General features: G+C 41.6%; 1 protein-coding gene across 1 annotated transcript; it reads right to left on the reverse strand.

Moving 5' to 3' along the window:
* Positions 1-456: 456 nt before the first annotated feature.
* lmo3 (LIM domain only 3) lies at positions 457-29,581 on the reverse strand. The gene is made up of 4 exons (XM_030781282.1): positions 29,542-29,581; positions 26,627-26,840; positions 6,141-6,266; positions 457-562 (listed from the first exon to the last, which is right to left on the reverse strand). Exons 1-4 carry the CDS (start codon positions 29,564-29,566, stop codon positions 457-459), a joined length of 471 nt encoding a protein of 156 aa, XP_030637142.1. The 5' UTR covers positions 29,567-29,581.
* Positions 29,582-67,903: the final 38,322 nt, after the last annotated feature.

Genomic DNA, 67,903 nt, shown 5'->3' on the forward strand with positions numbered 1-67,903 from the left:
TGGTTCTCCACCTGTAAAGAGAATGAAATAGGGGTCATAGTGTCTCAGACACTATGTCTGGAGTGGGGATCTCAGAGTTTAGGTTTTTCTTTTTGAGGGGTTAGATGGAGGTGGAGATTGATGGAGCTGTTGAGTGTTGGGGGGGGGGGGGGGGGGTCCTCTGTGTCCGTAATGCCTTGTGTCACTGGCACGGGGAGAGGCAGCATTGTTACGAAAGAACAAAAGTTAACATCCCAGACCACTTTTAATGGGAGAGTGGCATCCAAGCTCCCTGCCCTTCCAGGAAAAGTCTCTATGGCTATTCTGTACAGCAGTGTCCCTGTGCCAGGGCAGGGTTATATACAACATGGTAGTGGTAGGGGGAGCAGATGCTGGAGAGTGTAGTGCTTTTGGTGTCTGAATGCAATGTCTCTCTCAGGCCTGCTCCCAGCTCCCATCCAGTGGTATGGGTGGGAGTCAGCGGACCTGTGGTGCATAGCCCTCCTTCATCAGTCCCTCCTCATAGTCTGTCTGGCAGAGGATCATGTTGTTCTTCAGGAAGAATTTATCTCCCACGCAAAACCTGCAAAGATGGAGAAAAGCCAGAGAGAGGCAAATTTACATAAAACCATTCAGCGGTTGATATTTGTTAGTACAGAGCCATGGGCTTTGTCTGATATACTGTTCCCTCGCTCACAGTGAGAAGAAGGAAAGACAGCACTACTCATTGCTGTGTGTTTCACCGGTGTGTCCCACCTCCTCACTGTTACTGCCTGAATAGGAATTGACCTGAGGACACACACACACGCACGCACACACACACACACACACACACACACACACACACACACACACACACACACACACACACACACACACACACTCTGTGCTGAGCAGAGGGCTGAAACATATATCTCTGGTGCCAACGAGTGCATGCCTGCTGTTCTACCTGCAGCTGTTACGTAAATAAATTCCTTAGAACACATAGCCTGGCTTCCCTCTTTTCTAAGTGCAATGGGCAAGAGTCACACTTGACCTTTTGGAGAGGAGATTATGATGGCCAGGCTGAGAGAGAGAGAGAGAGAGAGAAACAGGGAGGGAAGGAGGGATGGAGAGAGAGAGAGAGAGAAACAGGGAGGGAAGGAGGGATGGAGAGAGAGAGAGAGAGAAACAGGGAGGGAAGGAGGGATGGAGAGAGAGAGAGAGAGAAACAGGGAGGGAAGGAGGGATGGAGAGAGAGTGCTCCTTGGTGTGTTGAGTTGTCCTGAGGGCCGCTTATCTTGCTCACAGCAAGAGTTCGACAAGGTCGGAGCGGCAGTAAGCGCTTGTGGTTACTGGCATGGCCAGCTGGTGTTTCGCTCTCTCTCTCTCTCTCTCTCTCAAACACACACACACACACACTGTAGAAAGTTATCAGAGCTAACTGTGTGTATGAATGTGTGTGTGTCTACAGGTACCTCAGACTCCACTGTTCCATCTCAAAGATTAGAGGACTGTTATTTTATGCTTTGTGCTACCACAGTTTGTCCGTGGACAACACTGTGGGGCATAATCCCCTTAAATCCTGATTGAGAAATAACTGAAGTCTCTTAAATTTGTGCCATTAAACAGGACAATTTGGCGTGACAAAAACCCCCACCAAGAAACAAAAAACAAAGCCGAATTCATGAAGTTCACCTTTATGACATCAGTCCTGAGGACAGTCAGTAAAGACATCTAACATACATTTCACCCATCTTGTGTTGCTTCTTTTGCCTCCCATCTCTTCAACAGGATGTCACATTTCTTACAAACTGTGCTATTTCCCACCGCTGCTGGTGTCAGGCAGCACTCACAGTCATTACCAGGGATCAAGAATCAACAAGTAATCCCGATTCAACATGCTGTTGACACAGTGATTAACACGAAGCAGAGGTGTGCGCGGCGTAATGGTGCCATTCGCTCCAATAAAAATGTCCTGTTTAAATGACACATTCTTCCCAGGAATCCATTAGTGTCCGTCTTCACCGACCCCCTGTTCTTCTCCTCCTCTACAACCCCCCATCTCTCTCTCTCTCTCTCTCTCTCCGTCTCTCTCTTTGCTAATAGGAGCTTTTGTGTTTATTTGCACCATCTTTTCTCCTGCTCCTCAGTGTCGTTTGCTCTTGCGGCGTCAAATTGTTTCTGCTTGGTAAAATGTCAATAGTGTTTGTGACATCTGTGCACCAATTATGATGAGGATATTACATTCATAGGTACCGATAATAAATGCCCAAGTGGTACCCTCTGTTTTCCGTCTTCCTGCCGTCATTACACAGCGCAAAGTGTGGCGGGATCTTACATTAACCTCTGTGTGTTCCTGAGTTTGCCCCTGTGTCATCGCTTCTAACCTCAGCCTTCACTCAGCTTTAATTGCCTTTTCGCTTTTTTTCCCTCCCAGAAGATGAGCTGCAGAAAATCAGAGAATGTCTGAGTACACAAGCACTAACCACATGACTGGCCCCAAAAAAATCTGTTACCAGTCATAAAAACTGACTTCTTTTTCGTCTTCCTAATGTCCTTCACTCCGTCCTTTTTTTTCCTAACTATTTGTTGCTTATTTTTTTATTTTCTTTTCTTTAACTGCCCCGTCTTGGCATCCTTCTTTCTTGCTTTCTTTTTTCCTTCTCTCCCTCCTCAGGTGTGACAGTCATGATGAATATGTCTATTGAGACCCATTCTGTTGAAGAAAAGATGGCTTCCAAGGCAGCACACTTAATGATGTATGACTATGCCCGCTATTTGCCTTGGAGGTCTGTGTTAACTAGAGTACTCGCATTCCTCTCCTATGAAATAACAGGAAGACAGCAAAAGAAGGAGAATTAGACAGTGAGAGAGAGGGGGAGGGGGAGGGGAAAGTAGAGAGAGAGAGGGAGAGACAGAGAGAGAGAGAGAGAAAATAAGAAAATAAAAACTGTACACCCTTACTGTTAGAACAGAGAAAGTTTCGAATTAGACTCGTCATATGTTTAACTAAAACCATAGACATATTTTTACTTTTTTGTGTGTGTGCATGTGAATAATTAAGCTTAACCTACCAGAAGGCCTCAGAGCAGAATCAATGTGTTCAAAGATTCATATGTGAGGCTCATAAAGCACCCACATAGCAAATTCAAGCTCTTCACTGTGTCAAGTCAAGTAGGGCCTAATTTGGCTCTCGTTACAGGAGGGACAGAGACCCAAATCAGGGTCCTTATCTCCACTGACCTCCCCTGCCCTGTCACCAGGCCTAGGCCTGGTCATCCCCTGCTCTCTCCAGGGAGCCTGTACACTGCACTCCTCCTGTCTCATCAGCGCCAAATTGGGCCGGCTGAGGCAGTCTGATGAGGTTGATGAGTGGACGACAGGCTCATCGATTATCTGTCCCTCCAGAGCTGATCTGTGGCTAAAGGCCTGAGCGAGCCTCACTCTCTCTACCTCTTTTCTCCTCCTCCCCCACTGCCTACATCTCCACAACTGTCACGCCCATCCGTACATACCCAGGAACTTACCTGGGAGTGCAACCCACGGCCCCGTGTGCCCAAGCTGGGTTTGCACTTGTGAAGTTTTAGACTCAAGCAAACTTTGACTACTCATAAACTGACAGGTCAAATGCTACACAGGAGGTGTGTGATATTACGAGTCGGCGTGCTTTGAAAGCCTTAGACACAGTCTCTGATGTTGTATGACATCAACATCCCAAAATCATCTTCACCCTTGTTAAAAATCTGGGAATGATGCCTATTGAAGTACACAAGTCACGATTTATTCTGTTTTATTTTTCAAATGGAGTTTAAAGTCTCCCACAGCCTCTGATGAAATGAGGCTGATCAATGCCATTACAAAATATTCTTTTCTCTGTGTTGGTCTGACTCTTTTATATAGCAATGCAAAGTATGTGGTCATCATTGGATTTCACGTTGCAGAAATCGGGGGATGGTGGGGTGTGCTTTGCTGCGTGTACAAACTCAAATGTAGCAATTTAAGAATCAAATGTCCATGTTTATCATCACTAACCTTTGAGGGCAGCACATAATTACACGCTCTGACCCCCCCGAGACCTTTACTAGCTGAATCTGTTTATCAGCTTCTCACCTTACTGACAATGTTTCACAGAAATGCTATGCCGTCCATTTTGTCAGATGGATTAGATTTCTTCATTAATGGCCAGAGCTCTTTCAGTGTTTGTTTGAGCTTAGGGAAATGAGATGGGAGTGATCAGGCATGCAATGGATACACAGAGAGATAGCTATGCCAGACAAAACCCCAGATCCAACTTCAAGGCAAACCAAATTTAGAGTCTAATGACTATTTCAGGAAAAAAAAAAGAAAAAAAAAAGAATGCGTTTATCTCTTTAGATAAAGTGTTTATCTCAGTTTTGTACTTTTGATCACAGGGGAAAAAATTTAAAAATGAAAGAACAAACATTATAATCCACATCTTGCATGTTTAACACCTAGTAGGTAAAACTACACTCCAACAGAACAGGTACGAGACCAGATTCATCACTGTGGTGCTGTTTCTTTCTTTCTTTGTCTGGTTTTTTTTTGAAGAATATCGAGTGTCTCATCTTATGCAGTTGACAGAATCTATCTGTCCTCACTGATGTTTATCAAAGACCATCGCTGTGCTGGCATGAACAAACACAAGTGTGGAGATATTGCTATGACGGAACCGTCATGCAGAGGTTTCCTGTCCCTCTGAAAAAGATCTCCTCTTTAGCGAACTCTGTAAAAATTTGCCAGGCTTTCAGAAACAAAGGGAACAATGTGGGGGCCAGATGTGCTGGGTGGCACATGTGTCTGTGGAGATAGTGTCTTGCCATTTCATTGACAAATGAATTTTCTCGCAGTCAAACAGCGGGAGAGTGCAGGGATTTGCATATCACGTCGCTGAGGTGCAACTCTCCTGAATTAGGCTTCAACAAGGAGAACGTTTAGACGCCCCTCCTGAGTTGTCAGATGCCATCAAATCGTAGGCCAGTTTGGAGTGAAGGACTGGTGACTCAGGTGTTTCATTTTGTGTGTGTGTGTGTGTGTGTTTGTGTCTGTTTGTCTGTGCGTGCGTGTGTGAAGTATAGAGATATGGCAACAAGGCAAAAAGGCCTCCAGAGGACGCTCCTGTGCACTCATCACTCCACACAAATACCTAAAAGTGTCCAGAGATCGGACACAAATTAAGAAAGTGAGAGCTGAGTCTTAGAAACAGTTACAATTAATGCTGGAGCTGTACCATAAATCTTATGGTGAGCACCACAGAGATTGTGATGGGCAGGTGTATGAGGCCAGGAGAGCATACTGGGGCATGTGAACCGCACTGACGTCCGTTTTATTTAACAGTTGATCGGCTGGACTAATGTAAAAAGAAAGATTTGCCTGGGCTTAAATGGATTTTAATGCTTTCCAGGCGCACTGGCCTGCCTGGGCCAGAGTGATGAAGATTAGCTGACTTCTTGCATTAGGTGAGCGTTCTTCGCGCAGTCAAGTGAAGTGGCAAGACAATAACCCAGTGCTAATTGTGCGTAACCAGAACCTGCAATCTACCCTGCTGATGCATGCTCCCCTCCTGTGTCTGTGTGTGTGTGTGTGTGTGTGTGTGTATGAGACAAAAAGAGAGAGGGAGAGACAGAGAAAGACGGAAAGACGCTATCTGCAGAGAGGTTTTCAGGTGAACTGTTCATGCCTGAGTTTTCTTTTCCATACACAGAGGCTGGATGCTTCTCTGACCTTGATTTACCAGAGTTATTCCTGGTGACATGACAAATGGCCTCTTTTTTTCACGGCAAATGAGAATAGACACCATGTTCTGTCCCATGGTGAAGCACTACAACAAAATATATGAAGCAAGCGGAAAACCAACAGCCGTGTACATAACACCATTAAGAGTGCTGGAGAAAGCTTACTTCAAATAATATATTCAAACTCACAATATGTGCAACCTCTTTACATCGGTGCATAAGAAATTTGTGAACGTTTCATGATGTCCCTGCTGATTCTGCCAGGTCTTTTCATGTGTCATGCAATACCTTATGAGAGGGTTAGAATACATTCTAAAATCATTTGTTAAGCTTTTCCACTGATGGACTCTTACAGCTTCAGTGGGCCACTGTGCCAGTCAATGATAAAGGGGCTTTACTGATGAATGACAGACATGCGTGACTTACCTCTGGTTACAAAGCTGACACGCAAAGCAATCCAGGTGATAGACATTCTCCTTGGCTCTCATGACCATCTCGAAGGCTGGGATGAGTTTACTGCAGGCCGCGCAGTTCCCTGTCACACCAAACAACCTGCAGAATCAAACCACAGAGACCATCCTTTAAAATCAGTGACATCAAGTAGCCACTGCTAACATAACTGATACGGAGGGGAGTTAAAGTACACTAGAAAGAGGAAGCATGTACAACACCTTACAGGAAAATGAAATGAAGGAGGGAGGGGGGGGGGGGGGGGGGGGGGGGGGTAACAGCTTTGAGGATGCAGCAGAGTCATGGCAGCCCATAGAACATTCGGCTTCACTGCAGCAGGCTCAAGCTTTGGTTATGAGAGCAGTGGTTATGTACCTCAAAACATCCTATCCTTCAGTTGTTATGCTACTGAGCTTAGAGGGCTTTGAAGCTTCCATAGACAATCTCAGGCTGGCTGAAAAAATGCTTTCTCTTTCCTCACCATAACTCACATTCCAGCTCTGGTGTGATAATTGAACCAATAGACAATGACATGGGCAAAGCTGTAACCCTGAGGGCACAGTGGACAGGAGGACAAGTGCACTGACAGTATCATGGACATGACTAGTGCAACTGACACAGACTCAACAAGGTTAGTCCCTCAGTAATGGAAAGCCAGTAGACATAGACATTCCTACTGCCTAGGGAAGACCCTATTATTTTAGAGCCTGCTTGCAGGACATTAGTGTGAGTGTTCATTAGGGATTCATGGCTGTTACTCCACCGCGACCTAGACCGAGGGGATGTGGGGGGGTGGGTAGGGGGGGAGAAAAATCTGATAACGAAATCATATAACAAAATAACCTATTAGGCCCAACTTCTTGAGGCACTTTTAGCCGTCGTTGTTAAAATGATAAAACTGCATGCCACTCTCTGAGTCTGTTAGAGATCGCAATCTGATAAATGATCTTGGGGCCCAGGATATGCAGGGTTGTTTATTAACCTTCAGAAAGTATGCTTCCCACAGGCAGAAAAAAGCAGATAGATTGTGCCCTCATGAATAGCTACAGAATTAAGGGCCATTGTCAACACACCTTGAGACAAAGAAGGATATCTCCTGTAATGCTCCAGGTAACCGGGCAAAAAGAAAGGAGAGAGAGAGGGGAAACAAAGGCTCCCTACAATGGATCAGTGCCCATTTAATTAAAGGAATTAGCCGTTTCCTTTTGAGCTGTCTAAATATAGATACGTTTGTGTTATCTCTTGTCCTCTCTCTCTTTCTCTCTCTGTGCGTGTTTGTGTGAGTGTGTGTGCGCGCGCGTGTGTGTGTGCGCAGGCTAGCACGCGCACGCATGTGTGAGTGTGTGTAAATGTACAATGCCAACGGCCTCCACATGAAATAGATTTGATTGTGATATTTCCCCTGCATGGGCTTGTAACTGATCTAATTTATTTAAATATGAATTTAAACCGACATGGCAGATTTAAGGTGTGATAACATGCATGCTCCAGCAGAGTATAACTCTAAACCCTTCATTTACATGTAATTACCGTAAACTGCAGTAAATGTATTTGAGGTTCCCTTGAAAAGTGTTTGGAAATAATTTGTTTAGGCTGTGAACTTACAGAGATTTACCTAGCATGTGACAGGGGACATCTTTGTGAAGGAATGATACTAGAAGACTGTTATCAAATCATCAAAATTGTATTGAAATTCATCACTCTTGCTATTTCTGGCAGAATCAGCTGCTTATCTCTTGCAAATTTACCACTTTGAGTGGATCAGTTGTGCTGCTTTGCTTTGAGGACAGAATATCTGTGCCTTAGAATAGCAGAAAAGAATTGCATTCTCCGCAGAATGAGGAATAAACCTGCATTTTACCCAGTAAGACTCTACTCAGAGCGGCCAATCAACGAAATCAAGCCCAGGAGTATGAGGTATAAGTGGAATAAGTCATAACAAAAGTGACTTTATTTCCAAAAGTCTGGCATGCACAATCAAATATGATTTTCCCTCTCTGAACACACTTGAGATCACGTATTTATATGTGAGACTTGGTAAGAGGAGAATATTTATATTTTCAAAGCAGTTTCAACAGAAAAGTCCTGCTATGATATGATATGGTACGGTATAATTATTAGAAATGAGCAGTTCACAAAAAACAAAAACAAAACAGAACAAAACAAAAAACCCAGAGTGAACATAGCGCAGCTCTACTGAAGAATCTAGTTTGTTCCTCCTCTATTAGAGTGTTAGTGTGCACACAGGCAGCTGGAAAATCAATCTTTAGAGGAATGAGTGTCAAGAAGACAAATCATTTTCATTCATATGATGGTTGCAAATAAATCCATTGAAAGATATCTCAATCTGCACTGAAACACCATGATGACTTATTCATTATGACATCGTTTTTGGTGGATTAATTCTGAAAGTTTATTATGCAAACTTTATTGCTGGGGTGCTCACTCAGGTTCTACTCTTTGACATTTTACAAATGCTCAGATCTTCATGTATGTAAGCAGCTGAAGACATGTGAACGGCAGTAAACACTCCCCCCCCCCAACCCCCACCCGCCCGCACACACACACACACACACACACACAAACACTTCCAATTCCTCACGTTAAGTGTTAAGCTACTTCAGCCATGATTGTATGATTAAAGAAATCATCTCTCATCACGGCCCGAATGAGTGCAACAACGTATAAACATATATAGTGTGTTTCTCGGAATCAAACACCGTGTTTAGGGAATGTGACACGCAGAGAAGACACACAGAGGTGGCTGGGGGTGCAAATAATAGGCTTCAAAGACCGAGACCGTGGTGGAGCTCTGTGACAGCGCAACAAATACACACACACACACACCCCAGCCCTGACGACTCCCAGAAACCCCTTTGCCTCAGCCCAGCAGGGGAGGGTGGGGGAGATGGATGGAGTCTTACCTGCCACTCGTCTTTCGCTGCACCGCCAGTTTGATGCCACAGATGCTAATGGCTCTCGGGGGAGATGGCAAATTAAGCGTGCTTGGCTTGTAATGAATTCAAAGGCACACGCTCTGTCTCTAAGAGAAAGAGAGACTCCGGAGCTCTCGGAGCCAAACAGGCCAGTCTCCTCCTAACTGCAGTGCTGTGTTCAAATATGGTGAACTACACCTCCTCACATATCAAAAATAAATGGTTTATGTCTCCTTTTGATTCATGATCTCGAGTTTGAAACTTATTATTCATGTCTTCAAGAACAGGCTGTTTCTTTTTTTGTCTTGTAGTGAAAAGAAGAGCAGTGTATATGTTATGGAGAAAATCACATTACCTTGGAATCCAAAGTGGATAAAGCAACATCCATATTTAAAGGGCCGAAAGACGCAACACAAAGTTAAATTCATGGCAGCTCAAATCAGAATTTGAAAGGGAATTTGAAAACCAGCAGCGCCTTATTTGAGAGAGGAGGCATTCAAAGTGTATTACAGCTTCACACGGCTGAGTGGTACCTACTTGATGAGAGAAAAACAGACACCAATTAAATTATTCCACAAGGCTCTAACCCAGTGGTCGCAAGAACAAGGCTCACAGTTAGACTGTAATCATTAAACAGTGCCCGACTGGAAAATGTAGTGTCACCTCACCGGGTTCACTGAGCTACGAAATCCACGTAATTTACTCACTATGAAATTCAAATGTTACCGTGTTTCTCCTGTCACTGGGTCTGATATCATAAGACAAACACAAACATGATGACACTGCTCACAAATTTGTGATATTTCACAGGTTTGGAATATGACAATGACCCATGATGCCTTTGGCGTATCAAACCTTAATTATCAAGATTCTCATTTGTGGTTTGACACAAAACAACACAGCACTATCCTGTTTGTGAAAGAATATGGACCAGATTTTTCTTCAACTGCTCATCTGCTTGGGTATCATCCAAAACATCAAGGGCATCAAATTAAGCGTTACTTTGTTTCAGGGCTGACGTTCTTTCTTTTAAAAGGGGCGTGGAGGGAACAGGAAAGAATGATAACACTGCCACCTCCAGAGCCATTTGAAATTCTGACAGCAGCTCAGTCTCTCCTTCCTCTCCTTCCCCTCCGCCACCCCCACAACTTCAATTGCTCCGGCCTCAGCATGCATTCATCAGCTGCCGAATTAGAATTTGTTTCCTCACAAACCATTGATCATCGGCCTATTACCAGGCAAATGACAGTTAATTACCCACTACATTAACCACCGGGACCCAGGGACCGGCTCCCCGTGCCATCAGTCAACATGATGAATGTGGCAAGTTCAGTAATGCACGGCCATTCCCTCGTCCGCCTGCCACGCTCAGAGCAACCCCTGGATCTCACTTCCCGGCACCCAGGGAAAATCTATGGCAATCTGCATAATTACAGGCTCAGGGTTAATAACAGACAAATGATTTGTTGCGTCTCAAGCAGCGGCTTTCTCTGGGAGCATGCTGCACTTTTTCTACAGCCTGCATCGGTATGGAATTTGCAGTCAGTGTTAAGTGGGAAGATGGGGCGCCAGTGAGCAGCAGAAGAGCTTCGGGGATGTGAACGGGGTTGCTTGGAGATGGAGGGTAGTTAGGGTTGGCAGATGTGATCAGCCATGTACTTTCTTCAATTTAGGGCCTCCTGCATGTGTGATTTTCAAAGATCAAACAACTCTAGGGGCAAAATTATTTCAATTACAGCGGGTGTGACCTGGGAATTTTCTGTGGGATAAGATTTTCCTCCTTGAGTGCCCCGACTTGCCTGGCTGCTGGCTCTATCAGTTCTAATCTGCACCTGGACTCTGATATCCTAATGATGAATTATGGCCCCCTCACTGTTAGACTACTGAGCAGCCCGAGAAACATTCCACTGAAGCCTCAGTCTCCACTGTCTGAGGCAGGAATCTGAGCTAATTACCTAGAAGGCCATGCACATGTTTTAAGACTCATGAGCATCACCTGAACCTAACTCAGCCATGTACTCCCTTTCTCTGTCTTTCTCCTGGACTTTCAGTACTGAGAGACAGAGAGAGAGAGAGAGCGTGTGTGAGTGTGTGTGTAATGGTCAAAGCAAAAGACTCTGCACCCTGCAGATGTTTACATTCTGTCGTCCGAGGTTATGAGAGCTACTTTATTTTACATGGCAATTATCTGAAACAATCCCCTAAGAAGAGAGCAATTTTGAAAATGACTACATTATCAGGAGATAAGAGCATGGATGAGTAACTAAAAGACAAGACACTTATTTAAGCTGACTGCCTTGGAACAAGGCTGGTCAGACTGGAACATCTGCATGCATTTGAAAGGAATAAGCACATCAAACCAGGGTCGTGTTCAGTGACTCTGTGAGCATGGAGAGAATGACAATGCCTGCATGCATTCTCCTTTCTGTAACTCTTTCAGCTGAAAACCACAATGAAACAAAATATAATTATATACTTGCTAAAAACTACCATCCAAAAGCTTGGAACGCCTTTCAAAGAGAAAATCTGGCAGTAGTGTATGGGGATCGGGAGGGTATTTTCAAGTGGGTGTAATGAAAGTTTTCAACCCCCGCTGGGCCCAGATGTGCACGTCGATAGGCACCTCTCGTTGCCAACCCACCTGCAGTTGCAAAGCTGGGCATCAGGGTGTGCTATGCTAGCCCTGCAATTATCTGCACCAAACCTGCTTGGTCCCACAAGTCAGTGCTCTTCACAGCTAATTAAACTAATCTCAATTGGAAGGGACCATCCAAAAACATAATGTGTCCAGGCGGCTGAACTCGAAAACCATTTAGTTCAAATGGAAATACCACTGTTGTGAGCTTGAGCCTCACAAATGGAGACAAAATGGTAGCCAGAGCTGGATATGTGGAAGAGAATGACTCTAAACAATAGCAGGGTTGTATACACCTTCTCAGCCATAATCTGGAATAGTTGATCACTGACAAATTGTGAAGGGCTACTGCACTCAGCATGCATGAGGTACAGCTGTTCTCATCAAACTAAGTACTAAAACCTTCTTTAAACTCCATAGTTGAGAAAATTCAATTTGAACTTCAAAGCAAACAACTCAATGCATGTATGAAAGTGTTGTTATGGAGCACAGAGGTACTTCAGTGTTCTTCAAAACTCCCAATTATTTACATTTGAAAAATGTACTATTGTATCACCTCGTCTTTAATGGCAATCTTGCATTTTCAGAAGAGGAACTATTTTTTTTTTTTCAAATTTGAGTTAACACTGGTGATCTCCTTTCATCACAAGTGCAAAAAAATCTAGCTTGAGAGCAAAAAAGTAATATGAAGGTTCATTGTTTATTCATTCATTTAGAGACGCATTTGCAGACGAATGGTCCTTTTCATTACATTCCGCAAGGGACAGAAGAAGGAAAACAATGCCACCATACCCTTGGCCCATACGCAAAGACTTAGACCTTTCCATCGGGACAATTTAGCATGAAGGAAAAACAGAGGATTAAGTATTTGCAAACCCACTTCAGATTCGATCGATGGTGATTACAGGTGCCCATTTTGACCTCTCTTGCATTTTCAGATTACATGTGAAAAGCCCAATTTAATTTCAGGAAGTCAAGAACACACACATTTGCAAGAATGGGCATTATTGGCGAGGTAATTGCCAGACATGTGAAGTGAATTGTAGTGTGGAGAGGTTAATGGTGGCCAAGCTTTTTTCTTAGCACAACATAGCAATTACGGGACGCCTTCAGAGCTTTTAACATCTACACACCATCTCATTAAACGCAAAACAGGCCAGATGGGATGTCAAATTTCTTTGTTAAATGCCTTTTTTTTTTTTAGGGCAGAGTACTAAAATTTCACTAAGAGAATGGCTACACTCCAAACTCTTGTCTGGAAAGTCTCAAGAAAAGGAGTGAGAGTGAGAAAAAACTAGAGATGAAACAGGCCAATACGTTCATGACCTGTGCAACCCACTGTTTACTTTTTCAGATGACTATGAGACATTGGTTGCACTTTTAGAATAACACTGTTGAAACATGACGGGCCAAAGGACTACACTACAAAGGTGTACTTTCTGAAATTTATTTAAAAACTGTTAAAAAAAAATCTCTAAAACAAGAAACAGGAAAACAACACAAAACAATAACCTTGATCAAACTTGAGTCAATTTATGGACTCTGAACAGAGATGGAATTTGGAAAGCTATGTCTTAGCAGATTTTCTCTGACTGATAAAACAGGTTGTCACTATGCCACATGAATCTGTAGTCTTGGGGCTACGTGTCCATCTAACTGCATGTGAACAGTTCAACTAGAAGGCATTTTTGTACAGGTAATTACTCTCTATACTCCTTACTAGATATCAAAGCTGTATTTTGCCAAGCACATAAAAACCTGGAGAACTGAATAATGGATCCCTTCTCAATGGTATCCCATGTGTAGATCCTACATAAAAGATTTTAAATCATACCTGACTCATTTCTCTTTCCCCTCCATCTTATAAGAGAATGATGAGATACTTAATATCAGGGTTTAATTAGATGGAATTCCAAAGGCACCCTACATTCAACAATTTGTGTGTGTGTGTCTGTGATTTTAATGACTACAATGTTTTAATCACCAACAAAATACAGCTTGGATTATTATTTTTCCTCAAGAATTCCCACTGGTGTTTAACTGAAGAAGCATCTTGATATTATTCAGGTTGAAAGTAATTATTAGGGTGAAAACCAATGAACTCTTGATGATCAATATAAGCTTTACTCTTCACTTCTTTTAAAAAAGAAATTAATTTTACCCCTTCCCCCAGGAAAAAAAAACATATGGGACATATGGACATCAGACAGATGTGTTACTGATAGTAGCGTGCACATGTTCAAAGGGGTGATGATTTTTTTATAATTCAGATATGTGGTTGGCCAGAGAGTCTGGGCAAATGATCTCTCCAGCCAAGTCTAACAATGGAGGAGTCTCTGAATGGAACAACAGTAGCCAATTAGCTAGTCATTGGTAGCATCTAGCATGCAAAGCAGAGAGCTAGCATAAGCACACTGAAACATTGTATGAAGGACTGCGATTGTGTGCAATTGATCAGGGCTGTGCTAATGCAAACGAGCCCGGCTGAAAAATCACTAGGGTTGATGCACACAGACGGCTACAGCTCTGACACACACGCCGCCCATCGCTTTGATTGCCTCTTTAGCATTTCAGAGAGATTAAAAGTGTATGGAAAAGTGGGGGAAATTCAGCACAATCAATGCTGCTGTAGGTGCGCGCAAGCACACACACACGCACACACACACACGCACACACAGAGTCAGAGTAATCCTATGCTCTTATTTCCTCGTGTTCTGCTATGCATTTAATGAACAATGTGGGGTGATTCTAGGACTACACTGATTACTCACAGCTCCTCTCTCCCCATCTCTGCAGTCTGAGACACACATTTGAAAACCCCTGTGCAACACAACTGCTCAGTTAACACTGAGCTCATTTTAAATCTGATTTGATTGAAAGTATACCTTAACATATTGTTCTGGAACCTTCACCTAAACGGACTACATAGTGGCCAACACATGGTATGCTTTTTTAACAGAGATGAAGAAATTTTTTTTAGAGATATTACTGAAAACTCTACAGCCAATATAAGGAAAACAGTATGTCAGGGACTGTAGCTAATGACATCAGCAATCAGGAAGTCTGACTACCTTGCGTTTGCAGCGCATGCCGTCAGGTAATTTAATAAAGTTGTTAATTCCTTTGGTGAGACTGAATTGTTTGTGAATGTGCATGGGCCAAGGGCAAAGCCCAGGCATCTCATTTGCATTCCCCTCTTTCTTTTGGCTCACTCATGAATAAATCAGTCTGTTAAAATGGCTGCATTTACATCTCATTTTACACAGGCGCAGCAGAGTGGTTCCGCCAGACTTGGCTTTCTTACCAATATGTTTTATTTTTCATCCTCACATCTTTTATGAACACGTGGCGTACTGTATTTCATATTTTACCATTACTAAAGGTTTAAGTGATCAAAAATGAAATCAAATGTCATCTTTGCTTTAATTGTTAAAATATGAGTTGATTGTAGTGGGTTAGAAAACAGTCCTTGAGGCCTTCTGTTATGATGAATGGTGATGCAGTTGAATTAACAGAAGCCTTGGCTTTTCCCTGAAAGTTTTCCATCATTTAGCATTTAAGCCGGGCTAAGTTTTGCTCGGCTGAACACAATATAAGCACGTGTATTGATAAGACATCCTTCCCAGACATAGCCCTGACCACATGATGGTATGTGAGATCTCACAGTCAGATGCTGTATGCTGACCTACAAAAAGGGAGGGCTGGAGCCAGGAGCAGCCACTGGTGTCTCACAGTTCCGCTAGGCCGCACACTAATTGAGAAGTCGCTCAGGGGTTGAGCGGGGGCCTCGCTGCACTGCGTTCCCTATCCAAATCCAGCTCCCATAAGTGGGCCTGACATGGACCAATCACCATCTGGAGGAAGATGATTCCCCCACCCCCCTCACAACCCCCTCCACTGCGGCCTTCACTTCCCATGCACCCTCACTTCATCTCTATAAAAGGCTCATTACCCAGGGGGTGTGACTGGGCTTTAAGTCCCACCCTCTCTTCTTGTCCTGCACACTAATTGGTGTTGAAGAGTGCAGACTGCCACACAGTGGGTTTGATGAAGTCTGAGGAGCTGCCAGTAAGAGACAGAGACAGAGAGGCAAACTGATGGGCAATGAATTGCAGGGAGAGCTTCGTTAGCGCTAGGGTCCGCACCCAGCTAATACATGCATAATGCTATAATCCATCGACTGCCGCATCTTGCGTGATTTCAGACTGAACAATACCTGGCATCCGTGTGAAGTGATTTTTGTCACAAATCCCTACACCAACAGGACAGAGCACATGTTCAAATATTCATTGCTTCAAATTCTTCAAATATCTAAATTATTGTGTTCTATTGACAGCACGAAGTGGAAATGTTTCCAGAAGATGGCTGAGTGTGAGTCATGCGGAATTACTCATCACCGTTCCTCTTTTCCCAAAAGCTAGACATGTCCCACAAACCTGAAAACCAACAAGCCTTCAAATCTCGTTTAGATGCTACATATAGCACTCTGTCTGCTCTTTACACTTTCACAAATAAACTGGATTAAAGGTAAAATGTCGGTCCGTAGGAGGGAGCAGGGACATTGAACACAGCTTTGTAGTGCCTAAAGCTAAAACAGAGGCTCCTCCTCTTGGATGCAGCTCATCATCACATCCTGTGATTCAACTACAGTTGCATTTTATCTCACCACAACATAACTGCTATTGCTTCTCTTCAGTATTTGCTATCAATAGTCTGAAATGTGCTGGGGTGGAAAAAGCCTTTCTGTCCTCTACTCTCAGGGTGTGGGATTCATTCCCATCCTGTTCTCTGGTCTGTGTCGGTAGTTTTACTGCAGGTAAGGGAGAGGAGGGGGGTTTTGGAGCACTATGTAAGGAGGTTGGAGGCTGAACAGGGAGGTTTTCAGTTTGGCAGTCACACTAAAAGCCAAAATGGCTGATGGTTTCCAAACCCGCAGCCCAAAAACAAAAGGCAGCTGATGACTGCCAGCGCTGTAGGGCGGCAGGGGGTCTGCATATCTCTGTGTGTCAAACGGCAGGGCTGGTTATCAGCCGCTCACATGCCTGCAGAGGGGAGATGGCAGCCAAGTATGCAGTGGCACCTCAACCCCCCCAGCTGTGCCAAGCAGACTAGGGATACACAGAACACCAGGCTCTATAGGCAGTGGCCACAGATTTTCAATTAGCATCATGACACACATGCGACTGGACTTTTGGGGTACTCTCAAAACCGAGAGAATTATATTAATTTCGCTCTCATCTCAGGGTGGCACAGCTGAATGCAATAAAGTTTTCAATACATCTGTAACAACTCGGATATAAAAGGAACAACACAACTTATGAAATGACTTTCAACCTTGACTCTGGTGAACAAAAGGTGTCCAATATACAGATAATGTCTGACATACTAACAGAATGTCACAACAGGTGTACAATATACCCATGTTGTCCAACATACGCATTCTGAGTGTCACAACTACACATGTGTATGTGTATTCTTTACGCACCTATTGTGGAAATGAGGTCTGTCGCATAATGTACTTGATCTTCACCTAGATTCCTCACCCACTGCAGATAAGACAAGGCTGATGTTCTTATATCACACCTTCAACTTAATCTGTAAAGCCTGGCAGATCACTGACAAGCAGGAAGGAGAGGGAGGAGGAAACTGGTAATATATGCATGGAAATGACCCGCGGCAGTCCTCACAAAGAGGAGCTGAGAAAGGTCAAATAGCCTCCAAACTGAGCTCAAGTTTAATTAAAAAGACAAAGAGGAGTGTAATTTCCATATGACTAAGCCTGATCACTCCGCTTCATGGAGGAGAGCTAGGTCCTGGGCCCTTTTACGAAAGCTGTGGGACCCCTTCCCAGAAGACCTTGCGCCATCTTCCTCATCCCTTTGATGTCAGTATAGAGCATTTATTAAGGGCATAAAGGTTAATCTCAGAGGGCTGTGGATATCAAATGGCAAGTGGTGAGAAGCGGAAGAAAAAGGGAATTTACGCAAATGTCTACCGGTGCAAGTTAAATTTAGTTCACCCGACTGAGCAAATCATCAGCCCTTTGAGTCCAGTCTGCAGGTGCAGGGATTTAATCTCATCATTAAGTTTGCTACACATTTGTGGAAAATAAACGATCACTGAGAGTGCGAGAAATATATATATATATATGATCTTAATAGCAGAGAGATGGTTATGACATCTCGACGAACTAAACAGTATTTGCACTTTTAGTGTTGAGCGTCGGCATGTGGAAGACAAGCTGTCTGTGCTTTAAGGGACAGCCCTGACAAAATGTGCATTCACTCAGGCAGTTGCCTGAGAGAGCATGTGCATACTCCTCTCTTTTCAATGAGCTGTTTCCTACCAACTATATTCTGAATCTAGCCTATGTAGACATACGTTCCTTGTTTCCATTTCTTTCATTGAGCTTGTGCATTTAATGTAAAAGATTAGGTTATCGATTTTCAATCACTCTCAGATAGAAGACATTAGGATTTGGCGGAAGACATTAGGATTTGAGAGAGAACATGTTGATTCACCTTTGTTCTTGTGGAAGAACGTGCTGGTTTGTGACATGCTAGAGACAAGTTGTAGTGGGTCTGAGGTTGGCGGTCGGCCACCTCAGCGATGCCATGAGTGAAGTCTGCCAAAATAGGAGAAATGATATGTGATGAATCTCTTTCAGATTTTCCCGTCTAGACCGGTGTTGACCTACTGAAAGAGCTCAGAGCCCCCCCCCCCGAAAAAAAGCTAAACTAAAAGCAGCCCATCTCTCAGCCACCCAAAATGACAGAAACCAATATCATTACAGGAATAATACATTTCACACAAGGGCTCTTCATTCCTTGTTCTGATCAAACATAATATCAAACTCAGTAGGCAGCCAAAATCTAGGGTTCTGTGCTCTTCTGCTTCCATGCTGCTACACAGCACTGACCAATTTTTATTATTATTATCAATATCACTCCAGGTGCCACAACTATAAAATCATGTCTTGCTGCACTATCACACTATTTCAAAGCTATTTGCAGTTGTTACAGTTTTTCTTATGCTGTTATTTAGTAGATAGTATAGATCATTTAATTAAATAAACTACAGTTTCAGTACAGCAAAACACAACAATCAATATTTCCACCAATTCTTAACACACTAAAATAACATTAAATAAAACTCAGGACAAACTCATTAGAAAATGATTTGCCCATTTCTTTAAAAACATAAACAGAGAGTATTATTCCAGGTCAAATTTGACTTAAGACAAATTTTCTGTGCATATCTGAATTGCCGAGCAGGATTATAATATAATACAGTTGTGGAAAAATTCACTCCAACAGTGGCAGTGTCTGGCAGTAAATCCACTCGGGTTACTTTTTCTCCTGTCGGCCAAATCAAACTCATCCGCGGCCCCTGGGTGGCTGTTTCTGATCAGCAGCAGGGTCAAAGTTGACATTTAATCTAGCAGCAAACTCACGGAGTCTGTCCACGCATGGGCCAGCCGGAGTCATCCAACATTTCACCTCCCATAAATCCACAAAACAAATAGCACAAGAAAAACTACCACCGCCCACCCCCCCCCCCCCTCCATACCTAGGCATGAGGATGTGGCAGAGACTGAGAAAGGTACAGGGGGATTAGACTTTTATATTCCTCTCCCAGATTAGATGGAAATCATAACAGAGCCCAACTCGCCAAATTCTGACCTCAAGGAAACCAATTTCATTTGGTGAGATTGGAGTGATGTAGCAGGATGTCTATGTGGTACAGTGCAGAAAATTAAAGCAGGATTTGAAATGCATTCAGTACCGGAGTACATAGGAGGGGAGGGGTTAGCACAAATAAATTGCTGTCACTTGCTTTCCTCTAAACCACAGTCAGAAATAACATTCATTTAAAGGGAAACTTGGGGGATTAAAGTTGGTGTTAGCAATATGGTGATCCCGTTGAAACAAGAGACGACTGCGTAAAATTCTTGTGACGCAAATAAAACAATCGCCTCGGATGAATGATACCCTCCTTCCTTGTGTGCATTGCCACACCTGAAAAGTCCTACAGCTGAAAGCACACTGAGCTAATGCTGTTTGATTTCTCTGACTCTTTCCTTTGGAAAAAGCCAATTTACTCCTTAATTTCTCTAGTTTACAGCCTGTTATTTAGTCCCACGAATCCATGCATTGATTAGCATGAGGAGCTATCCCAATTTTCAATCCAATACTATATGGTCATTTCAATTTAACACTACCATAAGAACAATGAACCTAGACGAGGGGGGCAGGTAAAACAAGTTACGGATGAAAAGGAAGACTAAAAGTTAGTCCTACTGTCCTGCATTGTTCTAATAGATAGTTTCCATGCGCTGGCAAAAGGTATGCTTAACAGAGCCAGGTGGTGACATCTTAATTTTTCACAGCTGAAAACATAGCCGCGTGCTTCTCCCCAATCTCTCCCATGCATTATTCCTGCCTTAAGCACTTATCCTCAGGGGAGGAGGGAGGGAGAGAGGGATAGATGGAGGAAGGGAAGGGAAGGGGGGGTATTGTTTTACAAGGCGCCCAGCTGCGGCCTAGTTGCCTCGCCCTGGGTTCTTTTCAAGGAGTTGTCGTGGGTGACCCCCTCTGGCTGACAGTTATTAATAATAACGCACGGCAGGGAATAGTTCACCTTGTGGCAATGCAGCCGCTGTGCTGCTGTATGTACCTTAGCTGTGCAGTCTCTCGGGGCAGGACTCACACGCCCAGCAGCCGGTAATAAATAAGTCGAGGACAAACGTGGAGAGAAAAAAAAGGCCAAAAGACATTTCTGGAACTTTCACTTAAGCTGTAGTAATTAGCATCTTTCTGTTTAATAGTGGTTATGTGTAAATGCTATTTTTCCAACTCAAGGACCACTGCATACGAGTGGCCTGTAGGGACCTGTCTGGTGCCCTAATTTCACCTAGATCATGTGTTCATCATTTTAATAGTGCCAACTCTGAATCCTTTGAGGAACAGATACACTTGACGTTGATGCCAACCACGTGACAAGAGAACCTGTCTGACTGGAAGATCTGTATACACAAGTGTCCTTGATGGCTGCTGGTAAAGATGCTTGTTGTGGAGTGAATGATAGAAGGTAGGGAGGGAGAGAAGGGTGTCTAATGAGACAGAGAGGGTAAAAATGTAAAGTTTCCAGTATTGCAGGCCCATTAAGATCTTCACAGAGTGAGGGCCTTTTGTACAGGCTGAGTGCTCTATTGTAGCGAGGGCCACAGAGACAGAGCCCTAACCGGGCTGAAGGAGCTAGCCAGTCTGCTGAATCCACACCTTGAGTGCTTCTGATCCTAATACACCAAAAGACCCTCTAATGGAGCTCTCTCTCTCTCTGAGGCTTTAACTCTTCAAAGCTACTGAAATTCCCTCTTTCTGAGCAGAGCCTTGGAAACCAGTCCAATGTTACTGAAGACTCAACAATGTGCAGGTAAAGTATGTAGTGAAACAGTGGGCCAAACTGATCAAACTCAGCGCAGTAACAGAAAATGGACTAGGCTGATTTGGATGAAGTGATTGAGATAAGAAAATCCCCATCTCCTTTTAATGTCCCAATACTGCGATATTAGCCCTAGGCTGTGGAAAAATTCTGCAAATGTACCAGAACTGCGCCGTGTACCAAAAACGCACGCAGAAAATGCTCTGAGCCACAAAAGTGAATAATGACAGTGACATTTGCTAGCACAATGCCCTTTATCACGTTTAAGAAAAACATGTTTTATTATTTTTCTTTTTTAAACAAGAAAACAAGAAAAACAATTACAGCACAGGTGCACCCACTGGAGAAGGAAAACAGCATTTTCACGGGCACAGTGTGTTTTCAAAAGTCAACCTTGTAGACGTGTCCCCTAAGACCTCATGATTCGTCAGTACGGAGACATAAACATGGACGCCGCAGACAATGCATTAAATCTCTCAGCGGTCTTACAGAATTCTTCAGCATCCCTTAGCAGAATTCTTTTATTATTTGATCCTGTTTCTTTTACTTGCAGTGCTATCTATAAGATGCAATTCATTCCATTTCATTAAGCCCCTGCTCAACTCCAGTGTATACATAGAACTGATAGTTTTATTTTTTTATAGCATTGGGTATTCAGCAGATGGCAGTACATATCCATTACAAGACTTGCGGCTAGAACTGGTCAGGTTCTTGATCTTATTTTAATACAATATTTACAATAGCACAAAAGAAGCTATGCCCACCAGTCACTGGCACTGAACGTGAGCTAAGTTCACCTAAAGTTTGTTTGTGCAAGTTTTGTGTGCTCTTCAATCAAGGCTCCTGCTTAGGAGAATTGCTCAAAAAGGTGCAGTTCTCATGTACGCACCAAGCTCTACACAGGCCTAAATCAATCTTAACTAGCTGTCTTATAATTAACTTTATAATCTCGACTTTCATTACTTCATTAATCATGAGAGCGCAAATAAATTTTCAGTCTGTAATTTTTGTTTTACCTAAATCAAGTGGCAATGAAAGCACAAAGCAGAGAACTGATGTTTGCACCTGCCTAGCCAAAGGCATGAGTAATGTTTCAATGACATCTGTCAAGTCTACTTCATTTTCAACATTTCTTCAGCACAGGACTGCACACAGGCTGTAATAAGTATTTTCTGAACAAAATTAACATTCGCTTTCCCCATCCTTAATAACACGTTAACAAGTCAACAGAACTGATCTCAGATAAGCAACTGTTAGCATACGTGCTGTCTCTTTGTACACACACTTTTTCTTGAGTGTGGAGTTCAGGGTGACCAGAGGAATGCCGCAACTGAGGATTGCGTGCAGTGCCCTTCAGCGGCCCAGAGCAGACAGAGAACTGCACTCCTTGTGAACATCTGCACTGGTCATTAGTGGAAGAGATGGCCTCAATCTTTCAGACTCAACAGAGACTGTGAGAGGAACCCATGACAAACTACACTGAGCTGCACTGTGCTAGTCCCACTGGAAAAACTCACACTAACCTCCTGGAGATGACCTGCCCCTCCCCCACCCCAGTTTCTCTTTGGAGTTTTGTGCTGGCAAACAATTAAATTAGCTTCAATCTGGATTGTTATTAGAACTTCAGTAAAATAGTGTTTAGGGGATACGCAAAGGCTTTTGAACCCTCCACTCTTCTTTGGGCAACTTCTGTATCCCAAAAACAATGTTTTCAAATTCTTCAGGGATCCTGGTGCCCAATCACACTGAAGCGACGCTTACAGCGGACAGGGCACACTTTTAATCTGCTTTCACTGGAGCGGCATGCCACATCCAACTTTAAATAGACCGTACCCCATCAAGCCCTTGCCCTTCTACTCTCTGAAGTCCTGAACAAGGTATTACTAAATATTTCTTAGCAACTTCTTTTTCAGTGATACAAATTAATCTAATCTAAAACTATTAAAAGAATTAAACTGAATAAGAATGGAACAAAACCAAGAAAAAAACTATGTAATTTTAGTAAGGGATTACAAATGTAAAGCAAAAAATGTGTGATCTTTTGGTACAGTTGTCATACATAAGGTACGTACGTGCATGCATACATACAAACAGAACCTGCACTACTGGTTATATGGCAGCTGCAAATATGAAAAAAAAAAAGACAGATACTTTTCCACGGTTCATTTCCACTACGTTTATATAATACAAGGAGGCTGCAGACCACAAAGTTGTTTCTGAGTGTGTGTGTGTGTGTGTGTGTGTGTGCGCGCGCGCGCGCGCATGAGACAGACAGAGAGAGAGCGAGAGAATAGAAGTTATTACAACCAAACCATGCTTTACATGTTGGTTATCTTTTACTGATAGCCAGCTTTCCAAAACAGTTATAAATCCTGGCATGTTGACGCTTCTGTGAGTTTACTTGCATTTACAATCTTAGAAAAACCACTGTAGAGGAAAATTGAAGTTGGATTAAAAAAAAAATGAATGAATAGATAGATAAATAAATAAGTGGTCTCCCTGTGCTGTCTTTAAAATGGATGCCTGAAAATTTACAGTTTTCCATTAACTGATGCCCAACAGCTTTTCCCTCTGCCTGCGTCCTGGCCTTGGTGCCTGGCTTCGCTGTCAGCGGCTACTCTCTGTAGGCTGCGACAGTTCATTTTCTCTGGCTTCACAACTTAAATGTGTCACTCTCGGTTTTTGTCTGGGCTTTTAAGCTTATCACCTCTGTGTTCAGAAATGCAAACGCATTGGCATAAACACTGCTATAGCTGTTATTACCTTTATCATCAATGGAAACGTTGGCACTGTATCAAAAGAATCATTTGTTGATACGGCAGCCCAATACCATTTACCCATATTTTGAGTGCAGTACAAGAATTGAGGCAGGCAAAGATAACACCTTCTATCAATAATTACCTTCTCAATGCTCTGAATGCGAATTGCATGATATTTTCTTTCCTTGAACTGACAGCCAAAGATCTAACCATTTCTGCACCCCCGTTCTCTTCCACATACACACACACACACACACACAAAAACCATCATATTTGATAAAATAAAGCAAGCGAGACAGGTCTAGGAAGAAATAAATCTCTCTTTTTTGTCCTTATTTAATTTGTTTGTGTGTGCGTGTGTGTGTGTGTGTGTGTATGTATGGTGTGTGTTGCGATAGGTATTATTATTTCTCAGGGGGGAGCGCATCGCTCATGGTAGTAGACCCCTGAAGAATTCTATTAACCCTGGTTATGTCAGCTCTAATAACATGCCACACTGCTAAACAGGAAGGGATTGATTTGGGGGGGGGGGGGGGGGGGGGGGGGTTACAATAAATCCAGGCATAATTTACTTTTTTAAATAGAATCCTCAAATAGAATACCAAAAAGGAGGTTGGGATTAAGTCTCCTCTCTTATCTCGGTTTTAAAAAAAAAAATCCAATGTAGGCGCGGCATGTGTGTGTGTGTGTTTCCGTGCACAAGTGTTTATGTGTGAGTATATATGTGCGTGTGCGTGTGTGTGTGTGTTGTATGAGAGGCCATTGATTTCTTCTCTGATGGAGACTGCATCTCTCTCTTGCCCTGCAGATCAGAAGTGAGGAGCAAGGGGTTTGCCATATTTGCCATTCATTAGCCGTCAGTGAGGGGATGTCAGGCTGCATTGGTTGGCGGGCCACTTGCGTGATCGCAAGCATCAAATCAATTCAGTCACCTTGAACTTCTGAAGATGAAAGAATAACACGGTGCAATTGGTCTCCCTCTCTCCCTTCGCTATATGAACAAGCGCACTTCGACAATAACGGAACGATTTCTAAATTAAACATTAAAAATATGATGTACACAAAAATGACAATTTTTTTGAACAGGTCACAAACAAAGTATTTATGTTCTTTGTTTGATCTCAAGAACAATTAAGTATTATTCAACCACAGGAAAGTGCCACTAGCAGTGGCAATTAAAGCGACTGTAATTCTATCATATACCGTGTTACTGATGTTTATATATGAATGTATCAACTTACTCTTGTCTTATGGAAATAAGTGAGGAAGCAGTCGACAAGGCTTACTGTGGGATGCTAATCTGTGCCTCTCTCAGCCCTCTGGCAGTGCTTCACAGCGGCTGCTCCCCAAAGCCTGCCTGTGTACCGCACCTAATGGAGGCTCTCTCATCCCCTACGCTCAAATTAAATGAACTGTGCCATTTCAGACACGCTTATAGCTCCCAGCGCCTTCACAAAACCCTGCATCCCCTGAGTGTCCCTATGAGCTTGTAGACAAGCATGCTCCCTCATACGCAGACACCATATTGGGTAACTACTACTGTAAGCTGTCATCAACCACGACGTTGCCTTGAACTAAACACAATGTTGACACAAATAATGAGTCACTCTCGTGCAATGTCAATATTGCTGTAAGAGAGACAAGCCCTTTTTCCTTTTCAGGCAGATGGGCACATGGTTTTGTGACACCACTGTTTGTGATAATGTACTGTCCAGCTCTATCAGCTAATGAACCCAAGAAACTCACACCTTAAACCCCATCAGTGGACATTTTAACTTTTTGCACTTACACTCATTCATCTAGCGGAGGCTTTTATCCAAAGCGACTTACAGGTGAGGCAAATACTCAGTTCAAGTGTGTAGCTGTTAAAGAGCCAGCAGTGGTAGAGGTGCCACGGCTCCAAGTTCAGTATCTCTTCACTCCAAAGAAGGCTTTTTTGGAACAAAGAACCTGAAGGGACCTACTCTTTCCTTCAGCTGAGTGAAAACCTTCGTGGAGGGACACAGCAGTGCTTGACTAAGCACGTTGGCTGGACTCAAGAAGAGAAGGCACTGAGGCCCCATAAATACAGTACCCACTGAGAGTCTCGTAAAGATGGCCCTCTCTAACCATGTCTCTGTGGTTCAGAGCAGGCCACCCAAAACATGAAGGGAGACCTATGTGGGGTGAAGCGGCCTGTTTAAAACACATGCTAAGTAATGAGGGGCTTTTGTCACAGTCACTCAAAGAGGATGCCCAAGACAATGGCTATGGGGGACTCCTTTGAAATGGGATAGAACTCAGTCACGCTCTGATCTACCTTTGCAACACATGAATAATTTACATAGTCTAACCAAATTTTTCAGATCCAGTTTATATCGTGTCTGTTTATATTATATATACATTTTGTCTCATATTTTCAAATGGAAATATTGAAGGCATAAAATCAGACATGGACATAATGTCAAACAGAAACCAAATGTATTCGCATTCAAACTGCATTCATAATTGCTTTTTGGATATTACAGTACAGATATTACAATACCTCTGTATTAATGTAACTACAGATATGTTACTAAACTCCTAATATGAACTGGGAATCTTTTCACAGCAGCATCTCACACTGTACGCTACATGTACTGTAGCTTTCCCATTACTGCAGTGCCCATCTGGTTTGGTAGGAGTGAAGTTGTGGTGATTAGGTCTTACCGTAGGTAGTCCCGTCGGCAGAGGATGAGATTGGCTTTGGTGTAGAGCGTGGAGCCAACCTCGCCCAGCCTACAGTCACAGCAGGCACACTTCAGGCAATCTTCGTGCCAGTACTTGTCCAGCGCCTTCAGCAAGTAACGGTCCTTGATCTTCCGGTTGCAGCCGGCACAGCCCTTTGGCTTGGTGTCCGGCTGGACGGAGAGCATTTGTATACCTGCCGGAGAAAGAGAGAGGAAGAGGAACAAAACAGTGAGTTCCAACAACAACAACAAAGAAAACAAATTGTAAGGTGTCAGGAGAATATTCTATATTTTATATCCTGCTTCGATAATTAAGTGTTATGAAAGGCATTCAATGCATGTGGAGGTATTAACAGCATGTTAGGAGTTGTTCTCATACACACAAGCACAAAATTGTGTACATACACAAAGCAGTCTCCATGGACACTAACATCCCCCCACAAATGTAGCTTTCTCTCCTCTCGCTCTCTCTGCCCCCTCGTCAGGGGAGGGACGAGGAAAGGCTTGTCTCTAGAGCAGCCATTGTGCAGCCCCACACAGGGTGTGAAAGGGCTTTGTTGGGCTGGGAGGGGGGACAATGTGAGCTCATGCAGCAAGCCTGTAATTAGTATTCTCTCTTCATACAAAGGAGAGAGACCCTGACCCACCGCCCCCCATGCCTTGGCTTCCCTTTTGTCCTTCAGTAAAGTTCCCCATCTATAAGTATAAGTGATTTCACTGTTCTGTCCCAACACAGGCATAACTGCTTTTTTGCACCTTCTACGTGCAAGGACAGAGACATTGGACTGACAGAGTATTATTTTAATGCATATGCTGCCTAAAGCAGAGTAGTGAAAGTTAGGGAGTCATTGTTAAGTTTTGTTGTTCTATATTAAATAATTCTACGCTGCATAAGGTTTCAGCATCGATTATTTTAGACTGCACTACCTACCCTAATGTTTTGTCAAAATAGATTTAGAGAAATAACTCGGTCTCTCTGTGTCTGTAATAACTGTGAAATAACAATGTTCCTTGTGTGTACTGTCTGTGTGCATATGTTCTTAATTTGCATTTGTGTAGTATATAGCAATTATTTGGAAATCTACTAATGCTACGAAATTGCTGCAAATATATAAAAGCAATATAACAATCTGCACCTATGAAGCAGATCTACACCTGTGTAGATGAAGTGTTTACTTCCTCTAAAGACTTATTTCTTTTTTTTTAATGCTTGAGCCAGGACATTTCACTATTGAAATTCTCTTTTAAATACTAAGAGACTGAAAACTCGCATAGTTAATGCAACCATTTACTTTTTCAGCCCTTTTTTGATAACTGAAAAACAGACGCACGGAGAAAGCAAGGAAGAACAATGGTTTTAAATAGTGGTCTCAATAATAGTGGGCAACTGGAACATGGGAACACTAACAAGTGCGGTGAGGCACTTAGTAAAATTGTGGACAGGTGTGGTACTGAATTCAGTTTAGTTGGGCATCGCAGGCAGCCTAAATAGTGAGTAGCCTATCCCTTTTGGGCCATGGTTGGCAAAGAACGGAACAATCAGAGTATGCAAAAGTCATATGCCAAACTGATAACCTAGATGTCATCCCAGTTGTACAAACGGATAAGGACGTCTGCACTTCTAAAAACCGACCTAAATCTTCACCAGTTTGTACCGGTGGCTCTTTATGGGAACAGGAATAAGCTTTGTTTAGGCTACAAGAGGGCTCATTCAAAGTAAGGCTTTCTTGAAAAGTAAGGAAAATGACAAGGACGACCATCAAACGAGCTAAGCCGACACACGGTTTTGAGGTAATGAGCGAACCCAATTTATCCCCATTGCGTTTAAATTGCTGAGCTTTTAATTGGCTGGATTGAATCGTGAGGGCGCGCATGGTTGATTCACTACGCTTTGCGTTCTTGTTCGGTACCACTCATCCGCACCGTCCCAACTCGACTGGTTTACACAACAGTCACCCTCGCTCTTTGCCAAGCGAAAGGAGTTAGCGTTTCGACTCCCTTTTATCTCCGATAAAGTTTGGAGCCATATGATTTTACTGGGACATGCCAGAGACAATGTCAACGTTCCTTTAAAATAAGTGGATGCCCATATTCGCCCGTCTGCCTTGTGAATAGGCTATGTAGCCTACACCGCTGTCGGTTCAGAGTTTGTGGACATTTCTCTCGAAATAATTTTTTCTACCTAGCCTTTCTGGAAACACCGAACGCAACGTTGATTTTTTTTTCCTCGCGAAAGATAAAACTAGGGGTGAAACTGTGATTTAGAGGTTTTTCCCCACTCACTCGGAAAATTCATTGTGTCAGAACCTCACACTTCTTGTTAAGTCTGTTCTGATTCGTATGTCGAATCCATAGAGGAATAAAAAAAAATTGGCAGCATGAAGCGATTTGGAGTAAACATGTGGGGCAAACTACCAATTTGATTTTCCTTTTCAGCCGCATCACAGCTGCGAGAGCCGGAGATGCTGACATTTCACCCCCTTATCAGTTTAATTACTGTTGCCATGGCAGCATAGTGCTTGGAAAAGGCCAATAAGATTTGCCATAGAGAAACCAATTTTCGATGCAGCTTGCTAAACGACGAAAGAGCCGTTAATTTAAAGACCGTTATCATGCTCCAAATAACGTCACAAAAAACATGGATTACGACAAATGTACACAATCATTTCTAATGAACGATCAAAACGATTAAGTAGAATAACATGTTTTGAAAGGCCACGAGTAGTGTCCGAGATTACATGTTTTACGTCCTTAACTGTCCGTGTGTTCCGTTTTACGTTCACAGCTGAAACACTGTTACCTAATTACTCGCGAAGGACCATCTAAACCTCAGAAATACCACATATTACCCGCGCACTATATTTTTTCAAAGGGAAGCATACAGAAACCTCTTACCGAAACTTTTGTCTCTTTTCTGCATTTGTTGACCCGCTTCAGCTCCGAACCACCATGCAACAAGAGGACCCACAAGCCAAGGTTTTCGTTTCAGTAAAGTGAGCAGCTGTATGCCCGCTCTTTCAGGGTGGTTCGCTTTTGTTAGAAGTAACAATCCACCTCGTCTCGCAAGAAAAGAGGGAAATGAGGAAAACACCAGTCAACGAAACACTAGAAAAAGGAGAAAGCGATCGTTTGCTATCTCTCAGCGCCACACGGCGTTAAAACCGTTTGTCACAACAGTACTCGACTACGAAATTAGATCGAACAGCAGCAGTGGCAAGGCGAGTGGCGGTGAACAAATGACTAGATGACAAAGGCATATGCTTACCCCTTCGCGGCGCCGTAATCTTATAATCCCATCGCGCTCCGAGCCCTCGTATTCGAGGCGTTTGAACACGCATACAGTCATGAGAGCCACGTTGTAAAATACAACCCACTCACAAATCACACTCAGAATAACCTGAAATCTTTACAAATTTTTTAATTTGCTATCAATCCCCAAATTGTAGCATTTAATCTCTTTAATTTCCCAGATCTCATTTGGATGATAAAAATACAAACACTCAACTTTCACAACCTCTTGGTCAAATCCCCAAGAACGTAAAAATAGCCCAATTTTGCAGTGGAGGTGTTTGACTTGCTTCATAATACTGAAAAAGCACAAGAACGTGTAGGACCTCAATAATTAGTCGATCGCTGAATTATGTGTTTTATCTGGTGGATATTATTTGTAAATATTTATATGATGTTTGCGTCCGCAGATTAAAACAAAGTATCACGAATTGTTGCGCATGTTAAACTGTTAACAATGGTTCTAAAATTTCCACATCAACAATATTATAAAAGGTGCGAGTTGACACAAAACGCGACTCACCTTCTTGTCCAAGTTATGAGGATGGTTAACTTCAGATTGGGCACCGTTGTGCAAACTCCGACTCAATATTCCTCTGAGCCAAAGTTCACGAAACTGACATAGCGCCGCGGATAAGAGTGATCTTCAGGTTGAAAATAATGAGGTCCACATGGATCATCTACAAGCAGTTGTTCGCACCAAAAGCTACAGGTGTTCTCGCCCGAGCCGTCATAGATTGGATATTCTGAGGGGCTCCGAACAACTTGCCCATCAGTGAGAGAAGGAGGAATAGTGAAGCCTGGTTTTATTACCTTCAAACCCAATCTCTCACCACTGAGACATTACACGACGAGGAAAAAGGTCATTCAGTTATTACCGACAGCCTGAGTAACTGAGCGCAAGCATGCGAGCGCGCGCCTTCAGACAAACTCAATACTCTTTCTTCCCTGAAACGCACCAAGACGCGCGCGCAAACAAGCAGTGAGCTGTGTACGTGAAACCTGTACTGTATCGGCAGCCCTTGGCTAAACAACGAGACAGCAACTTATCAGGGTTGATCGTTTTAGTGGCCCAACACATACAATCAACACAGAGGAATATATATTCCCCTTAAATGTGACTTTCGTAAATGCCATTCCGAAATACAAGGTTAAATAACGCTGTAACGCTGAGCGAACTTTGCTATCGTGTAGATTAGGACCTTATAGATTGATTGGTTGGTGTGTGTAAGAATATTTTAGTACCGTTTTGATAATACCCAGCACGTGCACTTTTTTCTGGGGAGTATGCCTGACTCCTTTGCGTTGATTAATTTAACAAGACGTATCACCAGAAGATAATAAAAACAGCGTGCACACCACATAAACTAAGATGACTTTAGATCATTCCTAATGCCCATAGTGTTCACATCAGACCATAATCGATGCTCATAAACTGAAAACTTTTGTTTGGAAGCGTGTGTTCCGATATATCTTTCCAACCTGGGTGGACATTTGGAGATTTGACAAATGAATACATTCACTGTCTATTTTCACGTTCTCAAAATACCAGGTAACATGTAAAGAATCAAATGTACTGTACAATGTCGATGGAAAAAAACTTTAAGGGATATTTAACCTTAGGCCTGTTTGAGTACAATTCTGTTTGTAGTGTTTGTTGTGGAAAAAAATCAAAGAACTGAATCTTCAACATATCGTCACGTCCCTATATGACATCTATCAGCATTTGGCATCCAGTCATTTCTGCATAGGATACAGCATCATTTCATCACTCTCTTCTACCTCAAATGGAGGTGGGGCAGATAAGTTAAAGGGGATGGTTTGAGGAGGAGATCCGAGGTGGCCAGAAAATCAGAAGGATGATTGTGATGGAATGTGAATCACACCGGATTAACATAGATGCTGTGGAGAACAATTCTTTTTAATTTCCAAAATAAACTGCAATTTCGTAAATTAGGAGAACATTTGTTTAAGTTTCCTTCCCATCATTTGGCTAGGGCTCTACTCAGCACTAAGTGGTCACACCTGTGTACTCTAATTAGACACCCACAATGCAAATTTTACGAAGGTGAATTATTCAGCCATTATCCACTCCCGTTTCAGCCTTTTCAACACAGACCAAAACTAACAAACACACGCATGACAAGATATTATAAGTATGTGAGTCCCCTCTGTTATTCTCTCAGTTGATGGGTATACTCGGCTAACTAGACTAGACTAAAAGTGGTAAGGCCTGCGTTTTTTGCAGGGCAGTAACGACCAAATCAAAGGCCACGTCATATGTAAGAGGAGGAAGTTAGAGATAGGTACACTTGATTGGCGTGGAGCTGCAAACTAACAATCACTCGCTGCCTAAAATGCAGCGATAATGAGATGGGTCATAAAATGCTCCTCTTGCCCATTATGAGTGATGAGATGCATTAAAGCTGACAGGGTATTACCTGCTAGTAATTATGTTTTGTCATGGATTGAATTATTTCAAAGCGGGCTATTTGCGTAATCATGCAATTTGCGGGGGAGACGTTTTCGCCGGTGAGAGAGACGTCTGGGGGTGGGGGAAGAGAGAGAGAGAGAGAGAGAGAGAGAGAGAGAGAGAGGTGGGTAAAAGATTCTCTCTTCCTTATTCTACCCCACTCATAAGCCCTCATCTCGGGCATTATGACGACAATTATTCACAAAACCTGAATTATTACGGTAAAGAGGTAGAGCATATTATCAGCGTACAGCGCCGAATGACTTGTGTTTATCCGTCAGTCACATGATGGGCTATTCTGAGCGTAAAATAGTCCAGCGAGCATGAAGAGAAGTGCAGCACTTTTGCGTTGACTCAACTGCAAACGGACATCATTAAAAAGACCGACGCCGCTTGTCTCTCTTCCACCCCACGCCCCCACCCCCTAAAGAAAATCCGAGAGACGACCACCCCACTCCTTCACAGGGATGCAGAGAGCGAGGACTGCAGTTTCTGCCTCCGACAAAACTGAACGAAGGGCTTATTACCGGGTTTGGCGTTGAGAATCTTCTCGGGAGAGGACTGAATTACAGATATATTAGTCGACCTGGTACGCAAATTATGGCTTGAGCCTCCTTTTAGTACATCGAACGACCACTGATTTCCTGGAAGTCTCAGTCCGTATTTTGACCCTCCAAATGTTGAATGCCTGGACCGCATCAAATACTCCAGCGTCTATTATGTTGTCATCTGACAATAGTAAACCGACCTTCAAAGTATATGAAATATGCAGTCGAAGTAACTGACCGGGCGCACTGAAAATATTTCACAACTATACACAGAGAGAAATAATCGCCGTTGTACATGTTTTGTATCGCCTGTATTAGTTAGTGTGCGATCAGAATTAAGAAATCTTAAGATACTGTACCGAGGAAAAGTTGACGCGCGACGAGTTGGTAGCCCAAGTATAGCTGCCTCTTCCTTGTCAAGCTGCAGCCGCTAGGACGAGACAGCACCACCAGCCTTGGTGCAACTCGTTCCCGCTTGCTCTGTGGCTCACTCTCGCTTTAACAACTCCCCTCCGTCTCCGCACAAACGTCTGTTTCTTCGCTCTCACTCTCGTTCTCTCCCTGCTTGCAAAGCAAGACAGACCTGAACCGGCCCGCACGCCTCCTTGCCTATTTAAGCACCTCCACCAGGTCCCTAGTTAGCAGCACACTCCAGCTCATCCAAGAAGCTGACAAGCACCGTTAGGGAAGGCAGCGCATGTTGCTCTAATGGACCTCATTAAGCTCTACTTACAGATGTTCTCTTAACATAATTGATCTGCTGCGAGTTGAGAGGACGGCAACCTATTCCCCAGCCCCCAATTATGGCCCGGTAATTAGATCCCCAACCTCCAGTTCTCCACATTCACCCTTCTAACATTCCGAAATATCAAAGTATCTCTTTCTCTCAAAGCAAACCCTCCTGCCCCCCCACCACCTAACCTCCATGTCTCCACCTCCTTTGCTCCCCCCTTCCAAAGACTCCATTCCTCTGACAGTATTGACAGTCAGATCTGCTAACCTTTGTAGTGAAGCCAGACTTAGTAGTGCACTCACTCCAATTGACAGAGCTCAGTCTTCTTTTTTCTGCTTCCCTCTCTCTCCCTCTTTTTCTCTCTCTCATTCTCACTTGCTCTCCTTTTCTCTCCTTGCTGAAATACCCTGGGAAACAGTGAGGGATGAAGCGTGAGAGTCATATGGAGAGTGGATGGGAAAAACAAGTTTGTACTTTTGATAAAAGGTTGTAATGATAATATCTGTCAGGGGAGGATTTTTCTCATAATGTCATTTTATCTTTAATAATTCTGATGGCAACTTTGAGAAAGAGTGCAGAGGGAGAGGTAGGGGCAGGAGAGAGGAGTGATAGCACAGCATTTATAATGCCAATCAACACCACTCCTGTTATCCATCTAATTAGCCTGCAAGCTAATGGAGAGAGCACTTTAGGGAAATGGTAATATCATGCTTATGCAATTAAAAGAATTCTTTTGTCATAGTCTTGTATTGTCGATAGAAAAAACTTTAAGGGATATTTAACCATATGTCTCTTAGTCTGTCTATGCAGAACATAGTGTACAAGAAAAAAGGGGAAAAATGAAAAAAAAAAAAAATTGAGATATACAGCACATAAAGAATCTACCAGAAAATCGTTAATCTGACATTCCTTCATGTGTGTAACTGATGTGTCTTTGTGAAGCACCATGTGAATTGGTGTCTTTTACTACAGTTGTTACACTCTGTACCCTGGTTTTGGTATCTAGATGCGATGGTATGTGTTCGTTTATATTCCTCTCTACGTGATTGAGCTGAGCAGCACTGATATTTAAAAACAGGCCCTTCAACTTCCTCAATATTCTTCATCTCATATGCCTGACTGGTCACTCTACCATTGCCAAGTCTGAGGACTGGACGTTCCATGGAGTCAACACCTACTTTTTCTCCCACACTTTTTTCTGCCCAGGAGATTTAGAGGTCCACATTAACAATTACAAGAGCTTCCTCTTAAAGTAACACTGTATAATTGCTGCAGGTAGGCAACTTTCAAGTGAAGTCAAAGGTTGCTTGGCTTTTAATGACAGCTTAACTCTTCTCTCTCTCTCTCTCTCTCTCGCTCTCTTTTTTTTGTTCTCTCTCTCAGTCAGGGTAAGTTACACAGACCCTCTTTGACAAACTCTGAAGAATTATCTTTGGTAATAGGCCAGAGGGGAGCCCTCTGAATTCAAAGACTATCCAGACCACAGGATATCAGCCTGCCCAATTACACCAGGGGGAGCCAGTGGAGATTACTTAATTCAACTGGCAATTCATTTGTTCAGGGTCAGTCCAAGAAATATAACATCCAAGTACAACACAAAACTATTAAACTGGATTGTTGTTGTTTGTCCTTGATCATGCAGTGAATATATTAGTTCTGTGGTATAAAAATTCTCCTCCTTGGATCTTAATCAAATCCACATCATACATCTTTATAAATGTTTTGTGATTACTCTGAGAAACTTTTACAAAATGATGAGAAATTTTTTAATTTGCAAAGAAATCTTACAAATGTGATATATTTCATTACCATGATAACAGTATTAGTAAAAACTGAAATACATAATTATGCAAGTGTTTTTACTGTTTTTCATAAAGCATCACTTAAATATAATTTCAACTGAAATATAAGTGTAATATTATTAATCATCATTATAGAAATGTATAAAGTATAAAGTACAGGCAAGTTTAAACTACTTGCAGCCAGTTTTGATGTTTAGAGGTATCCAAGATTAAAGTGTCGCTGGACCACAAAAAATTATTTTGAGCTATCAGTAAGGCATGACCACTAGGGAAGCATTTGCAATACATGGGAAGGTATTATAGACTTTACAAACTTTGTGCCCCAATTCTAAAGAAGAATGCAACAAAATGTGTGTTGTTTTAAACTGTTTTGAATGTCAGGCTGAACATGTGAGATGCCAAGTCCTAATGACGGAGCAGTGGATGCGTCCAGAATTCCAAGATAAACTGGAAATAGCATTATGGAACTCTAAGTTCTTCCAGAAATGTCAACATACCCAGTTGGGTATCTTTCCTGAGATAATGGGGGACTGGAATTACTCCTGGGAATCACTCACCAATAGAGTAGTTGGAAAGTAGTTGGAGATAGAATGACACCATTAAAGCTGTGACTGGATTCTAGCTGGTTACATGATAGGACCATGAAAGTCTGATTTATCGTTCATACATTACATTGCTTGATTGGCAATACTCTTTAGGATTAAAAAAAACATATTGAACTGTGTATATCTTTATACATTCAGATTTATACTTCCTGTTTGGCCCCATAAAAAAAAAAAAAATATATATATATATATATATATGTATATATATATATAATTATTATGATGATGATGATGATGATGATTATTGAGTTGCCTTATTTTCTCATTTTCACTGAATGTGGTGTGATACATATGTGTTCCAAGAGTAACAAGAGAAATGGCCTTTGAAATCCCGAGGTGTAATAATATGTTATTACATAACCATATAACCAGGGTTTGTATAGAGATGAATCTTGCTACTCTTTGTATGTCTGTCTTTTCCAGGTCTGATAACAGGGATTATTATGCTTAAGGACAAATATAGGGATGGTGGGGTGGTATCGTAGGGATAATGCTACATTTAATTTGATACGTGTTTGTTGAAATCTGATGAAAACATACTTTTTCTCTTCCCTGCGTAAAGTGAGAAGAGGGAGGAGAGACGGAGACCTTGCCCCTTTTGCCAGAAAAAAGACTGACAGCCAGACCAGGCAAATGGTTAGCTTTTTATTTACTAAAATATCTATGTTTATATGTTTATGTATGTTGCCCCACGCTAGATCAGGATGTCTTGCGTGAGGTAATATAAACACACACACACACTCTGTAAATGTATTTTGTATCATATGTTTTATTATATTCAAAAGGGGATTTTAGAATAGCTTGACGATGACCTAGTACTCTTTTTGAGTCGTTTGCCCAGAAAGAAATGACAGGGAAAATGTCGTCAAATTCTAACTTTTTTTAATCTCCTTTTGTTCTAATGAGAAAATATGAAATAACAGAGAAACCTTGGCACTCAGTATAATTTTGAGCTTCACTGTAATTCCTTGAGTCATCTTAAAAAATGGTGTTATCCAATAAATGAAGACCAGCTGACGAGATAAATGCTAACTATGAATCATACAGAGGGAAATCAGTTTTTTTGTTGGTGTGGTGCACATGCTTTGTGCACTGAATAAACCGGCTTTTCACAACATCCTTCCTCACAGGGTTACACCTCCTCACATACCTCACTTCAGCTCTCCTCATGAGGCCTGTTCATTTTTTTTAACAACTTATTATCTACATTTTCAAACAAACATTTCTGATTTTTTTTTTTGCACTTGGGTCTGATGCAATTACATAAGTGTATATAAAAGAAAGAGCTGTGGAATAAAAAGCTGCTTGAACACTGGCAGACTAAAGCAACAGAATTTTGTTGGAATGTTCCCGCAGTCGTAAAAATTGGAGTCAGTTATCCAAAAATTTCAAGGTGAAAACTTCATATCTGAACATAACATGCAAGAGTGAAAACAAGGCCGAGTTGTAGCAGTGATGTAGAAAAACCGTTCACAAAGTTCTTAAGTAAATATCATGGTCAGTGTTTTAATGTCATCTGTCAGATGGAGCTCTAAGTTGCATTTCAGTTTTAGAGGTAACATTAATGCTTCTCAGATCTTCCCTCTCAGACTTTTACAGTCAACAAACCAAGAAATGCCATGTGAATATACAAATAACACACATACATAGTACACACACAACATACACTTGCATACACAAAATGTGAACTCATTCAAAACTGGAAGATGAACCACTGAATGATATTTCCTCAAGCCTTTAATGATAACCTTGAGCAATGCAATACTGGTAACTGCTACATAATATCTATCGATTCCATCCAGCATGATTTCCTTGAGTAGCTCAGGTGAAATTACTTGTGTGTTCAGAACTGAGCATTTCAAAGAGACTGCTGTATACCTCCACAGCAATCAATCTGCCTTAATCCAAAACCAATTTACTCTGCCTGAAGAGGAAAATATCTTTTAATCTCTTGCCAACAATCCCTGATTGCAGTGCCTAGCATCAGTTGACAGTAAAATGGTACCACGTGGAATGGAACCTCTAGTCTATGTACCACACAAAGACCCTTTTAATAAGATTTGTGGCTGCTCTTTTTAACATGCACTGATGAGTAGATAGATAGACAGATATGAGATAGGCATCTCATTAGTTGCATGAGTTGTTTTACTTCAGAATGGTTTGGGTTTCCTGTAGAAAACCTAAACATTAAACCTTACATGGCCACAGTCTAGGTCTCAGTTGTGATTATCATCATCATCATTATTATTAACTGCTTTAAAATATGGAATAGAATGGTGATTCCATGGTTTTCCATTCACATAAGTTAGTTGAAAACAAATGTAATTCTAGCCACTTGCCAGGCACCAGCACGAGCACCTGCACCAGCACCAGAGTAAGTGGACAGGTAATCCAAAGTAGCATTTGTCATTTCATTTTCCCTTTCTCCAACAAACAATTTATGTCAGTTTATGTCTGACTGTGTGGCTTGAAAACCACTTTGCTTCCTAACACACTAGTTCCTACGGCATACACCTGGAAGCCTCATTTGGTGCCATACCAAGAAAACAAAAACAAAAATAATACAGAGGAGGGTAAGAATACAGGTAGGAGTAAGAGGAATGATAATAAAAGGAAAATCAAATGTTAATATAAATTATGTAGTTTCTATGTCAGTTATAAATCCCAAGGTAGGCGCTTCCCACATGAAGTTAGGGCCAACAAAGAACCTCAAGAACCTGAGTTGAAACATAAGTTGTTCATGGATTGAACAGAGTTACAGTGTGACAATCTGGATATACTTGTCACAGCAGCCTCTCGCTATAGCGTTACTGCGACTGACTGGATATCATTTAAGATTGGTTGCATATCCCAGTATATCTCTTTGGATTACGAATAACTCTCTATACATAGTTGGCATTTTCTACTGCGTTCCTATAATGTACACTTTTAAAAAGAAGGTGAGCAACAATATGATGCCTGATGAATTTGCAAACAATTTCTTGAGATGAGGCCCTCAGTAAAAACATCTTGTAAATATTCATTTCAGCAAGCATGAAATCATTTGTTGTGCACAAAGTTTTTTTTTATTAGAGCCCACAATCAACAAGGTTTAGGATCACACATAAGCAGATATTTCTCAATGACATCTTTCAGTCAATTATTTAATATCTTAAGGATGTATGTACTTATACTGACCTTGGACTGTATCTTTGTGATGTGATGAAAAATGAATTACTGCAATTTCTGGGGCAAGGGCATGCAAACTCTTTATAAAGCTTTCTAATCCACGTACTGAATGAGCCCACAAACGGAAATATTAAACACTGTCAGTCTCGTTGCCTGCCAGCATGACAAATGTGAAAAATATACAGGATTGTGGTCAATAATCACAACAGTTTCACTGCTCAATTAGTCAAAGGACTTTATAAACTATATGAATTACATTAAGCATTACGTTGCCAAGATAGGACTCAGTGGTGATCTCAGGTTGTCTGATTACAAACTTGTACATTTTTGTTTTATGTAATCATTTGACATTGTAAAGGCTATAAGCCTTCACTCAGCGAGAAAATCTGACTTCCATTTTATTTCAAATTATCCTGGCAATCTTACAGTTCTGTGGCTGCTTTAAACTGCTTCTGAATGTGACTGGGGGCCCATGAACAAAAACAGACATCATATTGTAAAGTTTTGCCACTGCTCTTGCTGAGGAAGATTGATCTTATAACCTGTCAAGCAGTTAGATGGGACTCAGATTTTCTTCTGCGTGTGTATCTGCTAGCACTAATTGGCGAGATGAAGCGATGCTTAGATGTCACTGATGTTCTCCGCGCTCTCTTGCCGTGATTGCACTCCCACACGCGTCAGTCATTGTAATGACATTAGCCTCGTTTCTCCTGTGCTCCGTCCGCTCTGACATTGCCTTGCCTCTTAGCTTCTATTCAAAACAGTGAAGGACGCCAGCTCACTCTCTAATGGCATTACCCAGCAGCCCATTCTCCTCTACGCTACTCCCTAATTGACTCGTATATTCAGAGTGTGTGAGGTCCCCTGCTTGCTCTAAAAGCCAGCGTAGACAGGACACACAATGGCCTCATTACACTATGATGTGGAACAGTTTTCCATAAATGTGCTAACACAGAGCTTTAACTAGAGAGAAAGACGGGGTATGAACATCCGTGCTTTGTCACATCTGGCAGAAATGAACTTAGTTTATCAATTAATCCGATGATTCTCAAGTTCTATCAAGTTTTATATATTTACACACACACACACACACACACATATAGGTCAAGGTTCCATTAGTTGGCATGATGGCATGATATAGTCTGATGGTGCAATTGTATTTTATCCAATATCTTTCATCAGTTCTCATCACAGCCTTTACTCTGGCTGTCTCCTTCAATTAAGACATTTTTTATTCCCAAATTTAGGTATCAAAGAAACCTAGAAAATGTAAATGTTATTATTGTTTTTTGAATCACCTATTGCATGACAAATGAAAAATTAATTACAGATTAAGAAGTTATGAATTTGAAAACAGACAGGAACTCAAAAAATCATGGCGACTGATCTCTCTAGTATAAAATGGCCTTTGTTTAGATGATCTAATAAAATGAAGTGCAACAATCTGTCTAAAGACCTAACTCTACGAATAAATTTTAAAAATTCTCCTTTGTGGTGTATGCCCAGTTCTCCCTAAGAGCCAAAGGACACTTTGGGGCTTGCCAGTTCTCCATGATTGATCCTCAAAGAGCAACTTTCCATCACTGAGAGCAGGCCAGCACTGAGGACGACAGCTAATTAAGATGGCTAATCGCCACATTTCACAGCAGCATGAGCAACTGACTCCTGCTTCTATATCACACAGCACCTGATGTTCGGTGATATCATCACATGGTCCAACACCACTAGCCATCTTTAATACCTTTCACTGATGTGTACTAATTTTATAAAAGAAAGACAAGGTGTTAGCATTAGCAATACAGTCTTTGATGGAACAGAAGGAAGTAGAGATGCAGGATGATGAAGATGGGGGCCTATGAGGTGTGGCTAGGAGGCCCTACATTTCTTGAATTTTACCCTCTAATGAGCTGTTTAACCACACAAATGGAACTTGGTTTTTAATATCCTCTGACAAACAAGCTGCAAAAGGCAATGTGAGTGCAAAGTGCATCATAGAGAAGTGATGCTTCTGACTTCCTCCGTCAGCAACCAGCTGTGGAGGTAGTAGTGCCCAAATGACTTCACCTTCTGCCTGCCTGAGGAAAACACACAGAGGTGATGGATGAAGAGAGAGTAAAGATCATGGAGATGTGACACATTTGTCACTTGTTTGGTGTCTCGTGTCAGAACCAATGTCGGTTTGATGAGTATACGCTCTGGCATAAAACTGCAAATTAGGCATGTAGTTTGTGCTTCTTTTGGGGTTCAAAGGTAGTCAAGATGGAGGCTTTTTCCCTGATTCACTCAGAATACAGCTGAGAAAACGTGGTTGATGTACAAGCAAACTGGAAACCGTTACATCTCACTTCTGCGTTCTCTCTCTCTCTCATTTTTCTTTCTTTTTTTTGTGGAAAAGCATGAGTCCCCGCCTTCATGTTTTAATTGGCTGCTCTCTTTGCAAGTGAGGGGACCCAGTGGAATAGTTAGCTAATCCCCTTGTGATGATCACACCAGATTCCATTCACCAAGGGACAGACACTCAAGGCACACGCCTTTCAGATCGCAAGCCATTGTAGTTTTGACGGTTAGGGTGCTGTCACTGTGGTAACTGAACTTAAATATCTCAGAAAGCAATGTTTCTTCCTGAAATACACTGTGTTACACATTCAGATGTGGTGAAACGCTATTGACACAAAACCTTTGGACACTATTGAAATTCTGTTTGGTCATGTCATGTTTTCTTTGCTTTGAGAGATACAGACTTCCAGAATTTGGCCAAGAACAGTTACAACGAGAAGTAATTTGGTGTTTTGGGGGGTACTATAGGCCAGGTTTTTACTTGTGGCCGTGTATCCACACAGCCTGTCCTTTGCTCAGTATTTTCTTATATGAGGCATTGTGTCTATGATGCCACTCTATTGTCTGTGATGGAATAGGCAGCTCTGGACATTTGAGGAGCTTAGCCCACCAGACTGAAGGAAAGAAAGTGGACTGGGTTGACACATTTATCATGTGGCTGATGTTTTTCTTTCTTAAAATGATTTGCACATCTACAGTGCAAAGCTGAATGCAGGCTAGGCTAAGCCCTGTCAAGCACTTATGAAAGAAAACTATTTGAGAGTGATTTCCCATCTGGATTCGGCTCAGATAAGCAGTTTTAAATTGCAGCAGGACTTCCACCATTGACTGAGTTACTGTTACCGCTACTGAGTCTGTGGACCTGCAATATTACATCACTCTCTCATTGTCTGATCTGAAGATACAGCAGAGGTTTAAGAGGAAAAGAAATCACGTGAAAGAAGGTACATGCTTTTTAAAACCTCTGTAACCAAGCTGAGGAGAATGCTGAGGATGAGTATACATTCAAATCCAACACTTGTCTGTGTTGGGGGGATTGATTTAGGCTGTGAAAGAGCTGAAATCATGAGAGATATGACTGATCCCCTCTGAAAAGTTTGGGCTGTCTTTTGACAGCCATTTTACGTTCTCTCTGGCTCGGTTTTCTTTTCACCAAGTGGAGTGATATTTTCTAATGCACTCAACTCTTCAGCGACGAAAAAAAGGATGCTGGAGAACACCAAGGGATCAAATGCTCTTTTAGTATATTTTAAAGCGACAAAGCCACAAACTGTTACGATTGCCAGTGTTTTGCTTGGACAAAATTCCCTTAAATATCTGTATGGACCCTATTACGTCTCTTTGAGATGTGTTATGTTTGTACAGATGGTGAAAAGATGGTGGGCTGAGAAAAAAATCCGTATTTTCATTTCATACATGTATTTAATTATATCCTACTTCTAATGTTTTGCACACCCATTTGCCAACTATTTGTACTTTACATTTAACAGCATTTTTGTCACGATCTGTCAGACCACTACAAGCTGTAATACAGTGAAATGTAAAGTCAGACAAAACTGGGATGCATAAATACACTGAACTGCCAAAGAAAACGATGGATGCAAAGTGTGGTGAGTGATTCCTGAGTCAATTAAGCAGTTAACATCCCATCATGCCTAGGGACCAATATGAAAATGGTCAAACCCAGTCACCCATTATTTTGGCTATCACAGCTAAAGGAAAACAGCATAGTGACTTTGAAACAGGGCTGATCGCTTGAGCATATTTGACAGGGACTTACGCAATGAGGACATGGATGCTCAACTTGCTGATATTCCACAAGAAACAGTGGCAAGGCTATTTTGACAGGGGGTAATGAGTCAGAGGGCAAGACACAATTAACTATGATCATCTGTCATCAAAAGTGCATTCTCTTATATTGCCTGTGCAGTGGTTTTAAGTGCAAGGCAAAACAGAGAAACAGCTCTGGATCATTTTAGTGGAAATATCAATGTAGGGAATTAGCTGGCAGGTTTATCAAGAGTAGTCCACTGAGAACTTCGCAGAAATAACAGAAATAAAGTTGGCTTCCAGTGCATAAATCCCTGATAGTAAAGTAGTGCAAAGAACACAGGCAGTGGTCTACTGAGAAGTGGAAGTAAAATGAAAAATATGGTTAATGCTAAAAAAGTCTGAGTGATGTTCTTGGGCAATTTCGACCCCCTCCCCAAGCCTCCTAGATGTAGCTTAGTTCATCACTAACTTGTCACACCTATAGTCATTCAAACTCCTGTCAGAGTTTCCATCTACCCACAAAGCTGACAGTATCTGCTCTCTGTGTGTCACTCTCCATGTGACCACTATTTGTCTCTTTCCGACTCCCTCCCTGACTTAGCTCCTACCATTCTCCCTCCATGTCAAGAATTACATGGTTTTAAATTCCTGCCTCAAACTGTTCCTTTATTTACTCTGTCTTCTTGTCTCCAGACCAGCCTGCCAATCGTCCTCCACTCCTGAACTGATCCTTATGTTCAGACTGACTGACTACACTAAGGGCATGAAGAAAATTAAACTCACTTAATCATTTGGCTAAGTAATGCGCTGTGCTCTGGCTCCTCCCTTCTATTTTCTTATGGCAGATGATATCCCACGCTACTTTGGTGAGAAGATATTTAACATTCACATCTCCCTTAGCCGTCAGACAGAGATGGCATCTGTCTCCACACAGATTTTGCCGCCAGCATTATGTTGTTACCAAGAAACAAACACTAGAAAACCCTTTGTGGGGTTCAAGTGTCTGATGGACAGGTTGCTTGACCCTGTTCCATCTTCACTTACTCAGCCTAGTGAAGTTCTTGCTTTATCTCTCACCTGTGGCCTGGTAAAATCCTCATTCTAGATGGCTTTTGTCACTCCTCTCTTCAAAAGGTTGATTCTGGATTCTGTTTATTTCAGAAACTAAAGCCCAATATCAGTCCATGTACTATGTAATGGCCAGTAATAGCTATCATTTCACCTCGTAGAGAATGACCGTCTTGATGTCAATCATGCAACAAGACTAGCCACTATTGCACAGAAACTGCTCCTCTTGCTGTCTCGGGGGCTATTCACAACATGAGAGAGACTTCCTTATCCTCATTCTTTTGTACTGTTGACACCGTCACCCACCGTGATGTCGGCTATTGCAATACTAGCAGTGATGACAACTGGGGTTTCTGTGTGGTTTGTATCAGATTTGGAAAGGATGGTCCTATCTAGTAGTTGGAAGAGAATCTCTGCAGTGCAAAGCCTTCCACCGTTGCTCCCAAAGGAATAGTGCTTAGCTTCCCGCTGTTCTATGTATATACTTTTGTATACAGTTTTGTAATCAAATCATATGTTTTTCCTGCTCACTCCATACTCACTCCATACGTGCTCTACATCTTATACACTTTCTCCAACATCATAAAAATACTTAAGCCTGTTTATTTAATGTATCTATTTGGATGGTCGGGCATCTTTTAACTCAGCAAAACAGAGCTGGTTGTCTAGCTGGTGAAACATTCTACAATACAGGACCTCTCTTTCCAATGATGGCTTGACAGTCCATATTTTCCACACTGCCACAATATCGGGAGCATTATCGACAGCAAATTGAAGTTCTTCAAGCAAATGGCCAGTACAAAACTTTCTGTTTCTACTTCCACAACATCCAGAGGCACTACCTATTCTTAAGCACCTTCATCACACAGCCAGGTAATGATCTCAGGACTGGTCAGTTGCAACTCACTTTTCACTGGGTTACCCAACACTCCTAAACTCTCCAACAAAGCATCTAAAATGACTGTGCAATCTCTCAAAATTTTGTCAGCCCATCCATGTGCTCTAATCACTCCACTGATTGCAGCTAGTAATGAATTGAAGACATTATTTCTTGTACTCTGTGTTACTAAGGGTACTGCTCGGAAGTACTCCCAAACATGGACCAGGAGCACACTTAGACGTGCAGTCTTGGGACAACTGGCTATTTCATCACTTCATTCAACTAATATCCTTTTGTCCGGGCCACAGACCGGCACCAGGGCATGGCGAGGAAACTGCCAAGTCCCCGCCCCCTCGAATGAACTTCTTGCTTTGAATATGGCAACAATAGTAACTGCCAGTCCAAAGACTCCTGCCGCTGTGCCAGTCAAATTATACTCTGTGCTTCTGCCACTCACCAGGTGAAAATAGTAACATTTTATTCAAGATTCTAGAATGTTAAGCATTCCCGCCCATGAGAACTTATCTAAAATGTTACTATTTTCACCTGGCGAGTGACAGAAGCACCGAGCATATTTTGACTGGCACAGTGGGGGGTTTTGCAGACCAGCAGTTTCCTGTCGCGGACTGGTGCACCATAGTTTAAGAAGAGCTGGTCTAAGAGTTCTTGCCCCACAGCAGTGGAATAAACACCCAGCATCAGTGAGGACTGTCCAATTGCTATTTGTGTTTTAACACACCCTAAAAAAAATCATTTTAAATTTTACATCGACCACACACAGTTATGCATACTATGGTTATCACTTAGCACTCTATCCTCACTGCAATGCTCTATATGCACTTTGTTGTTTTGTATATTGTATGTACATCGATTACATGATTAAGTAGTTTTTGGTTTTGGGATTGGTACTGAATTTAACTTGCATTCTGTGTTACTGTCTCTTCCCTCCGGAATATTATGCCTGCAGAGCAATTATGCCCTCGTGGCACAGAAAACACGTAGGATAAACATTCTGAATTTCTTCTGGAGCCATTTAATCTCCATTTTAATGGAAGGGCTTGGTCCAAAATGAGGAGACTGCTCTTGGTGCTGACTAAGTCGCTCTCTAATATGCCTCATTCTTTTCTGAGATTGTTTTTCCTTCTCTTTCACCATTACATAGAAAACTTATTGGTTTGATTCTTTAGCTCTGCATACTGAAAGCTTGCCCAAATGACTCATGACACCTGGGCACATATGCCATTTGTTTATAAGTCTCAACACCTGCTGGATGAAATATGCTCCATCTTCTTTTGTTTTCCATTCAACAGCCTTCAGTCAAACACATTATCCCCAAACACAAAATAATCCTGGCTTTTGTGGGAGTGATGCTCAACTTCAGAAAGAGGGTCGTCTCTGAATAATTGCTTCAAACAAATGAGCTCTTGAAAGTCCATTAGCTGAGCCTTTTTTTCCAGCTAATAGTGTTCAGTGATATCAAAGATTGCTAGAAGGGGTCTTGCCACAGAACAGATGGGGCCATCCTCTCCTAGCTGTAAATGAGAAATCAGAATGGATCCTGCGCTTCCATCATTACCTGTACCTCCTGATAAAAGGAATCAAGACCACTCTGGTTATGTCACGGTTCACAAAAAGTGAATGGCCTCCACATTGTTCGGTTGATCCCAAAGTAAACTTGGATGTAATTGCTTGGGGGCCATACAATACATTGGCCTATAATTGCCTAGGTTCATTGGAAGACATATTTAACCCTTTTTAGACTGGAAAAATGCAACATCCCAATATAGAGCCCACAAAAACTACAGATTCTCCTAGTTGCACTTTGTGTCTCTCAACAGAAAGCAAATCAACAAGGTAACTTTTTTCAGTCAAGCAGACATAACTTGTGTTTAATTGTGTTGACACTTATAAACCTCCCCCAGATGCATTTTACATTGGAACTAGGCCATTTCTATGGCAATTATAACTTAAAACTGAAGCTCAATGATTAATATGGTTTTTGGAGCAGAATGCTGGTCACACAAAACCCAGGCACTTGCAGTTGGACAACATAACTCCTGAGGTTTTCCAACGCTGTCTAATCAGAATTTCATCTGTTAACCAGTCTCTTCATCCCATTCCCTCAGGTATCTGAGTTATGTTTTGAGGGTGTGATCCCCAGGGGGTTGACTCCTCCCTCTCCTCTCGTCCAGTCACCAATCGGTGTCTGGCACTGATCTTAATACCCGAGTCCAAATTGCTTCCTAAGAACAGGGCAGGCCCTCTGTCATCTTCATCTTATTCTTCTGTGAGTGATAGCAGATTAATTTGGGCTCCAAATATTTCATCACCTGTCCTCTACATGCCAGACAAGTACCATTCATTGGTCTATATGGGAGTGAGAGGTGTGTGGTGGGGTGGGAGACAGCTGAGAGGGGAAAAAATGAAATCTCCACTTCATGAGAAAAACAAATAGCATTTCAAAAGGAGTTTGCTTGTGCATGTACAAGAGATGAGAGGTGAGTGGGAAAGCTGTTTAAATGTATGTGTGTGAGCGAGTGTGTGTGTGTGTGTGTGTGTGTGTGGGGGGGGGGGGTAATGATTTTTTTTAGAATTTCCCAGGCCGTAGTTAGAAAGGCAGCAGAAGGCAGCGCTGGCAGAGTTCTCAGCTTCGATTATGTATACTCTTTTATTCAATCATTGCATCGCTCCGTTGCTGACATTTGGTCAATAGTGCAATCTTCTAGTGATCAGAATACGCCAGACAAGCCGCCGCACAGAATTCCATTAGTTTTGCTTCCAATGGATGCACTTAAACAAGATATCTAGTGGGATATACAAAAGCTTCAACTTTTTCTTGCATCTCACCTAGTAACGGAAGAATAAAGACCTAAATAAGAACAGAACAGCATTCTTGAAAGTACACATTTTCACACACAGGAGGCTGCTATTAGGTTCAGTTTTTAGTGGCAGACAGAGATTTGAGGAGACAATATTTAACCTCATCATAAACAAAATCTTCATGACAGAATATCTTTTGCTTGTGTTGTCTCATGGTTTTCATAAAGATGCTAAACTAAATCACTGGCGGCTCAGCATCATATAACCTTTGCTTAAAGAGAGGGAACATGAGAAATAAACTAAATAAATGGACTGGCTTACAGGCAAAAAAAAACAATCTCATGCCAGTACACGCCAATCCTGTGGACTCTTCAGGGGTTTTAGATGGGAGGTACAGGACATTCATTTGAAGGCCCATGAGGAGAAGTGTGCTTTATCAATACCCCATACATCCCACTCTATTCAGTCTCCCTGCAACAGCCTTGAGATTCAAATGAGGTCTGCCATGGAACATCTTGTGCACAAAGCAGGAAAAACAGAAGTGAAAGTAGTTTTCACTTGCCCCATACATTGTGTACATAGAGGTCATGTTGTGAACGTCATCCATGGGCTTATGCACAGATACACACAAAGCGCTCTCTCACTGCTCGTTACAGTGTTTCTGTTGCATTGCCAGTAGTGTTCACCAAAGCATATCTACTACCTGTTTCACAGAGTTAATTTTTAGTGCCTGGGGAGGTGTGTGGTATGCTGACGATTATTTTTTAACATTCTTAATTCTAAACAGTTTTGAGTCCCTCTGCCTCAGTTTTGAATCGCTCTGACCAGTACACTTGACATAGCCTGCTAGTCTCAGTGGATCAAAACTCTGTGAATATTTGAAGACAACAACATGAATAAATCAATTCCCCTCAACTAGCGTGTGCTGTGTGGGCTTTGACTAGCAAAGCTAGAACAATCAACAGTCAAGCCAAACATTCTGTGCCAAATGTGAATTTGATTAATAGGTCTTGGTGAATCATTTAGGACGTGTAAATGCTGAAGAAAATAAAATTCATTAATTAATAATTACTGATTTTTATGTGCATTTTAATGAGAGAAACCCAGTCTGTACTAAAATAAGAAAAGACATCTTCTTGTCCTTTTTGTGATGATAACATCACAAACAGACCATACACAGGCACTGAGTTGTTTGACTGTTATTAAAGTGTGGTTATTAAAGCAACAGTGGTCCTCAAATTTATAGCTCTGAAATAGCAGCCAAAAATCCTTCATATTTGACTTGATCTGTCAGCAGTTTTAAATAGACACTCATTTCCATCTGCCTCTGAATTTATAGAGTGCGTTTGGATTTTGTACTGTTGCTTTTAACTTTCTCTAATTTGAGATCCGAAGCTTATACTTTAGCTTTGTGAAAGTCATGTGACTTTTTCAAAACTCAAATGGACTTTGATGTCAGGTTTTTTACTCACCAGTAGCAGCGCACCTCATACATACAGACAGTGGCATGAAGAGTATTCATAAAAACATCCATGTGACAATAAGAGAACTGCTGACACTTTCTGACAGTGTTTTCAGATAGTCCAAATGATGAATTAGCTCTCATGTGGAAATCTTACACAGAATGTGTTTTGGTGGAAATGTTATATTCTCATCTGGTTAGTCCAGCCCACTTATAGTCTAATAAGTCTGGGAACTGTACCCTGCATTCTCCTCATCCTCAGTGCTACCTGAACTATTCACATCTCCTCCAAACACCTTGGCGATTCTCATGGACCTTCATCACAGCCCACGCAGACCTTACATTATCATCCATATTAAGCAATAACCCAATGCCACTTATTTTCCAGGAACAATATTACTGGTCAATCAATAATGCATCCCATAGCTCAATTTGAGATTGATATTCTCCTTGCATTTCATATTGCAGACTCTGCTAGCTTGGTTCTACCAAGGTGTAGTCTATGATAGAATTACCTAACAAAATAATCAAGTTCTTCACTGTGAGTGCCTGCCACACTGCAGTTATTCATGTGCTGGTGAGATGGCTTAATATTGCTGGAAACATTAATGGAAGAGGAAAGGTAAGCAAATATCTGGCAAGATAGGATGTCTGCTATCAAGCAGCTAAACGATTTCTGAACAGACTGCATGTCAATAATGGAGAGCCCTCAGCATTGGTGAAAGTTCTGCTTTATTGCCGATTTACATAGAAATTGCCTTATTTTAGGCTCAGTAGAAACTTTTTTTTAATACTCTCATCTACTATTTTGTCTTATGTCTATATGATAGCGTGGTTTTGATTGAGGGTGCACGCAAGTCAGTGGCAGAGAGGATCTTTATTAGATGCTATGAGTTGCATTCAGGTTAGCGTAAGGTCAATTATAATTGAGTTAGTAAACAATGGATTAAGAATGCAAGTTACCCTGTACTGGCATCTGGGAAACAAAAGCAGAATGCCACTGCTGTAACACTTACAAAACAAACACTTAGAACTCTAAAAATCATTATTGATAGAAACATAATGGTGGAATTTGCTCCACTTCAGTGTTAAAATGTTTGTACACTGAAGTCCATAAAAATAATTATTATTGCAGTAGAACAAATATCACCCCTTGGGCTCCAATTATTTTCATGCATTGGTTCCCTCATCTTCTCACTGGATCTGTGTTTTTTTCTTTTTTTTCTTTTCCCATTGCTTTTTTTTGGATCAGTTTTCAGCCTTAGTCTTTCTGACCTCCCACATAGTCTGGTCATTCTGTGCCGTGACAAAACATGTGTATCAGATAATGGTGTCAGCACTTGTTTGTTAATTTAAATGCCCTTTTTTCAAATATTTGATTGACACTCATTGGTTTTCTTTCCTTCAATCTCTCCATTGTTCTCACTCATCTTTGTGTACAAAAATTAATCAATTTCCAGCTACTGACTTCTTTAGCAAAGGTAAACACAGTTTAATAAAATGTTACAGTTCACCATACTGAAATTCAAGAAGATGTGTTGAATCATAGCATATTTCTATTAGTCTTCTGTATGTTACTCACTGACCGATCTCTCCAGATATGTGTCAATCCAAGCCTCAAATGGGCATTTGCTATGCAAAAATCATCATCATGAAAGGCAACTTAAAGTTTATACCAACTAATTGGCAGCAACATAAAAGCGGGATTGAAAAATGACAGAAGACACACAGCTCCCCCCTCCCCTTTTGAAATTTGACGAAATGTTTTCTTTTATAAAAGGGAAAACAAAGCATTCGCTCGTTAACGATGAAAGAGTTGCCTAAGTCCCCTGTTGATTGACGATCACTGAGATGTATGACACCTCTCAACTTGTCATGGAGGAGTTATTTGTACTCGGCTGCGATCCGTTCTGTGAGGGAGGACCAGATGTCCCATCTTAATTAGGCCTGCAGTGATGTTTTTAATGACTTCTACCACATTACGGGCGGGGCGAGAGAGCGAGAGAAGAGGAACAAGGGAGAGAGAGAAGTTTCAACTCTTCCCTCCCCTTCACTCCTGTAAGTGTGTGCTTGCCACTCTTTGTCTATGGCTGGCATAGGATTTCTGAAATCCTCAAAAGAAAGAGTCACTTGGGGACTGGGAAGATGGAGAGGAATAATAGCAAGTCGTCGAAGAACAAATGCAACTTTTTCTGCTCAATCTCAACAGTGAGAACTGTTTGTCATGTGCGCTTCATTTATGTGTACGTGGGCACATGTTGTGTAATATATTTAATTCATGGTATCTGGTTGTGAAAACTAGGCCAGGCTAGTTGATGCTAGATGTCTCCTCCTTAAAGAATAATATAAAGCACTCACTGGGATTTGAATACCTCGTTCCCGGATGATTCTTTACGATAGACTACGGTTTATTTTGCCTCAGATCTCTCATTCTAACTACCTCAACACACTAGAATAGAGAATGAAAATGGCCTCTTTTCCCAGAAATCCTGTTCAGTCTGAGAGATTCATGAAAAAGAACAGATATGTGGATACTGTAGTTCCAGTTCAGATCCGTATGCATATCAAATTTGAATATGGTCTATTTAAAAAGATATCCTTGCCTCTGATATGTCAATATGACACATCTGGAGAGTCATGTATCTGGCTGTTAAAGTGCACTGTGGGTAAATAGTCACATCACCTGCTTCAAGCAAATATGCATATTATCTAAAGGTGAAATCTGAAGTTTATTTCTGTACAAACATTATTGCATGCCATAATGAGGGTATAAAATGTTATTAATATTTTAGAACAAGCCCTATTTTTCATTTCTGAAACCCACTATGGGGATCCTTTTCAAAGGGTTTCAGTCAAAACCCAATGGGAGATTCAATTGACTTTAATCTTGCATTCGTTTGAAAATTTGAGCCTATTAGTTAACTTTGCCTTTTCTGTGCAGATTTCATTGCATTTCAATGAAGCCGCTTTCCTGTGGTGTTAAAACACTAATAGTTGCTTCAAATAGCGAAGGAGGTGTGTGTGTGTGTGTGTGTGTGTGTGTGAGAGAGAGAGAGACAGAGATAGAGAAAGAGAGAGAGAGAGAAAGAGAGAGAGAGAGAAGGAGAGTGAGAGAGAGAATGACCTGAAATATTTATATAAACATCTGTTTTTGTACGGCAGAGGTTGGAGGGGGGGGGTACTATATACAGGCCTCGGGGTATAAAAATCCAATACATGACTGTAAGGTACAGGAATCAAATATTTATATGCTTTAGCGAATAATTTGCGGATTGAGATGCAACCGCTAAATATTCCACACCACCTCTTGCGCTCTGACAATATTGCATCCAGGTGCCGGAGCTAATTGGTGAAACGCATTGTGGCAGCGGACGAGGACAGGTCAGAGGCCTGGCCGTAATCAAATAAAGGGAGAAACGTGAATTATTCTCTTTGAAGTCTCATGCGCCTCGAAAGTGGGACTCTCTCTAATTGGCGACGCTCAGCACGCATCCGCCTACTGCAGTCTGGGCAGGCACAGCACACCTCCTCTTTCACCTGGTCTTTCAAAAGTAGTGTAACACAAACACCTAGACCAGAATCCTGAAAGAGAGCCAGCTCTGAATAACTACACCGTGCATATTCAAACTCAGAGTGTGTAAGTGACTTGAAAAACAGTAAATTACTTGACAAGAAATCCTAAAGAGATACTTATACCAGGACCTTTGTGAAAGCTGTTGAAACTATGCAAAAGCAGAGCAGTGAAGAGTAAGACTCTTTTCTGGAAAACTCAAAATTATGCTCAAAGGCACGTGGATAGTACATACCTGACACCGTGGATTATTGGTATTTGTTTCTTATTTACAGAGACAGTTTCAATGGGTTCTGTTCCATTTTCTAAGACAGGGGATGGTTCACACAGGTGAGCATTCCTCTCTATCCAATAACACCTCAACATTTAAATATTACGTGATAGAAACACATCGGGTGTTTTGGTGTTGCTGTGAAGATGATTTATTTCAGGTGGACCGCAGTTTTAACTGTGTTTGACCAACAAGTCTCTGTGAATAAATAAATTACGTCATGATACATTTCATCAGCATATAAGCAGCTATGTCTCACACTCTGAATCTCCATTAATGAAAAGTAGGTCATGAGCAAAGCTTTAAAAGTGAAGCCAATACACCCTCCTTCCTTCTTTTTCCCTCTCTCCCAAAGAAAACCTGCCGAGAAGCAGCTCACCCCAGCGCTTTATCACGGTCCTTACTCAGCAGTGGCTCAAGTTAAATGTACATGCACTTCAAAGGATGCAGTGACAGCAGGTTATTTTACATGCTTTATGGTGAGGGGAGGGGGGGAGGGGTATTTACACCTGATAAGGTTAGCTATATGTTATAGAACACAATGGGGGAAAAAAAAACAACACATCAGTTAATTGATTCATTTTATGGTTCATTTTATCATGTCTATATCACCTGTCTCTGCTCTACTGCTAAGAACAGGACACACCTACAGCCTGAGTCACAGACTGTGTGTGTTCTCAGAGGCATGATTTGTGGTTGCTCTTCTGGCTAATTTGTCCTATATAATTCAATATAAAATAATATAAAACAATATTAAAATAAATAGGCCAAATTGTATTTTATGAATGAAAATGGTGAGGACAAAATCACATTTTTAAAAAGTGAAAGGGACATGTGCGTACTGCTTATACTGGAAGCTATGGCCCCGTGTTGGCCCTCCCACATATCAGACCAGTCATTTAAGGCATGACAATTTTCTTAACGGAAAACAAATGCACAGAACATATACTTCTGTTTAAATATGCCAATCACTCAAAAGACTACAAAAATAAACAGTAATGCTATCCCAGCAAAGATTGTGATGTCCAAATAAAGACTTTGCTCTCCTTGTGAAGACCACACTCTTCCTGTTGTTGGCCTGCGTGTACACTTGGATCACAAAGCAGCCAAATGAGCAGACAAGCCCCTGATTTGTGTGATTGAGGGGATATGAATACTGGGAGGTGATACCCAGTCAGAAGCCTGGCTGTCACTAATGTCCTGGTGGGTCCTGCCCGGTGTCTCAGACTGTCTGAGCCTGGGTCTGACTGTGCCCATCTGTCCTAACCTCTCGCTGACACAGGAGGTAGTCTCAATGGGATGGCAAGCCCCAATCATAGAAACACAGGAACTCTGACCTCACCAGTGCTATCTTAGACCCTGACCTCATATTTAACATTACTCCTATTCTCCCTCTGCCTGGGGGCACCTGGTCCAGAGGAACCTAATATATGGCATCTAGGGGAGCAATCAGCCAACGCTTTTGCTGAGCTACTTGTGAGAGTGCTTCACTGAGCTAATCACAGTGATATGTCTTTTTCTATGCAACAAGGCTCAAATTTGGCATGCGGTGGTGGAATGAAAATTTCAGAGGTGCTACCCAGGATTTATGTTTGATATTTTTCCATCTGTCAGTCACAGGTAATTCAGAACATTCAACTAGAGGAACACATCAGTAATCCGATGCTTGAACAAGCGGGAAAAAATAAAGGGTCGAGAAACAATTCAGCAGGGCCTATCAAAGCAATATTAAAGCAAGAAAACAGTGCCGGGGGGTGGGGGGGTGGTCAGACACAGAGGTTTGCTTTCAGTTGGTGTTAGTATATTACCAGGAAATTTGTGTGTTGTGTTTTTTTGTTTTCTTTTTCTATACAGCCTATGAACGGAACAGGGGAACAGTGCTACACTGGCTCAGACTGTAATCCTGAGGGAGAGGTAAATGAGGATATGTTAGGGCAAAGTTTGTGCATGGGGCCCGTATCGAGCCCCAGCCATCTCGCCACTATCCCTGCCTGCATCCAATTTCAGCACCAGCGTTTCCTGTTAAACCCCCATCAAACAGACACGCGGCGGTACAAAGGAAAACCTCATCTCCACGGGAAACTAATCCGCCGGTGTACGCTGTAAGCCTGTCAGTTTTTTTTTTTCCCTTTAGTGAAAGAAGTCATCACTCATTTTGCCCAAGATTAAAAGTATGGCTAAATTGAGAAAATCCGCTTAGGAATTCAGAATTTAAATTTGGAGGGGCAAAGACGAGTGATGCCAGGGCTGGCAGGGAAGCCCAGAAAGGTATGGGAGGTGAGATAAATTGAACATATACATATTTCTTTCTGTCTTCTCTTGATTTTTCCTTTCTGCACCTGTCTGTTTTCTCTTAATGGAGAAGGAAAATAAAGGTGGAGACAGTAGTAAATGTGCAGCACTGCTGCAAATACAAGTACTCCCATCCAAGTTACCTCAAACGCTCTCGCCTGGTTTGAGATTTCAGTGGCAGAGACACGCATGTAAAATGAGTTCTTCGTGCCTTTAATTGCATCGCTACTGGCAACAAGGTGTTTCAGTGGGGGAATGACAATTGCTTACCGGCTGGAACCTGGGGGTTGGGTCAATATGCTGCTTTCAGATCCAATGTGCAACGCATCCCCCATGCCTACAGTCTATTTACCTCTGGGTAGGAAGGCCTCAGTCAACAAATAATTAAAGTCAAAGAGCAAATTAAAACTTTTTTTCAGATACTTTGTCCAGTGCACCTACCGTTGATGCTGTAAAAAAGTGACCGCAAAGCATTGGCTGTGGTGATCTCTGGGCCAGAGCATCTGTGGCAGTGTGGTGTATTTATCTAAGTTTGACAGCGTAATGAAAGGCACTGAACTTAATCTGATATTTTAAAGTAGATACCTAATGTGGATAGGTTGCAGTGAAGAATAATAAGCATCATGAAAATTTCAGCAAACAAGTGTCAGCATAACAGCTTAGTGTTTTATGTAAAGGGATAGTGGTCCTAATCATGCCAATGTGCACTCCACTATCCTCTCTTGCCATTGTTATTGGACTAGCAGGCCAGAGCTGTCTTCTTAGTTGGTAATTATGTCAGCTCCAGCCTAAATGATTTATTATTTATTTTGCCTGACTGCCCGCTGAGAGACAGCTGCCCCTGGAGTGGTCATTAATCTGCTATCTGGCCGAGGAAGGGCGCGGCTCCTATGATCCCAACCCAATCTCAGATCCTAATCCAAGGAGGAAGGGGGCTGCAGGCCAGGATTTGGCGGCCCAGCTATCTCTCTCTCTATAATTGATAGGTTTTAGGCGATTATACGCTTCACGTGATTAAGATCTATAACGATGTATTGATTTGACTGTACAGGGATTCAACTGGGGGGTGTGAGACACTCATGCCTCCATTTCACCCCTACCCCACATTCTCTCTTCCTCCAGTTTGACATTTTGATGTCTGACATTAGATAAAAGTGTGTGGGTTTTTTCTTTATCCTGTACAGCAAACCTGCAGATGAAAGACACATATGTTGTTTGAGTTTATATGTACATAAATACTTACGGAACACCCAAAGCACATTCCGACCCCAATCAGAGGATCAGAAGAGAATGCCAACTGGATTTTGAAGATTAGACTGAAGACCTTCTAGGTGGGTGATTATTAATTACGATAACTGTATAATATTCTGCATTTAAGGCCTATGGGTAATAATATGACGAACACTGAGATCAGTGCGAACAGGACAAAGCCATGCCATGCCATTGCACAAACATGCCCAATACATTAACTGTATTCTGAATTCAAGGTATCAAGCTGTAGGGACTTAAATGTGCACTTGTGTGGCCTGCTGCTGAAGGCTTCACTAGCATTCACACTTGATATTTCTCTATCATTTCAATGTTCATAACAGAACTCATATTTTTTGAGACAGCTGATGCTGCTTCCACAACAGAGATACAAAGACAACATATTTCCTTTGCAAGGTCACCATCCGTTTTGACTGTATCTCAAAGGTAAATTCACCAAACCATAGTATTAGTCTTCTTATGGAAAACACCCTAACTGAAAGGTGACAGAAAATTAACATATTTATTAAAACAGTTTTTGTTTTTATCAATTGAGTACTTTGCTTTGTTTTTCAGTAAATATTTGCTTAATAAATACCGAATGTATTTTTCAATGTTTCGGGATCAAGTCAGTTAATTTACCAAAATACTATCAGTAATCAGAGTGAGGAACATGTTCATTTTATTCCATTTTATTGAACTTATTGAAACTCCATAAAAAAATACAGTACAAAAAGACGCAAAGTTAAACTAAATGTGGGTTAACAGAGCATAAATGAATAATGGTGCATCTGTGTGGCAGTTAGGAGAAAAATGGATACTTAATCTTAAGAGGTGCCAAAACCTTTTCTGACATATCTCACTATCTATATAAAAACAACATATTTATTATCTATGATATCCAACATACTGAATGTGTCTACTACTTTGGAAGATTTCATACCATACCACATAGAATTTGATAACTGGGGATCCAACCAATTATGTTACTGTAAAATGATGTTTGTATCTCTATCGATTGAATATATACTGTCATACAATAAACTGCAACTAATCATGAGTGCAAATGTAACAAGTACAGCACGGTCACTCAGCTTAATGATACTTACAGTATGTGTGTGCTTATGAACTGATAGATTTCACACATGTATAAAGATGCTTAAGGTTTAAATGTGTGCATGAGAGATTGAACATTTTGAGATTAATAGTCTCAATATTGTCTCTGCAATGTATTTTATTTGAAATGATTTACCTAATCAGTATTTGTGCATTATTTAGAGAATTTTTTTTACAAAAAAGTGCTCAACATTTGAAATTAGTATGAAAACAATTATATGTGTCTTACATAAAAAAAAAGTACTGTTTTAATATTCTAGGATTTTGTCTTAGAAGTTTAGATTCTAGTTTCGTTAATCTGGTACCAGCAATCGAGAAAACCTTTCATGGTCAGATTCCTAAATGTAAATTGTTAAATTTATTTTAATCCTCTCCATATAGGATTGATACTTTACACTGCATTTGATCTACACTGATTCATGGTGTCGTGCATAGCATAATACAGGTGTGTAGCTGCTGTGCTTAAAATTTTCGTAACAGAAATGGCCACATCTTAGCAGTTGTTAGACATCACATTTCAACAATTCAGAACCTCATCAGTGAATAGTGATAGCTGAAACACTGAAACAGATGAAGTGATTGAGAGATTATCAATCCAACTTTATGCCACCTTAAACCCTTTAAAAAAAAACAAACAAAAAAAAATCTCACTGTACACCACTGAAAAGCTACCCTGCTGTCGGCTTCCAATGTGAGAATCCATTCCTTTCAGTAATAAACCACGGCATGAAGAGGGGGGAAAAAAGGGGGGAATTAAAGAAAAGCAGACAGAAGCACTTCTAGCTCATTCCTGCATTATGGCGTATTTCCATTTTTTCGCCTCAGTCTTAATCTCCATTGAATGACTGTCATCACCCTCCGGCAGTAATTAGGAATGGACTCTGGACAACAACAGTCGAGTCGGCCCCGCTCGTCTCCAGCAGCAAATTACCTTTAGCTTATGGTAAGCAATATTCCGTGCCAGGCAACTTTTACTGCTGATTAGCAATTAGCTCAAACTACCAGCAGCCGAAGAGCTAATGTTTAATTTGCTCCTCTAATGATATATGCTGGTCTTGTGCATGCAGGCTTGGAGAGGGAGAATGGAGCTGAGTTGGGTGTGGGAGTGGGGGGTGTTAACGTATGGATTTCTTTTTAATTCCTTTTCATTTACAACTTAACACACCCGCAGGTGGGAAGGGGAGGAAATTTCTTAGCGATTAGTAATGGCTTGCTCTTAAACCGAAGCATCTAATGCATGCTAATACTCAGGCCCAGAACTAGGCTGGTTAGACTGGGGGGGGGCAATCAGAGATTTCGGCTGGGCATCAGCATGTTTTTTTTTTTTTTTTTGTTTGTTTGTCTTTTTTTGTTAGCTGATAATTTTTCATTTGTGTAAAAAGCATTGCTATAGTTCTCAGCCCACTAATCATGTTTTTATGTTGAATCCAGGTTTTCTGGAGGGTTATCTACTTATTTTGTCATACTTGTACGTTTAATGTAACCCAATTCTCTGATCAAATGAGAGGTTATAACATGAGAGAAGGCAAGAGGAGAAGAGTCTGAACAGAAGAGTCAAACAACAATGACAAGCTGTTTGGCGCCATGCTAGAGTTTTATAGGACCAAACCATTCAGTCAGAATTGAAATAAAAGAAAAGAACGTGTTTAGAGAAATGTTTAAAAGGAAACATTTACTTCAGAGTACTTTTGTGATTGAGCATTTCTAGGAAAATCTGCAACAGCACCCTTTAAAACTAGTCATGCTTATGTGTCTGTTTTGGGCTTCTCCCCAGCTAACACACAGCTCACAATTATCCACTGGAGATACAAATGCTGTTGTCGCTTCAAGACAGCCGGCTGATTACTTTCTATGTCTTCATAGCCAAATGGCAGAGGAATAACAAAAGCTACATTGGACCTGAATACTGGAACATCCATGCAGCATTGATGTTAATAACAAAGTTAATTTAATACATGACTGATATCGTGACGGATAATGCAATCGTATGCTCGCCCTTCAAACAAGAAATTCCAGGGCATATTCCAATTGTTCTAAACTTCAGTCTGTTAAAATCAGAGAAAAAAAAATGCTCAGGTTAAAAAGTTACAGCAAAATATGTCAAGTGATGCATTGGGGAACTGATTGCTGATATTTATTCATCAGTAAAACAACAAAAATCAGTTTAAAAAACACAACCAAACGACAACAACAACAAAAACAGTTAACTCATGGGCTCACATGATAAAGAGTCAGTTCCGCTTTCTCATACCCCATAATTTGTTGTTTTCTGTAAAGCCATTGGGCCTTGTTTGCAAACACTAGTAAAGTGATGTCAGTGAAGGCTCTCAGCAGTGTCCCTGAAGGCCAGGCTAATCTGGGGCGGGCTCTCCCCTAAACAGAGCTCTCACTGGTGGGCTGGACTCACAAAATCAGGTGTACTTGCAGCTCTAAGCTCAGAGCAGAGGCTTGTTAAAAAAGCACAATGGGCGCTATGGGAATAACCTTCTCCCTGGGGGTTAGGGAGCTCTCTGCACTAATGAACGTTGAGGATGAGACTTGTTATCCTCCCACCGTCTGCCTTACTTATGGCCAAGGTGGTTCTATGCTCACCCTTTTTCTCTCAGTCACTCTTTTCAGGGGATTTTGTGGGCAAATGGAGTTGGGTTTTTTTTATTTTTTTTTATTTTCAGTGGATATGTTTGTCTGTGACAATGTTGCCCAAACTTCTTACGGATTACCCACATTCATTTCACAGCTCTGCTCGTTCCCCTCAGTGGACTCCATGAATCAAGGGCTTGTGCATATACTGACAGCATGAATGAGGCCTGTTAGAGCCTGTGTTAGAGCCTGTGTTACAGCTGGAGTACAGCAAACATTGGATTCATATATGGTCCCTAAGGAATGGATTGGGAAGCTATATTCAGTGGTAGGCTTGCATTAATGGAAAGTAGTAACTGAAGTTGTGAGCAATGAATAGTAACCGTTAGCCTCTTTTAATGATGATGATGATGACTGAAATCCCATGGTTTCTCCATTCAGGAGTGGATAACATTCAGAAACCCTGACAGGTGCTTATTTAAACAGGCGGCGAACGCGAGAAAAGACGAAGTAAATCCCTGTGAATTTCAAAATATTTCTAAAGATGTGCAGGAAAAAAAGACGTTGTCCAACCTGACCCAGTGTTGTGTATTGGTGTTTGCTGTTTTTTCTTTCCTTCCTCTTCTTCTCGTCGCTCTCGCTCTTCCTCAGACGCAGCTGAGATATGGGCAAGGTGTGCTTTTGCTGTTTGGGAAGTTCAAAAGCAAGGGATGTTTTCCTTTTCCTTTTCAAAGTCCACAAGCCCAACTTTTTTTTTTTTAAACCAATGTTGCTGGTTTGCCCAGGCTCTTGGGAGCAGCAGCAGAGGGAAGAGGGGCCTGTGGAACAGAGAGAGGGAGAGAACACTGAAACATGGAGCTCACTCTCTCACTCATCTCCTCACACAAAAACACAAAGACTGACAGGCTGGTGCTTCAAAGCTTTCGCTCCTCTCTTTCTTTCCTCTGGTGTGGAATTTCAATGCTGTATTTCATTTTTTATTTGGGGCAGGCGGGCGGGGGTGGGGTGGTAGGCTAGGGGTAGGATGGGGGTAAGATGCGGGTGCATTTTCTCGTAGCGATTCTCTGCCAGTCCCAGAGAGGCCATCATATGGTAATGATGCATTTAGGTTAACTAAGACCAACGCACACACAACACGCGGTAAATGACTGGGCTTCCGTTTCATCTCCGTAAAGGTCTCATCTGATTAGAAAAACAAAACTGAACACTGTGTTTAATGTTGAAAATTAGAGTGATATTTCTCATGGCTGGATCAGTCACTGTGCTTATTATAGTGTGAGTGTTTGGTGTTCTTAAAAATTGTTAATTAATCACGCTAGTACAAATAATTTGATTATTTATACAAAAAAGGGAACACGGATCACAAAACCACTTGCGTTCACTTGTAAATATAATGCTTTTTCACTTCTCTTAAAAATGACTAAACATGTAGGCTGACCCACACGGCGTTGCCTGGATAAAACACAAGTCGAGACTCAAACCTTGAACAATGCTTGAGAAAATGGCCAAAAATGTTGAATAAATCAGGCATTTTGGTGAATGAAGAAAACGTTTTGGTTTTAAAAAAACATGCATCAGATTGCTATGGTAACAGTAACAACTATTAAAGCAGGTCAAGGTGACCGTCTCTAAGAAACATGCACAGCTGTGGCTATAGACCCTGTATATGGAGTCACCTAATACATAAATATTCATGCTTTTGAACAATGTAAAATTTTTGTACATACTCTAACATTTGTACATGTCCAAAAGCCTCCACTTTGGTTGCTTGAGAAATTAACTATGCAATACAGAACACACTACAAAGTAGAATCAACACAAAACAGGCTGGCTAGACAAGTCTTTGGCCTCTGGTATATTGTGTATTAAACTCAAATGTCTCAAGGATACACAATCCCCAGTCAATCAGTCAGCTGAGCCTCCAGTGACACATCAGTGGGGTGAGAAGGAGGGATAGAGGTTAGACCACAGGGGCACCCGTGCTATCTGTGCCCACTCCTGAGGTAATGGCTATGGGCTTGAGTGTAAGAGTCATCTGCCCTCCGTGGCTCTGATAAGCAAAAGGTCACAGGACTGGAGTCAGTCCATGGCCCAAAGCCCATTGAAAATAGCACGCAAAAGGGCTTGAACATACATCAAGGTGCCTTCCATCTCTGAACTCTCTTTCTGTTTGCCCCAACTGCTCTCATGGCTTCTGCAACACTGGAGCCAAACATGAGAAGGTAAGTTTTCTTCACTTAGTTTTTTACACACTAACCCACCCGACCCAGACACATGCATATGCTCACACACTCACATGCTCACATTCTTTCTTTCTCTCTCTCTCTCTCTCTCTCTCGCACATACACACACACAAACATACACATACATACATATACGCTCCTTAAACCCCCCCATCGCACTCTGTTATTCCTGATTAGCCATAAACGAGCAAATATTTTCCCAGTGTTCGCCAGGTTAGATCCCCATTTAATTAAACTGGCTCATTATGTCGCTCTCTGATTAGTGGAGGGGAATCAATTATTCAATTCACAAACACGGGCTGCAAGAGCTGGAGGTGCACAACTAGCTGCTCATTTAATTCCAGGGACACTAATTAGCTACAAAACAAGCAGCAACTTTCTCTCTCTCTCTCTCTCTCTCTCTCTCTCTTTTTGTAATTACTATACGTGCAGGACAGTCTTTGGTGAGTAGCGGGGAGGAGGAATGAATTGGAGTGAAGGAGGAGAGAATGGTGGGAAATGGAGGGATAGAGAAGATGGGCGGTGTGGGTCAATCCATGCCTTGCTTTGGCGGATTCTCCTCTTGTTAGTGGGGTCAAGTTGGAGCGGATGGCGAGAGGCAGGCTTATTTGTGGATATGTAGATCAGGGGAGAGCTAAGCATCCAGGAAACGACCCAAGGGATTTCCAGCAGCTCTGAGCTGGGGGCTGCTACTTTTGTTCTCCGCAATCAAACAGCGGGCAATTATCCGAATTATTGACAGCAGATTTCTCATTTCAACTGCAAATTAAGGCTATCAATAAAGCTTTCTGATGCAAAAGTGACTAATTAACCAACGGAGTAGAGCTCTGAAGCCTTGATATAAAAAAAAACCTCCAGTCGGCAGCACGTTGTGGAAACACAGGGGAACTAATTAGTTTAATTATCAAAACAGCTAATTAAAATTACACAGTTGCCTAATTAGTTCTGTGCTTCTTGCTGTCTCCCTCTCCCCCACTCTCTTTTTTCTTCCTTGCCCTCTTACTCTTTAATTGACAGGTTGAAGTTAAATATAAAATAGGAGGGGAGAGAGAGAGAGAGAGAGAGAGAGAGGGAGGCCAGTATGAGGAAAGCTGATAAATCTAGAAAACATGTTTGTGTGTGTGCGTGTGCATGCTTGCGTGTGTGCGTGCGTATGTGTGAGTGAGAGGGTGGGGGGAGAAGGTAACACAAACAAATGGCTCTGACTGAATAATATCTTAGCCGGAGCTATCCACTCAAGGGGTAGCTAACTAGCAGGGAAACAAATAACTCCATCAGAGCAATTTCAAATCCCTCCTTGAATTTGTTTTTCTCTGTGGAAACAAAGGACCCTTAAAAAGGCAGAAATATCAGAGAAAACATCATAAATTACTGCCCTCATCTTAAAATTCCTTTCAGACATGTACTTTTAAGCATCAAGCTCTTTCTCATGTGACGTTCAACATGATCCAGTCAAGTGGTCATTGTATGGTCACTCCATGTACACAAACATTAATCAAACTATATTAAGATTCTGCTCTTTCAAAGCACAGTGCATGATTAGTGTTCAAAATTGCTTATTAAATCCTAAACAAGAGAGAATGAATAAAGAGTGAATGAATAAATAATTCAATTAAAAAAAAAGAATAAAATTTGTTTCTCAGTTGTCTTAAAAGTGTATGACAGTATTCTGTGTTGTTCACAAGCGCTAAAGATAATAAGACCATATTGAAGAATTCAAGAACTTCCTGCAACGGTGGCCAACACATTAGTGTCTTGCTGGGCCTCTGATGTGAAAATTTGATGAAATCATCAATAAATAAACAATGTGCCCAAATTCATTATAACACCTACATCAATAGTTATCCACATCTTCTTAGCACAACATTTTAACCGACAGATCAAAAAGACCAGCTAGAACTATCTGACTCAGTAATGTTGATGGTATACCCTGAAACAGTGTTCCCTCCAAATACTCCCCACTTGCCACCATGTTACAAATCCTATTGCTCACAGAACATGCATCCACCTGAAAGCTGCATAACAACCCAGTGCATCTTTGGCAGACACTCTGATTGGACCCTAAGGTAGAAGGGTTACCACACAAACAAAGAAAACATTGTTGTATGCATTTTTGTTTGAAAATTGTGCAAATGCATTTATGTACTAAAGTTGATGCTGGGGAGACCAGAATACCATATTATTCCTTGGCCTAGTGTTTACCAAAGCCTTCCCCTTGTTTAGACTAGGAGGTTTCGTCAATAAAGAGCCCCTGAGCATGCAAATGGATGGTGGACCAGTCCTGACACCTGGCCCCTCACAGCCATGAGGTATTTTTAGCTGCACTAATCAGGGAGCTTATTATTTCTCAGGTTCGCAGGAACTTTGAACTCCAGACTCCCCCTGCCTTAAAGATTCATGAAGACACAGCCATCATGGGACTTGCTTATGACTGCAAGAAGGTCAGAGGTCAGCATTATCCCTTCGGCAAGCAGCGAAAAACAAATTGCATGTGTTAAGGGCATGTCTTTTGTATATGTCTGTCTAGTAGCTACAGTATGGTTTAATTTCATGCTTTTTATTTTTTGACTTCTAAGCACAGTTGCCCAGATTGAGATGGAGTGATTTGATTTGGCATACTGAAGAGCCAAGGAAGAGTGAGGTTGATTGAAATGATATTGAATTAAGATAGATGCAGCATTAACAAAGCACAGCACTGTAAATATTTACTGTTGTGTGTATCTGTAGTCACAATCCTGGACTATTGAAACTGAACTGAATTGAACCGCAGTTTCCACGAAGCATTTCCTTTTAGCCACTCACTGGACAGCACACTCAGAGGCTAAGTCACTGGCTATGTATTCAGCTGATACTCATTGATTGAGGTCCTTACTCAATCATGCCTTTCAAAAATGATACCTGACAGCAATATTGCTGCTGCTTCTCCAAACCATGGCACAGTTACACAACTAACTTATTTCTCTGCTAGCGGTAGCAGACTTGATGATTCATGATTTCATTGCAGGAGGGTTTTTTTTTTTTTTCAACCGTAAACCATTGCTTTAGGACATTGCGGTAATTATCAGCCAGGTTCTCATTTATGTGAGGCATTCACGTTCCTCCTGACATATTATTGTTGGTGCACTTGTAAACCTTGGGTCTTTATTAGATTGTGAGTGAATGTGATGGTGCTCCAAAGGAAGGCCTTTTGTATATAAAATGCAATCCCGCCCGGGGCCGGTAGTGAAGGATGCATGTAGATTGCGGGGCGAATTGCCTGCAGAACGCTGTCCGATTTGAATTGTCAGTGCGGCCTCCTCCATTTGATTCATAGAGAGAGCACTTTGGCTCAGATAGTGCAAAGACAGATTCCATCAGGTCCTTATCTGTTACAACCTGCATTGCCTGCAATTGGATTCAATAGCTCCCAATAATGGTGTTATTTTTTAAACATTAGGATACCCAGGTTTTCTGCACTGGTCAGCAGTGGAGTATATGAGTATGAGAAAAGCATATAAAAAGAGACCAGCTTCTGCCTCCCTTTTTCCCCTCGCTGTCCGATGCCATGAATAGTGCATTATTCCGATCATTTTTCTGACTTTCAGGAGGAAAAAGTAATTTTATCTTGTAAAGGATGTTTTTTTCCCCTGTCCCCGGAGTAGTGCATATTGTGCAGGGATGGAGAAATCTCTTCGCTGCATTGATACATCATGGAAGGCAAACCCTGCCATCAGGGTTTGAGAGATGTCCCCTGGGACCAATTCAGACCCCAAAGACCATTAAATTTAAAATATGGATGCCAGTGTTGGTGTTTGCAAGAGCATACTTAAACTGAATTAGAGTAAATTATAGATAGAATCCATTTTACATAAAAGAAAGAATACATTTTAGTTATATTTAAGTGAGGCTCATAGATATTTTCCATAGTTATACATTTTTAGACACACACACACACACACACACACACACACACACACATATATATATATATATATATATATATATATATATACATATATATATATATATATACCCATGAGTTTTTACAAAAATGTCATATTTTGTTTTCTGCCTTGCTTTAGAAGTGTTGGAATGAATATCTTTTGGTGTCTTAAATCTCACTTATAGTAGTTGTGGTGTTAGAGGTGTTTATTGTTGTTTGTTGAGGAGCAGACATTTCATTAAAGAAGTTTCTATCCCTTCTGTTTTCATCCACATGAAAAATCATGGAAACACTACTACTGCAGCTATGCCATTGCACAACACCCTTATACTGAAGTTGTGACTGTACTGATATCCAAAATTTAGCTGAGAAATAAAAGGCGGTTCCAGTTTTTTTTATTTGCATTAAAAGTTCAAGTCAAATGCTCATCCTTTCTGTTAAACCTCTTACTTTTTTTCAAAGTAAAATTTGTACTGGTATCAAGTCAAACAATGTGACTGCGTCTGTTCACAGAGTTTTTGAATGAGGCGGGCGAAGCGCAGGCTTTAAGAAAAAAAAAAAAAACCTCTTTTGATTGCCTCAGATGCAGACGTTCTCTCTCTTGGAACAGAACGCAGCACATCGCAACTCCATCATATTTACATTTCCTTTTTCTTGCCTCTGCCTCTGCTGCACTGTTCCACAGAAAGTATGGGGGAATGAAACAGAGCAAAAAAAATAAAAAAGTGTATTTCAATGCCAAGGTGCAGGGGCCCTCTTTTAAGTGGTAAATGTTCTGATGGGGAAGAAGAGAGGGTGATAATGAGAGCTGAGCTTCCCTTCCAAGACCGACGCATTGTTTTAATTGTTCGAAAGTCGTGAAAACTGAGGGAGAAGGGAGGAGAGAGAGAGAGAAAGAGAGAGAGAGAGAGGGAGAGTAGAATCCAGGAGCCAGCATTTAAAAAAAGAACAAACCTGGCGTTTTCCAGGCAACGTGTTGGAGCAATTATGTACGAACCCCATAATTATGCATATCTTTTGGAAACATGTAAAGCTGTATGGAAATGAGACTGTGCTG

This window comes from Chanos chanos, chromosome 1 (genome assembly GCF_902362185.1).
Source record: "Chanos chanos chromosome 1, fChaCha1.1, whole genome shotgun sequence".
In the NCBI taxonomy this organism is placed as follows: Eukaryota; Metazoa; Chordata; class Actinopteri; order Gonorynchiformes; family Chanidae; genus Chanos; species Chanos chanos.

Coding starts and splice junctions, on each gene's coding strand:
- lmo3 (XM_030781282.1), bottom strand. CDS start 29,566: ATGCAGAAAAGAGACAAAAGTTTCG. Junction 26,841..29,541: donor GAAAAGAGACAAAAGTTTCG/GTAAGAGGTTTC, acceptor TTTCTCCGGCAG/GTATACAAATGCTCTCCGTC. Junction 6,267..26,626: donor TGCCGACGGGACTACCTACG/GTAAGACCTAAT, acceptor TTGATTCTGCAG/GTTGTTTGGTGTGACAGGGA.